Raw genomic sequence first — 72,089 nt, 5'->3', positions numbered from 1 at the left:
ATTTCTTGCACACCAACAATAGTTGGTCCCATAAAAATATTACTTCACCCACCTTGTCTCACTAATATCCTTGGACCAATATGGCCACAAGTACACTGGGTAACAGTTTCAGAGTTAACTGTGAATTTGACAACCTTCCCTACCCCTAACCCTCCATCTTCCTCAAGGGCTCCCACTTTAGGTTTCAGGCTCCCAGCCATTACACCTCTTTTAGGTGGAGACTCAAATCTTTCTTCTTCCAGACGAGCGTTTTAAGCTTGCAGTTCCCCTGTGCCTCGCAGTGATTTCCCCAGCAGGTGTGACAGGGGACTAGGACCTGTGGTTAAACGGTCTCCAGAGACTACAGCAATGTACATGGGCTACAAATCAGCCTTCACAAATCAAACTGTAATTATTCTAAGGTTAAACGCGTAATAGAGAAAACATATAAAGTTCCTACACACTTACTAAAGCTTATGAGAGGTCACCCAGCCATCTTAATTAGCCAAAGTCCTTCCAATACTTCTGCAAAGGTTACTGTAATGAGGTGTACCAATCCCACACTGGCCATAGGGGTGGAGGACAGGCTTATTGTGTGCAGAAGGCCCCTCCCCCACAGTCCTACTGGGCATGCTTGCACTGCAGCTCTAGTATAAAGTCCAGAGAAGCTGGTCAAATGGGGCTGGCTACCAGGAATGAAGGAGCTCCTGCCCTAACCTAGGATCAGCAGCCTGAAGAGCAGCAGCCTGAGGAGCAGCCTGAGCCAGAGGGAGCCGCAGCCAGAGGGAGTCACCGACAATGAGAGCCGCAGCCAGAGAAGCCACAACTGTAGGAGCCGCAGCTGGAGGGGCAGCATGAGCCAGAGGGAGAGGCAGCTGGATGCCAAACCATGGCCTATACAGCTGGACAGGGGTAGGAAGTAGGGAGCCAAGAGGCTGCCCAGTGAGCTTACTGCGTTTTGGAGGAATTTCCCCGCTGAGCTGATGGTTGGGAATGTGCCCACCACCAACAGGGCCCTGGACTGGGGCCTGGTGGAAAGGGTGGGCCTGGGTCCCCCAATCTTCATTCCCGTGAGCCTGCACTGATCCTGTGAATGACTAGGCCTCTGGGCCTGACTGTGAGTGACTAGGCCACTGGGCCTGACCCGGTGTGACTAAGCTGCCAGGGACTACTGGTGAGGGGTCAATTTGCGGGGTGTCACCTCCCTCCAAAAAGAAATAGGGCAGAAGGCCCCGTCACAATGGTGGAGAATGTGGGCATAGCTTAAGCGATTTGCCCTTCCCCCTCCTAGGTGTCCGGTATTCACCTGGACAGTCCAGTACTTTCAGATCCTGTCCGGTAAAAAATTCAGAGAATACCAGACACCTAAAATGTCCGGTATTTTGTGAATTTTTCCCCAGCCAGGAGGCAAAAATGCCGGGCACCTGGCAACCCTACAAACACTCAGCACCCGGCCTCCTCCTCCCCCAAACCCTCCACTGGCTCCCAACACCTCCAGCCCCTCGCTTACCTGGTTCCCCAAGGCAGCCGGCACAAAATGGCTGCCGGCCAAAAGACCTAGGGGAAGCAAGGATTTCTCCTGGGTCTTAGTGCTCAACTTCTCCCCTGTTCCTATCCCTGCACTAAGTCTTAAAGGGAACATGCTGTTTTAATGCTGTTTTATTTTAGGGGTGGTTTTTTTTGGCTTACTTGGAGACCTTTTTTTTTTGTGCTCAATAACTTTGGTCTCCCCCCCTTTTATCCCCTTCAACAGAATTTTTTCCCATTTTTTGGAGGGGGGGGTGTCAGTATTTTTGTTTCAACCATCTGGCAGCCCTATCCACTCCTCACCCCCAGTACAAGAGGGAAGGTCGGGGACTTTAAAACAAGCCCCAGTACAAAGAGAGACGACTTACTCCAAGAGCAACAGATACCCCCCTGGGAAAACCCACCAACCAGTCAAAGCTGAGCCCACTGTTACGAGTGCAGCCAGGAGGGCCATTTCAAATGAGAATGTCCATTCATGGACTGCTGCTATGGACAGGTACTGGTTTCAGGGGCACGAGCTCGGAGAAGTGACCAAGCAAAGATAGTAATTGTGGTCAGGGTGAATAGGATAGCGACTGTGGCTCTAGTGGACTCAGGATGTAGTGAGACCTTCATATGGGATGGACTGACCACCAGGCCAAACTGGTGGAGAATGTCAATGCAGCTACAGTGTGCATGAGGACACTGTGGGGACATGAGGGCGTACCCCACAATAGGGGTATCACTAGCCATGGGTCGCCACAAGGAATGCCGTATGATGGTGGTGGCCCCTAAGTTGGCGTACCTGGTGGAGTTAGGCTGAGACTGGCCATACGTTACAGACCTCCTGCAGGGCAAAACCCCTGGAAAGACCCCAGCCCCAGGAGGCAGTGTCATTCATAGACCACTGCAGGTGGGCATTGACCTAGAAGGGGACTTCCTTGATGAGCAGAGGAATGACACAACCCTCAGCCGGGCCTAGGAAAAGGCGAGGAAACCCTATCCAAAGGGGACCCAGTCGCAGCGTAGAACTCAGGGACCTTAGTTCAAGATCTGAAACAGTCTCCTGTATCGGCTGGTCACAGATCCTCAAACCCAGGTTGAGATTTGCCAACTGCTGCTACCCCAGTGATTCCGGCCAGCATTACTCCAGCTAGCCCATGCCATACCATGGGTAGGTTACCTGGGCCGTGAAAAGACACTGCTTAGGGTGGCCCAACAATTCTTCTGGCTAAGGATCCACTGAGAGGTCATTGACAATTGTGCCTCATGTCCAGAGTACCAAAAGACTAGTCCTGGACGGGTCCCACAGTCGCTGTAGATACCACTACCAGTGATGGGGACACCATTCGAGTGCATAGGCCTGGACCTGGTGGGCCTGCTGGAGTGGAGCACAAGTGGGAAAAAGTATATTTTGGTCATTGTGGATTACACCATGTTACCCGGAGATGATCCCTTTACGAGTCATAACCTCCTGGGCCATCACAGACGAACTCCTAAAGGTATTTGCAAGAGTCAGGATCCCGAAGGGGATCCTGATGGACTAGGGGACAAATGTAACATCCAAGCTCATGGCTGGATTGTGTCACCTGCTGAACATCAGCACCCTAAAGACCTCTGTAGATCACCCTCAGACAGATGGATTAGTGGAGTGGTTTAATAGAATTCTCAAGGCCAAGCTTCACAAGTTCGTGGAAGAAGACCGGTGGCTTTGGGATAAATGGTTGCTGGCTCTCCTGTCTGTGGTGAAGGAGGTACCTCAGGCTTCCACTGGGTTCTCTCCCTTCAAGTTATTGCATGGATGCTACCTAGAAGGAATCCTGGACCTAGTGAGGGAGACATGGGAAGAGCAGGAAACACACACCCAGGGGTCTGTCCACTATGTGCTGCAGCTAGAGGAACGGCTGAAGGAGTTATGCCAGCTAGCCCATGAGAACCTGCAAAGGCACAGAAGGACTAGGCGTGACACTATAATCAGGAAAGAAAGGTAAGGCCCTTTCAACCTGGGGATCAGGTGTGTTGCTCTTGCTATCCTCAGCAGAGTTCAAGCTATTGGCAAAATGGCAGGGCCCATTTGAGTAATCCGAAGGGCGAGTTCCGTAGACTGTGAGCTACTGCTTCTGGGGCAGTGCAAAGAGTTCTGATATACCATGTGAACTTCTTAAAAGCCTGGAAGGAACAGGAGGCTGTGCTGATCACCCCTTGCCCTCCGGAGCCAGAACTCAGGCTGCAAGCCGGGGGCTCACAGGAACACAATCCAGTGGACCTTGGGCAAGGCTTAAGGGTGGAACAGTGGCAACAGCTACAAGGATTGATCGCCCAATTCCTTAGGTTTTGTCAGACAAGCCAGGGAGGACCTGATTAACCAGTCACCACATCACCACTATCCCTGGTCAAAAGGTGAGGGACAACCACCACTTCCTTCCCAGGAAGATGTGGGACATTGTTAAGGAGGAGCTATGAAAAATGCTGGTGCTGGGGGTGGTTGAGGAGTCAAAAAGTGAGTGGCGGAACCCCATTGTATTAGTTTCCCAAATGACATTGCACTAACTTTCACATTAATTACTGTTAATTTACGTCTATGACATGACACACAAAAAAAGAGAAAAGGTGTCTAAATCAAAGAACTCCCAAAATTGGAGCCATATTCTGAACATACTGCCAATTCCACAGTCACCTGCTGTGATTACGTCTACTAACTACAAGGAGAGCAGTCTCAGTAGCAAAGACTATGCATGACAGCATTACATGTTTGCAGGGTGAAGGTCAGGGCATGGCTTGCAGGATCAGGCCAACATAAGAAGAAGTGACAACAGGCGATAATAGAGGGCAGATAAAGATTACAAGAGGAACAGAAAAAGAGCTCATATAAAGTATTACTTACATATAATTAATTTGATATTTCTAATGCATGTTTTTGTTTTTTTATTACTTTTATTTTCAGTGTAAATGGACAGAGGAGTGGATAGGCCCAGCAGTAAAAACTAGTAATGAAAAATGTCAAAATACATTTTTGTAGAGGTATAGGGCTGCTTAAAAAAAGGATTTTAGGGCTTTTGTCATTGTTCAGAGTTCATCAGAGAGTTAGAAGTGAAAGATTCTGTAACTCCATTATCAGTCCCCTGAGATATCCAATCTCCTATTTGGAATTTTGTTCATCAGAAAAAGAATTTCTGGACTTCATGTCTAAACCATGTTTTGGGGGAAAAGTGTGTGTTTGTGTGTCTGTAATGTTTGTGGCGGAAAAAGAAAAGGTGATGCACATTTTAAGTGGAAACACTGACTGCATAAGGAGTTATAAATATACACTAAATCACACCTCCATATGGGAAACCCCCTAATTCTTTCTCTTGGGTTTAACCAGGCAGCAGTTGGGTTTAACCAGGCAGTCCTGAATCTAACCCTTTGAAGTAGAGATGGAACACATATCAACACTTTTTACTAGTTATATTCTACATGGAGTTTAATTTTACTCCCTCTCTCTCTTTTTTGATGTGTTTCCAACAAAGCAGTCAAAAAAAATGAGACATTGTGGGCAGGAAAATTATTTTAAAGATGTTAAAATTATATTATCGGGTATCATCTGCATGTTAATGAAACTTCAAAGTTATTTCCAGGGTTGGATTCTGCAGATTGCTCCAGAGAAAAAGTCCAATGATCTATCAGAACACCTCACTCCTTCCTAATGAATACTTAACCTCAGCATATTTGAACTTGGGCTACATGACCAATAGTCAGGTTTTACTAACAGTACTTTTTTTTTTAATCTTGAAAATCTGTAGCCGTGTCATCAGCTCCTTCTTAATTATACCATATTCTTTACATCTGTCCTGCTAAATAACTCTAATTGAAATAGCACCGGCGTGAATTTTTGTAATGTTCCCCCCAAGACATCCCGAAAGTGACTCACACGAGAAAACAGACTGAAGTCACAGCTGGAAGCACGTCAAGGATCATTTCCATTTTTACATGATTAATTTGAATTTAATATCTTAAATCAAAACCTGATTAATTTAAATAAAATTTTGATGGTGCCCTGCTTCTAATATACATTGCAGTAATTAGATTCGGCTTAATGTGATTTTTTTACATAATTAAAAAAAAGAGTAAGTCAAGTGTAACAAAGGAGTGTTGGTATAAATCTGTGTGTGTCTATATATCTATCTATATCTATATGTGGGATCATTGCTGAGGCCATTAGTCAGGTACAGAGTATAGCAGAAGGGTGGATACATAAAGGTCAGCAACATATTGCATGGAGTGAAGAACATCCAAATTGTATAGTAACAAACCAACTTGTGGTAGAGGAACTGTTATTTCACAAATGTCTGGCCAAAAATAAAACAGCTGAAATTAGCACTTCTAGTAATGAAATCACCACATATGAAATTGTGAGGGTCAGATCAATAAACTGAGTATCTTATTTTTAAACCAGACTCTGTGGAATGTACCTTTTCTGAATATGTGTGTGTGTGTGTGTGTGTGCGCGCGCGCGCGCATGTCCTCTGCTTGTCTCTTTTCTGATTTGGGAATGTGTTGAATATGTTTGCAACTGCTGTATGAGCAATACTAAATGCCAAACCCCACACAGACAAGTGGTTCTTAGTACCATATCTTAATATCAGAGCACTAAAGCCCCATCTGCCCTGGTAATTTGACCCAATGCTGACTATGGTTGTTATGAACAAATGCTGCTGAAAGGTTCCGAAAATGGTTTAAATATTAGCATGGGTCAGACAGGAGTTTTTGCCACTCTTGCATTCTGCCCTTGTAGCATTCACACTAATTTTAAACTCTTTGTAGCTGGAGAAGCTGCTGATATATGTTCTGAGCAATGGATCTATTTGCTAGTGTTCCAGCTTTAATGAAGCTTTAATGAAGCATGCATCAGAAAGAGGTAGGTTGGTCAGAATCTTAATAAACCCACGCCTCAGTGCAGTTCTAAAACAGGAAGATGGTGCTTTAAAGGGGGAAAAAACTTTTTTGCTTCCTATTACAGAACTGAAGTTCAAATAAAATCATTTTGACTAAGGCAAAATCATCCCATTCTTTTCTGTAAGATACAGGGCTTGGAGATAAAAATGTTTACTCTTAACCCTGAAAGATGAAGTTATGTACAATTCTGCTCAAATTAAGTAGTTCAATTCTAATACATATTTAGGTATTTTTTATATTCCCATGTTGCAAGATACTTAAGCATAAACCTAACTTTCAAACACAGGAGCAGTCCCACTAACTTGAGTGGCTCTAGTTGCTGCCTTAAAAGCTAAGTTCTTGCTGAATCTGAACTGTAAACAGAAGAGGATGATGCACTTTGCAAAAATCCTCATACACACAGATAACTGCACAACAACTAGGTATGTGTACAAGTAGGCCAATGCAAATGCAATAAGACTAATCAGTAATGTTTTCTACCAAGATCTTAACCTCACTTTTTATCTTTTTTTTATGCTCTGTGTATAGTATATTCAGTGTGGTATTTTTATTGTAATGTTAAGAAATTCTCCCAACACTGACACTGGAACAGTTTGCTGATTGCTTCATTGCAGAAGATGGCATTGGCTTTCCCTAATTTCCTCATAAGCAACAGTGTATTCACACAATAGAGCTAGATAAATTCTGTGCGATAGAAATTAAATAAAACATAGTTAGAATATGAAATGGAGAGGAAAAAGGAAGACTCGTATGTTGCTTTACACCATCTGAGGATCTTGCCTAATTTTCATACACACATCAAGTACTTTCTTAAAATACAGAAATTATCTATCTGCCCATCTGTCTATCCCTCTTTTAAAAACTGAAATCAAGGGGGGGCAAAAAAGGGAGTATGTGTCTTAGTATCTGAGTTGCTGAAATGTACTAACATGATACTATTTGCATGCAGGAAAGGTGAAAGCCAGTCTATAGATCAGTGTTAGTTATGAGTTGCAAATGACTCAGTTCAAATTAATGAGTTCGATTTTGACTAACCATTCCTTCATCTGATGGATCATGTTGACAGAAAACACAGAAGTTGAATACAAATTCTGAGGAAGTCTCTTATTTATTATTCATCACACAGAAATAATAAAAAAATAAAAGGACACTTATTACCTGACAGCTGAGATTTTTGACAATCAACTATTTAATATTTTTCTAAATTTAGGCTTCTCTCTGCAAAGTACAAAAACAGTCTAAAAATAGCTGCAGAGTTACTATCTGGGGGAAGTTACTTTACTGCTTACATTCTTATTCCAGAGTTAAAGTCAAAACAAAATTAATCAGGAAGGGTTATCTATAATGAATCACCGTTCATTTCAGAAAAAAATATATCTTTGCCAGCAGCAGAAGGAAAGTACTTTCAAGCCATTACATTAGACTATAGACTCCAAGGAGAAGATTACAGATCTTCCATATTCAGCAACATGAATCAAAACTCTTAGGAACTAGTCTAACTTTTTTTTTTATTACAAGGCAGCAGGGATTGCTTTTTGTATAGGCTATGATTTAGATGGCTAATTGAAAGTAAGCGGTGGTGAGCTGCTTTCTTGGTAAAATATTACCAAGACAATCTTATCTGAGTTTACAGAGTTATTTCCAATTTGTAAATGCTGTATTCATTTCTACCAGATAAAATACCTTTAAAAAGCCTAGACCTGGGAATGGCGGGATTGCTGTTATAACCACTCTGTCTAGCCCTCAGCCCCCTTCTTCCCTCCCACATCCACATAAACTTTGGACTCGCTATTGAATCGTTTTACTTAAAGTTATCTAACCTGCAGAGGATCTCTCTCATTCAAACTCTAAATCTTTTAGAACATCACCTTTCACAAATTCATCTCTTGCTTATAATATGAAGAAAAGCCAAGGCTTTGTTTCTCCATTATAATAGATGTAAATTAATGTTTTGCCTTTGTTTGTTGCTGTAATCATAGAGGCAAGTATATGCTCCTAACAGCTATCTTATTTTCAATTTGCAAAGCATACTGTGCTTAATCCCATGAGGCAGCCTGTGGTTCTAGATATGAATTTTAAAAGGTAATTAGACCAGTGCAGGGGTTTCTCCCTGAGACAGAAAGAGCAGGCTCCTACCAGGTCCAGAGGGGTCTTTTAGAGGTCCCAGGCTGGGCACAGTTCTTGTCCTACTTTAATACTCATTTCCATTGTGTGAAACAGCTTATTTGTTCATGAAAATTTAAATCATGTTGGTACTAGAAAGATTATTTTTTATTTTAAAGCCAGAAAGGTCACAGTATTATTTTTGGTGTCTGGCATAAAGCTTTTATTTTAACTTGCGCCTCTTTTAATGTTCTTTGCATTTTTAGATTCTGAGAGTAAAAGAGATGTGTGCTGATAAATGCTTTCATGCATCTCCAGTAAGCTGCACTTTAAATATTATATAATCATTATCAATCCATGTATGCAAATGAAAACCGCTTTGCCAACTCTTGAAATGGCAAGAAATCGCATTGTTTTCCCTGTATTTTGGCTTCCCTCTTCTCCCTTTTGCTTGGCGCTATATGTTACACAATGTTATACTAGGCTCTGTTTTCTTATGGTTATTATCCAAGCTTTCTTCTGAGTGAGGGTCATACACCTGACCAATGGAAAGAGCAATGATTAAAGGTTATTTATTTAGAACAGTGCTAGGCCCAGGTTAAACTTGTCTGTCATGAAAAATACAAAACACTTAAAGGTCATTTTCTCTGGCTGAGAGCAATGAGACATTTGAATGGGATTCATACAAATATGAGGGATACTTCGAATAACAACAGACAGGCCTGAACCCAAACCTGACTTACAGCAACCTCATAGATTGAAATCTGCTTCTAGATCTCAGTTTTTTCAGAGTTCCACCTGCTTCTAGTTTGCATCATGTGAATTTCTTTTTGAGTGAATTATTGTATCAAATGAGATCATAAATGCTTCCCCAGAATCTGTGGTAAAGAGGGAGAGATTCTGACTAGTCAGCCCTGGTTTATGCTAAATATGTGGCTGCCTAGGCTGAGTACTTGGTGGCAAAAACTAAGACATAAAAGAGCTGAACTGTTTATATTTACTGGACTGACAATATTTAAGGACCCAATTCTTCCCTGTGTTAATTTTAGTAGATACTGTGAATGTTCATTCAGCATTGTTTTCAAGTGCATTATTCTTGATTTTCACCTCTGTAACCAAAGTAGAGTCAGGCACTGGATTGCTAATGCATCTTATGGATGGGTTTGGAACAAACCTGGATCTGAGTATCCCCAAGTTTACTGGTAATTCAGGGTATGTCTACACTACAGCGCTAATTCGAACTAACTTAATTCGAATTAGTTAATTCAAACTAAGCTAATTCGAACTAACGCATCCAGACTAGAAAACTAGTTCGAACTAGCATTTTGCTAATTCGAACTAGCATGTCCACATTAAGTGGACCCTGAACCGGGGTTAAGGATGGCTGGAAGCAGTGCCGGCAGAGCATCAGATGAGGACTTAGAGCATGGAGCTTCTGCCTCAGGCTAGCTGAGGGCTGTGCTTAAAGGGACCCGACCCCCACCCCGGACAGACAGTTCTCAGGGGTGCCCCGCTTGCAAAGCAGTCCTGGCTTGGAGTGCCCTGAGAGCCCACACTGGGCACATCACAGCACTCGGCCATCAGACCGGCTACACTTGCTGCAGGCTGCTATCTGGGGAGAGGGGTCAATTGGGGGGCTTCAGGAGAGCTTCCACCCCCAGAAGCCCGCAGAGCCAGCCCAGTCCTCCCCATCGGGGGCTCGTACCCCATTCCTCCCTCACCTCCTTCCACTTACCCTTCCCTAGCCCCCCTTCCTGATGTACAAAATAAAGAAAATGTGGTCAAAAATAGAATCTCTCTTTATTGAACAAAACTGGGGGAGACTGGGAAAAGGAGGTGGGAGAGGGGAAGAGAGAGGGTGGGAGAGGGGAGGGCAACTACAATGATCAGAGGTTTGGAAGAGGTCCCATATGAAGAGAGACTAAAGAGACTGGGACTTTTCAGTTTCGAAAAGAGGAGACGGAGGGGGGATAGGATAGAGGTCTATAAAAGCATGAGTGGGGTGGAGAGGGTGCATAAAGAAAAGTTCTTCATTAGTTCCCATAATAGAAGGACTAGAGGACACCAAAAGAAAGGAATGGGTAGCAGGCATCAAACTAGTAACAGAAAGTTGTTCTTCACAAAGCAAAGAGTCAACCTGTGGAACTCCTTGCTGCAGGAGGCTGTGAAGACTAGAACTAGAACAGAGTTTAAAGAGAAGTTAGATCAAGTCATGGAGGTTGGGTCCATGGAGTGGTATTAGCCAGGGGGTAGGAGTGATGTCCCTGCCCAAAGTTTGCGGAAGGCTGGAGAGGGATGGCACGAGACAAATGGCTTGGTCACTGTCTTAGGTCCATCCCCTCCAGGATCCCTAGGGTTGGCCGCTGTCGGCAGACAGGCTACTGGGCTAGATGGACCTTTGGTCTGACCCAGTACGGCCACTGTAAGCTAAGGGCTCAGGGTCTGGGGTCTCAGTGGACTACCTTGATTTTCATGCACACCTGCTCCTGGGTGGCCAGGCTAGCAGCTCTCCTGCCCTAGACGGCCACTTTCCTGTGCCTAGTGCGGAGGTCGTGGACGAGGTCCACGATGTCCGCACTAGACCAAGCGGGTGCCCGCCTCTTGCGGTCCCGGGCAAGCTCCCGGGAGCCGCCAGCCTGGTCCCGGGAAGAGGGGGAGGGCTGGGGGGCATCAGGTGGCTGGCTCGAGCCGTGCCAGGTGCAGGGTCTGCTAGCTGGGTGCTGCCAGGCTTGCACCTGGCACGGGCACCGTAGCCAGCCCGTGCCCTTTTAAGGGGTTTGGGGTGGGAGGGGGGCAGACAAGTTTCCCTGGTGTTGGCCAGAGTGGCCACCAGGGAAAGCTGGGGAGGGCTAGCCTCCCACTAGTTTGAATTAAGGGGCTACACAGCCCTTAATTCGAACTAGTAAGTTCGAACTAGGCTTAGTTCTCATAGAATGAGGTTTACCTAGTTCGAACTAAGCGCTCCGCTAGTTCGAATTAAGTTCGAACTAGCGGAGCGCTAGTGTAGCGCCTATCAAAGTTAATTCGAACTAACGTCTGTTAGTTCGAATGAGCTTTGTAGTGTAGACATACCCTCAGATCCAAATACTAACTTTGCAGCTGGCTTTGAACACTTTGATGGCTGAACCACTATCCCAGAATTTGGATCAGGATACAAACTTGTGTTCACCCATCCACCAAATCAAAACTTCGTATTTTTCATAGTAAGAAGCTCCAGCCTAATCTTAACCCTCAAGTAATAAAATAAAAACAGCAAAATTCTCTGCCTAAACTATCTCCTGAAAATTGTCTAAAGTGTTCTGTGATGAACCAGAAAGGCACTGAGCTCACACAGAGTGAAACAGCAAAAGTGATTTGGTGACTCTAAACGAGAGCACTAGGGTGCAGTGGGCTGTTAGATATCTTGATCAAGAATCTTTAGGTTTTTTAAAGGTTCTAACACCTTGAATCACACCTGGAAATGTATGATCCAGCAGTGCAGGGCTCAGACTGAAGTCGTCCCACCAATGGAGGTCCCTCAAGACACACGCAGCCTGCCCAGTCATTGAATCAGATCCTGTGTACTCTTGACCCACAGCCGTGAAGGAGCTTTGAGTGCTCATTCACATATCAAGTTTGCCTACTCACGTTCAGATATCAACAGCTTCCCTTGCAGTCCAGTGTCGAGGCTGCAATTTGTACCAGCTGCAGCTTCCGCTTACTCTGCCTAGACAGTCAGAGCTAGACAAAAGCAAAATATAAAATGTCCCTTCAATTCTGCTATGGCTTCAGGACCTTTTCCCCAATGGCTATAGCAGGACCATAATATTCAACATATCCAATAAGACTGACTTCTGGAGTCATTTCAAAAGCCTGTGAGCTGTAAAGAAGTTAAGCAGGAGAGGCAGGATACTAGTTACAATATTATACACCAGACGTGCTGCTCTTTAAAATATAAAAGTAAGAAATTGGCTATTGGTGCTTCAATAATATATTTCGCTACCAGAGCAATACTCCCCTCTCATTCACCCCAACATGCTGTAGTAAGCCTAGCTAAAATGCCTGAGCCTCAGAAGTTAGGAAACCCTGAAACAATGCAATCAATCCTGTCATGCCTGTGGTGAATAATAAAAGTTTATAAGAAATCCACAGCACTTCACGCTGAATGGATAAAAAATAGCACACATTTTTCAGAATGCCTGAAACACACCCCATTCCACTTGAGCAAAGCAATCAATGAAACTATTCTTCACTAAAAGATTTCCATTCTGTTTTGCTAACACACTATATTCAGTATTGATGTGTCTCTATATACAGTATGCAGACTCTGCAGTACTGGGACAACTCATTCACATGACAGTGATATCACAGTCACCCTGCATTGCTCTCACTTTGCAGAGCTCCTGGAGTTCTTTTATTAAAGCAGCACCCAACTGTGCCAGCAGAGTAAAAGAACTTGTCAGTGTTTCCCACTGAAGACTTCATTTTTAAGGGGCTTTTTTTTAAATGACCATTTTTTCTAAAGACGATGAAGCTGTATTGCAGTTGACCTCAGGATCTGGATCTACAACTGAACTTCACCAGACTTCAGAGTGTTTGGATCTGGGTATTTGGTTTGACCTATTTATAAGATCCAGGAAGTTCAGAGAAAGGTTTGAAGATTTCCTGTATGATTGAGGATCTTTGGATTGGGAGGTCAATTTTGGATTCATCCCTGTGCTAGCTGAACTTCAAATAAAGTAAGCTTTGGAGGTAGTTGGGGCACGTAAATGAACCACTCGAGCCAGACAGACTGGGATAGGAATCTTAGAAGATGAGTCTGCCTTGTGAGATTTTCCCTCCCTGACCTAGCCAGAAATACCACAGGCCTTTCTTCAAGGTATTTTGGCTCCTATGGTTGTGGTTTCCAGCTAGAAGTGAAAAGAAAGTTGAAAATGGGGGAAAAAATTGAAACAGTTAACAAAACACTTCAAAAACTTTAAAAGGCTGTGTTTAAAACTACCATTAAAAAGAGTGAACACTCAGAGATTTCTTCTCCTAAAAAAATTCACTGTCACAGCAGAACTTCACTGCGGTAACGGCTGTATACACAAATTTCACTCTGTGATTTGTGACAACAGCCCAGATGGAATTGGGATCTTCCTGCTCCAAAATCAAAGTTCTGTCCCTAGAAGAATCTCTATTACCAGTGCAGGGTCTATACCAGGCTGCTGAGAAATTCTGGAGGCAGTAGTGTATCCTAGTCAGCCAGACAAGCACGGTATGTGCCCTTTTCTGGTGTTCTCATTTCTCATCAGGAAGAAACACTGCATACAAAACTCTCTCTCTCTCTTTTTAACGTAAAACTGACTTAAATTACTAGAGTTGTTTATTATTGAAGCTAAAGAGCAGCTGAGAGGTAGGTAGCTTTGTAGGCTTTTGTTTTGCATTCGTCTAATTAAAAATTTTAAAAAAGCTAAACTTCCTAAAAGGGCATTTTAAAGCCTATTAATTGATAGTGCAGAGAAAAGGGACTTTATTCACTGGAATCCTACGGTGATGGAAAGGCAGGAGATGCTATCATGGAAGGCTCCTAGAACTTGATGTTGCTTGTAGTTCTGGAGCTATCCCGGGAAGTGCTATTATACCCATTTTATAGATGAGGAACTGAGGCATAAAGGAGGTGTGTGGTGGGGTAGGAATGGAATCCTAAGCAGAGGCAAAAGCTCTAACCACTGGATCAGCCTTCCACTCAAAAGCAGCTCTCCTCCATTACTATGCACTAGAAGCCTCTTTGGATCCAGCCCATGGATGTTTTGGATTCTGGCTAAAATTCTCATAAATATATAGAGAAGTTGGAATCCTTAAGGGTAGGAAACAATCCCTGAAAATACTGTAACTATAACTTAGTTCCCAACCCCAACATTAACACAGTCCACAAGCTACATGCTAAGAATGGCACTCTGAAAACGTGCATGTTCTGGAAGGAGAAAGAGATTTTAATCAAAATCATAATTTTATTTCACTCAACCTAGCCTTCCCTGGAATCACATTCCAACTGCCACTTGAAGGTGTGCTTAATATGGACACATTTTGAGGGTGAGAACATCAGCATATGAATGCACAAGCAAAGGGGATATGCCACACAAAGAAGGGGGTGTGTCCAGCTGTACAATCCTCTGACCATATCTTAGTCAACAGAAAGGTCAGTGGGAGTCAGCTGGTCTAGCCAGAAGGGTTTGAACAGTCCTCAAGCTACCTTACTTATACTGTGGGGTCAAAGCACTATCAGCTACCTTCAGACAAGGGAAGTGAACGCTTTGAACTCACGGTGGGTGCATCTGAGCTTTGAGCCCCATTTATAAGGACACATTATTTGGATTCAGTATCAGAATAAGAATATTCCACAAGGATCATGATTGCAGCAATGCCATCTGTCCCCTTTAGGCATATTGTTTCTTTATTATTACTGTATGAGAAATATGAACTTAAAAGAAATGATAGACTCGTTGAGCAAAATGTCCAGTATGTTGAGAACAATTTCACCCATTTCAGCAGTTCACCCCATGTATCGAAGGCCCAGGTTGTGCTTATATGGTAAAAATATAAATGCAAGCTTCTCATTTTCCAGGTTTGGATTTTGTACTTGAGTTTATAAGGATGGGATAAACTTAGTTGAGGAGCTAGGGAAAGAAGGAGGTTTGCACTGTATCTCTGTCATGCCAAATACACTGAAGGAAGAGCAAGACTTTCATTCTGTGGAGCGAGATGTCCTTGACAAAAGTGACCACAGTACTCTGCAGTTAACTATGTGTCTTATTACATAGGTCTGAAACAGCAGTCGACCAACATAGACAATCAGGTCCTCTCCAACCCTACTTAGATAGTAATGCACAGATGCCCTTTTTCAGGTATAGTTTTTGATGAATACATTGAGAAATAATTGCTAACAAATGTATGCCTCACTTTTCTTTTTGTGCATACCTATACTGTACGAAGAGTTAAACATGAAAAAGAACAAAGATAAGCAGTAAAAGACAACATCCGCTCTCATTTCAATTTCCTGGAAGGAAAGTGCGGTTGGGCAGATGGTGCTTTTTTGTTTTTGTAAACTAAATGATCAGATGTAAATAATGTACACTATATATACTATAAAGTTACGTTGAAGGTGAGGTGCCATGTGCAGTGAAAATTTTCCATATTGTTGTGAGTTTTTCTCAGGTTGATTTTTTTTTCTTGAGTATTTTTTTACTCCAATACCAGCATGTGTACTGAACCCACCACCTGCCTATTCAGATTTTTTTCCCCAGCACTGTTTATTTCAGGGGGCTAAGTTAGACTTGTTTCTTTAACAGGGATCCATTCTGAATCCATAGGTATTTAGGATGCTGATCTTGGGTCCTTGGTTGAAGTAGAAGAGAATGGCTGATAATTTGGTCTTAGGTGAGATCCACTATTTCTTCATGTCATTTTTGTTCATTTCCTGCCGGTTCATCATCACCTGAAGAGTCCTTTTCTTGTGTCATTGACCCCATGTTATTTTTCCATCATGAGTATCCTCCTTGAATTTCCTTTTGGTACTAAGACATAAGCGTTTTGAGAATAAGTGTAGTTTTCATAACTCACTGACTGTTCCAATAAATAGAGAAGGCCAGGGCCAAAAAAACCCCAACAATCCATTCCCAAATGTTTAAACATGGTTATGACCCAAATATGTTATAAAATGGTCACCTCTTGTCTGAATGGACAGAAAAAAAGCAATTTATTATAGCGACATTAAAAAATAACAATATACCTTTGGTATCTACCAGGATTGAGATGTGGTTACTTCAATATATTATAATAATTTATTTTATGTCCATAAAAGACAGCATCTACACTGGCTTTCAGGAAGCCAGGGAACCCTTCCATAGTTACACCTCTACTAAGGTAGCTGTGCCAGTGCTGACAGAATTGATACATTCACGCAGACATGGTAGTGGGTTCATACCACATTTCATCAAATCATGTTCAAGCAGCTCAACATGACACAGTGGTTAAAATGCTTGCAGCCACTACACCCCAGTTACATAAGTGCTCTTTCCATTGTTATCACCAGTAGATTTGAACAGTGTAGAAGGTGAGAAGTGGAAGGAAGGCAAATGTCAAGGACCCAGACTTGGACTCTGACCAATAGGGAGCCAGGAAAAATGTCTGATCAAGTCTTTGATTAGTTGCAAGTTGGCCACACCTCTTTAAAGAAAATTGTACTTCTCTGTGGTTCAAGATAAACTAACATCACAATTCTCTCCCAGAGTGAAACAAAGAAAGCAGCAGCAATGGCACATCGATTCAGAAGGGCCACATCTGGTGACACCAGAAGAGACAGCTGAGCTGAGGCTGAGGCTGAGGCTCAGTCTCCACAATAAACGATGGAGCTTATCTGAAGTAGGTCCTAGAATACTTCTAATACTTTCTTCATGTATGTGGGAGTTGAAAGAGTTGTGTTACAAAGAAAGACTATTTGGTTTCTAGTGGACAAGTGGTCATCCAGAATGTATCCTGTACATGTGCAGCCTTTAAATTTATTACTGAGTCTTGTGAGAATTATGAAAGATTTCCTTTAATCTGGAGCACAGTGGTGACAACTTTTGTGATTTTTATCATGAGTTGTTTGCTCTTTGTGCTAAAGCCTCAGCTCGTGGAATCAAGTGATTAACACAAGAATCTCAGTTTTCATTTTGAAATAAAAAATTTCTAGTCCTTATTGTTGAGAATAAAAGCTTGTAAACATGACCCGTCTGAGCTCTATGGGCTCCAAAACCAGAGGAAAATAAAATAACCATTTTTGAACAATCTCATGATTATGAGGGTCCTGGACTCATGATTTTTCAATGGGTGGTGTTCAGGGCCAGCTTTAGGAAGTGCAGGGCCCAATTCAAACGGGGCCCCGCAGCAATTTTCATTGGAAACCCCCCCACACACAAAAAATCCCCCGCCAACACACACACACACACACTCCCGCAGCACAGGAAAACCCTGCGCTAAACTCACATCTCCTGTGACACATGCAGCCAACACACTTCTCCTCCAGGGCTGGCCAGAGGCGGCAGATTTGTATAATTTTTTGGTGGTGCTCCATTAGCCACACCCCTGACCCCTGTTAACTACGCCCCAACCCCCATTAGCCACACCACCTCATCCCCATTAACCACTCCCTGACCCCATTAGCCACACCTCCGACCCACAGTAACCACGCCCCAACCCCCATTAGCCACACCCCCTGATCCCCGTTAACCAGGCCTCTGGAGGTAACACACTTGGGGCAAGATGGACATATGACCAAAAGCAAAAGGTGTCAAGTCACCCTTCTCAAAGGACTTTTCCCACCATCCTCCTACCAACAGGGATTAGTTTGGCCCCCACCAACCCCCCCTCATGCAACTATCCTGCAATTGCATTAACTGAATGTGTGTGACATTAACTCGGGGACAGAGAGGCTGGGGGAAGTGTTCCCTCTAAGGCTATGTCTACACTCGTGGCTTCTTGGCAAGTACAGCCATTCTTGCACAAGAACCCACACAGCAGCCACACTACCCGCCTGCTCTTGTGCAAGGAAATTTACAGTATGGCGTGGTAAGAGAGAGTGTCTTGCACAAGAGCAATGCTCTTTTCTAACAGGTGTAAGTTCTCTTGCACAAGAGGGCAGTGTGGATGCTCAGAAGGAATTTCTTGTGCAAGAAACCCCTATGGTTAAAATGGCCATTGGAGCTTTCTTGCTCAAGAGAGCGTCAACTCTGCCATGGATGCTCTTGTGCAAAAGCACAGCTTAGTGTAGACATAGCCCAAGAGTTTCCTCCCATGAGCAGAATGGATTTTGTGTTGTTCACCTGTACTGAGTTCATGTGGCTGGTTTGGATGTGCCACTGTGGCACCCAAGTTATTAATAAATATTTTATAAACCTTTACCTTGTCTCTCTGCTGCCATGTCTCCTTCCCTTGCTCCATCAGCACCCCTGGTGCCTGCTGCCCCCCAACTCCTCACCCTCCTCTGCTGTCCTGACTCCTGCCCATCTCACTGCCCTCAGCCCTCCTGCAACCTGCCCCCTCCACCAGCCCTTATCTCCCCCCTGGGCCAACTCCTCCAGTAGCCCCACTCTGATCATGTGAGCTACCCATCCTTATCCCCTCTTCTAACACCTCCCTCTACACACCTGCCCTGCCTCTTTCCTCTGGTGCTGGTCCCTCCTCTGCAGATGTCTGCCCTTCTGCTTCACCCCAGAATCCCCTGGCACCTGCACCTTCCCTTAGCCCTGCACTCTCCTGGTGCCTCCCCCTTCCCTTACTGCCCGTGCCCCCTTTGTCCTCTTTTTCCCTGATGCCCACCCCCTCACCACTCTCTTCCCCATTCCCCTCCTGCCCCTCTGTGCCCTCATACATGACTTGCTCCATTCCCACCTTTCTCATGCCCACCCCTTCTTTCAAGCCTTCTCCCAGAACCTTCTCCTCCTCTTTAGCCCCCAATGCCCTTCCCCTCTTCTCTCCTAGCATCACCCTGTCTCTCCTCCCACTGACACCTCCCCTCCTTCCCTTTTCCTCATTGTCTGCACTTGGCCCCCTGACATTTGTCTCTCCTCCACACTGTCTCTTGGTGCCTTCCTCTTTCTTCTCCCTCCCCATCTGCACAAGCCCCTTCCTCTCCCACCCCTCCCCTATCTTCTGCCTTCCACTTTGCGGGGCTGGAGTCTGCCCTCGGGCCCCGGACTCCAAACCTGGAACTAGGCCGCTTGACGCAACATAGTGCCGAAGAGTTTTAAAGTCCTGGGCCATGACGTCATGTCACACCCGGGCATCTCGCCGCTCACCTGCAAATGCTGCGCATGGCAGCAGCAGCAGGTGAAGGGAGCCACACTAAAGCCGTGCACAGCGGGGACAGTCCAGGACCGAGAGGGATGCTCTGGGGATGGGGTGGGAGAACGTAGGGGGGGCCAGCACCTGAGGGCCGGGGCCCGTTCCAGGCAGAGCCGAGGGGAGAGACCCAGCTCCACATATTGCTGGAGCTGGGCCCCTGGCTCTGAATATTAACTTGCCGCCCATGGTGCCCAGCACATTTCTGGGTCCAGGGCGCAGGCCCCTTTAGGCGCGGGGCCCCATTCGGGGGAATCGGGCTAATTGGCCTAAGGCTGGCCCTGGTGGTGTTTTCAATATTCAGGACATGATATCCAGGACTAGAACATGTTAGCTGTAATAACTTTTCTTATGATGACTCAGTACATCTGCAAAACAGTAGGAATTTTGATAAAAAATGAGAAATCTTCCTCTTAGGTTGGAACTTTCTTGACAAACAAATCAGAATTTAAAACAAACATGTCAGGTTGTTGTTTTTGTTATTGTTTTGTCTTGTTTTTGTTCTCAGTACAGCACAGCCTTGACTTAAATATTAAAAATAAAATAAAATAAAATAAAATAAAATAAAATAAAAAAATAAAATAATGGAGTAAAAAGAACTTTGGTGCAGAAGAAACTCAGACTGTCTCTCTCTGCCAGTTAGCTTTAAAACCTCAGAATGAGATACATCTTCTCTAGTCACATAGGCTATGTCTAGACTACAGGGTTTTTTCAAAAAAGGTGGCCTTTTTTCAAAAAAACGTCACCTGCGTCTATACTGCTGCTGCAATCTTTCAAAATTAAATCAAAAGAACAGTGATTTTTTTTGACAGCGGTAAACCTCATTTTATGAGGAAGAACACCTTTTTTTCGAAGGAGTTCTTCAAAAAAAATGGCGTTCTTGACCACAAACAGGGCTTTTTCGAAAGAGAGCACCCAGATCGCTTTTTCGAAAAAGTTGTGGCTGCCTAGATGACCTCTTTAAAAGAGGCTTTTTTGAAAGATTCTTTCGAAAAAGCTTCTTTCAAAAGAAGCATGTAGTCTAGATGCACCCAAGAGAGAAGACAAAATAAATAGAGCATAAAGTTTCAGAAGACACAGGTTAGCAGCTCAGAAATCAACCTTTTTGCGTACTATTCTGATGAGCACTTTCTTTACAGTAAAGAAGCAGTTCCTTCCATGGCAGACATATGCTGCTGATGTGTGCTAAAGGCAGGAATCAAGGAAGTGGAAATGGCAAGAAGAGACATTAAAAAACCAGCAGTCTATCATAAGAAGGTACTCAGTTTCCAACTGCTGGAGCTGACAAACTTAAAACATGTAGGGCCAGATATGGTAAACTATACGCATGAAAAAGAATAGGCTTTGAAAAGCTGGGCCAAATCCTCTGCTGGCGTAAAGTGTCATCAGTACTTGATTCACTTCTACAGAGTTCTGATGATTTACATATTGGGTTGTTGATAAAAATAGATCTTAGGACATTTTTGGCCTCCTTAGGAAAACATTCTCATATAAAAGCATGTATATCACTATCCTTAAAGAAGGTGCCATCTATGTTTGCAATAGATAGCTCTAAGAAAGAAGGTTGCTTTCAGTCCAAAGTCATCTATTCTGAGGGTAGTACACTTTGCTCAATTTCCATTCTGAACTTTTAAATTAGGCTACTGAAACACTCTTGAGTTCCACTGTTGCAGGGATTTGCTACTGAGCCAAGTTTTCAATTGCAGTTATTAGAGCTGGTGCAAATTTCTCAAAAGTTGATTTTGTTTTTAAAGAAAATACTCCCCACCCCTATTTTCCATTCTGACATCTTGGGGTTTTGACCATCCCTAAATATGTTTATTAATTATTTTGAATGGAGCTCAAAACTTAATGAGAGAGAGAATGTTTGCAAACTTGATAGGAATTAAATGACTGATCAGTTACCAAACAAAATTAAGGCAGATTACAGGTCTTGATTGCACAGGGTGTATAGATAGCACATGCAGGAGAGTTGTAAACAAAATTTAGTAAACCAGAAAAGCATCAATGCAGTATGGAGCTGGATAATCAGAAATCTCATATCTGATTTTCCTCTCTCTTGAAAGACTCACTTCATCATACGAGCCATCTTCTTTGTTTGGTGAGTGGGCCCAGACTGCCCACTGTTCATTACAACTAGCGAAGATGTAGAAATCAACAGAATAATATATTTCGTCTCTGGCATTATAAGAATTCAAGTTCAATTTTTATTTTACTGCACAACCACTCTATAGTTCACAGTATGATTCTTGGTTGCCTCCATAGATTAACAGGAGATAGAGAACAGGAAAAACAATCCCCATCTTTTCCCCCTAGTACTACTTTTTTTCATCTTATAGCAGTTCACTTCCTAAAATATATAGTAATATTAAATGAGCTACACATTTAATACTAAGCTCTTCTCTCAGAAGCTATTTGTTTTGAACAAATTGGTATGCAGTGGCAATCTAAAATCAAGGTCTTCAATTTATGGCCAACTGATGGCCTGCACCAATAACATAGTAGGAACTTAAGAGCCAGTCTTAATTTTTATGCAGTGGAGCATAATGATACAGCTGCTCTCTTTGGGTATGTGTACACTGCCACCCTAGTTCAAACTAGGGTGGCTAATGTAGGCATTTCAACTTGCAAATGAAGCCCGGGATTTAAATATCCCGGGCTTCATTTGCATGTTCCCGGGCGCTGCCATTTTTAAATGCCCCGTAGTTCAAACTACCTGCCCGTGGCTACACGTGGCACAGACTAGGTAGTTTGAATTAAAGCTCCTAATTTGAACTACCATTATTCCTCCTGCAAGGAGGGCTTCATTTGCAAGTTCAAATGCCTATATTAGCCACCCTAGTTCGAACTAGGGTGGCAGTGTAGACACACCCTTCTTGTGTACAGTGGTTCAGCCCATGAAGAATATAAGCATCATCATGCAGGTTTTATCTTGATCTGCGTGGCCTATGTCCTACAGAACTCCCTCTGGCCCCTTCTGGCTCATGGGAATCCATTTTGGCCTTGAGGCCTGTATAATGTTATTCGATCTTTTCAGCTTGAGGGTTTACAGCTAGGCTGCATGGTGGTTAATTTTTAAAAATGAACTTATAGAGATAACTCACCTGTCTATGTGGGTGACTTTTAAAAATGCAAGGTCATCATTTCCTCCCCTCCCTCCTTCTTGCTGGCTCTGCACGTGTGTCTGACTGAAACTCTATATAACCGGTGGTTTGTTATGTGGTCACCAAACTGTTTCTCAAGTCCTTTAAGGTGTTTCACATACCAGGTGGCCTACCGGATGTTCAGTTTGGTTTAAGTTCTGCAGAATCCAGTTCAGCTTCAGTGATGGTCACAGAAACAGAGGAAATAGAGCAATGCCACTGAATTAAGCAGAGTGATGAAATCTTCTTCAGATGCAATTGTGTTAGCAATTAGAGTTAAACAAGAGTTTACAGAAATGCACTGGATTTCTAACCAGTGATAACTATGACTGCAGCAGGCTGTTTTAGCTCAGATGAATATATCTCAATCTAATTTGAATTAGCAAGATGCTTTGATTCCAAGAAGTGGGTCTGGAAAACTCATGAAAATAGGCTTTTCACTTGAGGTTGTCTGTACTTGCTGGATAAATCAAGAGTAACTCTACTGAAATCAAAGTCAAAGGAAATTCAGACCTCTTGTGTTTGGCTGTAAAAAAAAGTCTAACTAGGTTGTCCATGAGAGAGAGAAATGTTCAGATAGTTGTCTTGAAAAATTCTTACCTATATTTTTCTTATCATATTACCTTTCACCATAAGATAATTATATAATGACTACTAAGGAAAACATTATAGACAGGTAGTAAGTGAGTATTATAATTAACAAAACTGAACAAGGAAGAACAGATTTAAGTCTCCTCTACCACCACAGTTAATAATTTTTTTTTGTTTTTGTTTTTTTGCTGAACAAGTACAACAATCTCAGGCCAAATACTGAATCCTGAATCATTATTTTAATCCTAATAATATTGTGCATATCAAACATATTCAGAGGAAATAATTATAACTCTAAAAACTTGAGTGATTATCAGAGAGTAAGAAAAATGCACAGAAAAAACCTCTAGAAAGCACTTCAGATGCTTTGGCTTTTGTCACCAAAGATCTAGAGTCAGGCAGACTATATTATGCATAAATACTTACCACCCCAAACTGTCATGAGCAGCTGTAACATACCCACTAGAAGCAATCTCCAGTTGGTTCTATATAGATGGGGACAGCCCCATTAATTGAATTGTTTTTAATTCCCTTGAACCCAAGAGTAATTCTCTTCACCTATTATTTGAAATTAAACTCAAGTAATTTACAAATCTGTTTGACCACAAACTACCTCTTAAGCAAACCAAAGAGTTGGATAGTTTACTTCCACAATACTCTACAGAGTTTCATTATTGCAGTCATGACAAGAAAGGAAAACTGAAAGGCTATTCAGGTTTTTTAATTGCTATTTTTTTGATATTACTGCCATTGTTATGTGATCCCAAAAGATTCAAAGCAGAGGAAACTGGAAAGGCAGTTTGCTCACTGGGCCAAAGGCTCCCAGCCAATCACAACAAACATGGAGCAGTGGCGGTCTGAAAGTGCAACTCTGGGTGTTAGAGAACATGCTGTTCTCTGAAGGTAGGACAGTTTAAACCTTGTTTCTTTTTATGTTGTTAAGATACTACCTAAAAAAAAGTTACATAATGCAGATAGGGCTAACCACCTAATATCTGATATTTAGGGCAGGTAATTAAATGTATATAATTTAATTCTTGAGTTAGATTATATCCCAATTTGGGATATTTTACAGCTCTAGCAAGCCTTGACAGACATTTTATTAGTGATGAGATTTGTGTATATACATTATTTTCTTAACCTTTTAACTTCATAGCTCTGGATTACCAAATTTTAAGATTCAACAGTGCAACTGGATTTTTTTATGGTGTGGTGAAAAGAGTACCTGATAACAATTTTCTATAAAATATATTTATGTGTTTTGAATCCACATAAGAACACATATGCATTTAAAAATACAACAGATTAAACAGATTTATTTTAAAAGCCTAAAAGATGACTCAAAATTCATTTACATAATTTTATGGTGCCCTATCTGAGGCTAACCAGTTTAGTATCAATAGAGCAGACCCAATTCTCACTTTCATTTTGTAAATAGGAACAACTCCACTGACGTCAACGCTCTTATACCCATGTAAGAGGAGATACAGACCCAATGAGAGAAACTATTTTTAAAATTTTGTAATCTCATTCTTGTTAATATAGTTTCCTAAGAGGAAACCTTAGTGCTAAATAACTAGTAAGTGCTTTATTTTTAACAGTGAATATGATTATCCTTTCAAACATATTCTGCATTTCATTTTTTACTATGAAAGTTATTCGTTGTCCAATTTTAAGCTGAAAAAGTATAAAAGTCCATTTGACTTCACTAGAGCAGAACTAAAGGATTTTTTGAACTAAGATTAAATTGATGTATCTAGAGTTTCTGTCATTGTAATGTGACATTAGGAGGATACTCAAACACTAGCTTTTTGACTATAAGTGTCCTACTAAAGTAGAAGTCTACTGCAGAGTGCTTTTTGATGTATCAAAGAAACGGAACTATCTTTCAAACTATATTCATATTCTAACCTTCTACCATCAATGTAAAGTAATAGCAGGGCTAAAGCATGATTGCTCTCCCCCCCCCCCTTTTTTTACCAGTTTCCAGAAGTCAGTGTTATGAGGAATTGCCTAGGCTTGAATAAAATAGTCAGGTTTAAATGTACCTAAAAACTGTGCTAATTAGATTTTGGCCTTTTACCATTATTTTATCTTAGTCTTCTTCTCCCTTCCTGCCTGCTGTTGCTGTGTCTTTGCTATGGCACTCCAAGCAAATGACTTGCAAAAGTGGAGATACTCCCATTGGGTCCATCAGAAAATATTTCTGTATCATGTTGATGGACAGTACTTCTGCTGCTGTGCAGGACCTTTCCAGCTCTGTTTCAAAACCCCAAATATATGTAGTTGATGTTACCATTGCTACCATGTCAGGGGAGCAGAGGGGAGGGGGAGGAGGAACTGCTCTAAAAGACCCTATCCTTATTTCATGAAAATCCTTAGTGAGGACTGGCTACTTCTCTGAGCCCTGGTCTGCTCTAGGGCGTTATTTCAATATAACACCCATAGGTCAAATTTATAAGGGGTGCATCCACGTTATCAAGACTGCTGTTTCGAAATAACAGGCTGCTTATTTCAAAATATGTACTCTTACTCTCCTTGGGGAATTTCAGAATAGTTGTTTTGAAATAGCATTAGTATGGATTCTGCGGTGCTTCTATTTCAAAATAACTACTCCCTAGAGTAATTCGAACTAATTACTCCATAGAGCTTCCTGGGCTCTAAGTCAAGGTAGCATTCCACATTAACAGAGCCTGCCTCAGACTAATTTTGAGGCTTCACCATAGTGGTGACATGCTATTTTGATGTTGTAAAATTGGGAGTTATTACGTAAAATGTAGTTATTTCGAAATGATTTCCTAGTGTAGACATGGCCTGAGAGGCTCTGACATGCTTGGGGGATCACAGCAGCATCCGCACCTATGCATGGTCCAATAAAAGATATAGGTGAATGTTGCAATGACTCTCGGGCTATGTCTAGACTACAGAGCTTTTCTGGGATACCTCCAAGGAACACATCCACTTTTTAGGAACAGTTTCCAAAAAAGTAGACGTGTTCTTTTGGTATCCTTGTATTCTTTTCAGTGAGAGGAATAAGGCATGTTCTGAAAGAGGAATTTTTTCCGAAATTTGGCCCCATGTAGATGGGCAAATTGTGGAAAAGCATCTTTCGGAAAAAAAAAAAAAGCAGAAAAAGATACGCAAATTGTGCTTTGCAATTTGTGTCTTTTTACGACTTTTCTCTGCAATGTACACATAGCCTCCACATGAATAGGGTATCTACAGACTGAGGAATTTACAACACAGAGAGAGCAGAACTGGATTCTTATATGTGTATTATATGCTTTTGTAGGGAAAGATAGGTTCAGCCAAAACTCCTCATAATTACATCGTTAGAAAATGGAATTTCCATCCTGCATGAATTCTGACACTCTGAATATTGGTTTTTGCTTTGAATTAGGATAAAAAGTCAAAATTTTCACAGAACAGAGATTCAAAATTATATGATTTCAGAAATATATAAATGGCCTTATTGAAAGGGTTTGTCTAAATAATGTTAAAATGTCTTAAAATTATAGAATCAAAGGATTACAAGGGGCCATAAAGTTCATTTAGTCTCACCCCCTGTCAAACTGAAGGATTTGTAGTATCTACACCATCCAAAACAGGTGGCTATCGAACCTCCTTTTGAAAATTTCCAGTGAAAGAGCTTCTAAAACCTCCCAAAGCAGTTTCTTCCATTGTTCCACTGTTCTTACATCTTGTTTTGACAACGCAATACAACACAACATATTTAAGATGGTTTTATTGGAAATGAAAGGAGCCTGCAGTCCAACGTCCTCTCTCCACAAAACTACTAACACAGTAGTGAAGTCTTTTAATGCTTTCCCTCTCCTTCCCATTGCACTGGTGACTAGTTCAAAGCTAGATGAGCAAGTAGTTTAATCTGCAACTCCAGCAGGTGCTTGGCCTCATTGTTAGTTCCAACTCCTAGTGTAAATGTGCCTCCATAGTGACTATAATCATAGAGAACATCCATTACAAACAATGGCTATGTTGTTACTTGTATATTCCAACATTATTCACAAAAGTAAAATACAATCTAACTACCAGGCGCTAAAGGCAAAAATCAAACTAAAATGATTCTACTACTGAGTGTTTCAACAGGACAATTCTAAAGACTGAACTCCTCTGTTGAACTGCAGTCCCCGGGCGGCAAGCCATCAGCACAGGCATAACATGTGGTTCAACTACAAATAGAAAGGACAACCTCTAGGAGTGCAGAAGTAGGTTCAGTTTTAGGCCTTATTGACTTTTTATTCAGTTTGCTGAGGTAACCAATCATTCCCAGTTACAATGGGGGAACACTTGAGAACTGAACCTGAGACCAGCTATAATTTCTTAAGCAGCTATCAGATGGCAATGATTTGCATTGCAGACATTATTGAACCCGCCACAAATAAATGAACAGCTCTGTATTCCATGACAAGTTTCCTGAGTTGTTCAACCTTTTATGTTTTCCTCTAGATACACAGATAGAAGCTTTTCAAAGACTCTTTAGACTCTTTTCTTTATGCAATGAATTGCAAACATTGGAAGTACTGTAGTATTAAGCTCAATGAGCGGCTGGTAATGTAACATACTGATGATGCTTCCAGATGTTTGATCTCATACAATAGTGCTGGATGCTGATGACACAGTTGATATTTTTCATTTCTGTAACTCTGTCAGACCACAAAGAGAATAAGACAATACAAGTAAAAGTGTGACAAAACCAGTCTCTATGGGCAAACTTTAAATCAATTTTTATCATTGGAAATTGGGCACAACTCCATTGAAGTTATTGGAATTACTGGAAATTGACATTTGTGTAAATGAGAGAAGAACTTTCCATTCAATTTTGTGGCGTTCCTGAGGTTTAATTGAGAACAGAATTGGGGTTTGAACTGTCCCCAATTTTTTTGTTTTGTTTTTTTGGTAAACATATTAATTTAACTCTGAGGCCCAGGGCTATTGCAGTCTGAGCAATTTTCATTCACTCTGGCTTAAAGATGGCCCAAGATTTCTTCCCCAGCCCTCACCCCAACATAAGGTAGCTCCAACTTGACCTCCTTCTTATGGCAGACCACAGCATAGTTGGTGCACCCAACTCAATTTCCCCTGTCAGATAAGCCAAGAAGTCCACTACAGATTCTTGTGCCTTAATAATAATCAGCTTTCTTAAGCATATCAACCACAAGTACCAAAACATAGTTCACTTATCACTACAGTGCATGTAGTCATAAAAATGCCATGCTTCTCACATGTTATATGCCTTTTTCCACGTTTGAACTCTGTCAGTTTTCTTCTATCTCTCTTCCAGGACAGCCACACACTCCTTCCAGATGGAGTGCAAGCCCACACTTCCCAGAGAGAATCTTCTGCAGCCCCTCAATGTAGGATTGTCTTTATTGGGAGAGCATCTGTTCCTGTTCCTAACCCACTCATAGTTCCCCTAGGTCCTGTTCTCCAGCATGGAGATGTCAGCAGATAAGTTCCTTCAGTGAGCCCCTGCCTTCACCCCTCTTTGGTCCTCAGCTCCAGATCTCCCACTTACAGTCAGTAAAAAATAAAATAAAATAAAAAATCCTGTATTGCTGTTCCTTCTGCCTCCACCATCTGCCATTTCTGGCTCTCTGGCTTGGAGAGGTCAGCTGGTGAACAAATCCTCTTGCTTTTCTCCTGACTTCAGTCTGTCCCCCCTCTCCCGCCACTGCCCCACCCCCAGGAAATACTTTCTGGATTTTTCACAGATCTTCTCTAGTCCTAGGACCTTTGGCAGCTCTCAACTGCCTTCCTGACTCACCTGGCAGGGGTCAAATGCTTCTTTTCTGTCTGATTCTGGCTGCCCTGAACTGGATTGTTCTCGAACAGAGTTTCTCCCTTGCCAGGTTTCTCCCCTAAGATTATCTCTTATTGACAGCCCAGGTGTTGCTGTTCTCTCTAACTGGCCAAACTGGGAGCACTGAGGAATTAGACATATTTAATTTACAAGAGCCAGCCACACTGTGAAGGCTCTAATTCACCTTCCCTCAGTTACTATTGTTATTACAGGGGGCCAGACTAAGACCAGGAGCCTGTAGTTCTATGCACTATAAATATATATAGCGAAGGATACATATCCCCAACATGTTTGTTATTGGACAAAACAATCCAAGATTAGGAGGAAAGCAGTATTCTTACCATCTCCATATTACAGGAAAGGAACAGATACGCAGAGAGGAGAAGAAACTTGCCAAGTGACACATAGCAGCTCAGAGACTAGAGCCTGTGTCTATTGATTCTCAATCCAACATGGGAGGCATGTTAATGGGATCACACTGCCCTGAACAGCTTCTTGCAATCATAATTTGGTTGTTCTGTGTTGAAATATAATTCTTTTCAGAAGTCTCCAAACTCTTTTGAATACTCTCATGAAAGAAATAGAATTAACTATAAAGAAAAACAGTATTTAGAAACTTTCTGATAGATTGAACCTTTGATGTTTACACCACAAATAGCCAAGATATGTATTTGTTTCAAGAACCAGAACTTAGATTACAGTACTTACAATGCACTGAGAAAGAAAGTAGCTCACACTTCCATAGCGGTTTTGAATCTGCATGTCATTTTAGCATGAAATTCAGTGGTGATGACACACTGGGAGCAAGCCAGTTGAGGGATGGTACCATTTTTAAAAAGTCACTTTCCTGACTATATTTAACTTTCCGTTTAAGGGTTCAGACAGTAAAGACACAAAAAAATAAAAAACTAAGTCTCTGTTCTTCATTCAGTCCATTTTTGAAGTTTCTGATATTGCAATGAGTACAGCATACAAATCATCCTCTGTTCTCAGCCAGCTGAAGATGGCTCAAGGATCTCTTAACTGCCATAGAAGGTAATATGCTGACCACTGGGGGAACCCCAAAACTAAATGAAATTCACAAACTTTCAGTAACTGATCATTCTCATTTTCAATCAAGCTGAATTGAATGATGGTGGAAGTTGCTTGGTCAACAACCATCTGACCTGTTTCATTCCTCACTGCAAGATATGAGACATCCCTATTGAAGTCAATAGTAATTACTCCTAGTTTTCATAGTCCAAATCTTCAAACTAAATCTCTCCATTAGTCTACAGAATGGATACAACATGGGGAGTACCAGTGCCAATGTAAACTCTCTTTTTTAAAAAACAATTAAATACTACATTTATGTAAGGTTTGAAAATAATGTGTTTCTTGCTCAAGCTACCAGAACATACTTTGGTGACTGGTTTATATTATTAGTGATCACAAATAAGTACATTATCTCATGTATCACCATATAGTACTTACTAGCTGATATTGACTTATTAATGTTGGCATCTATGTATGGTGGGTAGGAACAATTGTGTGCCTGTTAAAATGTTAAACTTGCATTAATTAACAGGAAAGCAAAAAATGTCTCTTAGAAAGTATCTATTTAAATAGGTTAAGAGTACATCTTTGTGCAGTTTTTAGAACATAACTTGAAGAAAGCAGGTGAAACTCACTCCATGTTTTGTTACAAATGTAAAATTCTGCCCAAGTTTACTGAAGTCTGGATACATATCAAGAAAACCTCTCCCACAGGGGTAATAGTGAGATACATTAAGTATTAATTCTTGTAAAAATATATTCTTTAGCTCTCCTGCAAAATAAAGAAAATATTATAACAAAATAAATTACTTTCCAGATTTCATTTTTAATTTACAGGATATGTTCTGCTCTTATCTGCTCTAACATAATAGCATTATTGTGTTTTAATGGCTATAAATCTAAAGCAAGTAAGGGGGACAATCTGGCCAGTTTATTTTTAAAATAGCCAAACTGAGCTCTTTCAAATGTGTTTGTGTGTGTGTGAGTATATATATATATAACATTATACATTATATAACACTCATCGTAATATTTATAACACAATATAACAATTATATAGAATTATTATATTATAGATATTACATATATATTACATATATAATATAAAAGATATTACACATTATAACATTATATAACACTCATCGTAATATTTATAACACAATATAACAATTATATAGAATTATTATATTATAGATATTACATATATAATATGTCTTCTGGTGCTAGGACTATATATCACAATTTTGCCTGGTAACAAAGTTCCTGCAGTAAAATTATATACACCCTACATTTTGTATAGTAGGGTGAATGCTCCACTGTCATGAATAACACCAGCAGAATACTAGCCCCAAAATTGATACTAAAAACTGGATTTGTGGGGAAAGCAATCCCTGTGAATGCAGTACAGTGAGGGATTGTCATGAATAATACCATTCGTGCCATTGTCATGAATAATACCATTCACTAGGGTTGCTTCCTGCACAAATCCAATTCGTAGCATCCACTTTGGGGCAGTATTTTGATGATCATTTTTTACCTCTCTAGTTTTCTCTTCCCACAGTGTTTTCCTAATTCATTACAAAATGGAGATCTAAGACCAAATCACAAAGACCTTAGACAGTATTGTCCAGTTGGTTAGGGACTGAAAAGAATCTCTTTCCTTGCAAATTTAAATGCTCCCAGATGAGCCTATGCCTACAAGCTCAGTCCTGCTGTTTTTCAACTAATCATCTGCAAAATTGGAAGAAAAAAAAAGACTTCTGGTAGGTGAGCCACAGCAGGGCAATTAAGATGATGCGGCAGAGGTAGACATCTGCTCCTAGACAGATACAGTTCCACTGATGCTATCTATAGTTACAATCCTTCCGAGAGATAAACAACATGCGAAAGCAATGTGCAGGAGGAAGTGCCACACTGAGAAAGTGGTGATTGGAGACCATGCTTGCGGCCCTTGTGGTCTGAGAATGAGAGAGAGAGAAAGAGCAAGAGAGGGAAGGAAAACAGGGCATATGCCAGGCACACACAGGTGACAGAAGTCGCAGGATAGACACATCTAGATGCAAATTGGAAGAGATGTGTGAGAGTTGACACTTGAGAGAGACCGAATTATAGTAAAGATGAAAGGCACAAAACCAAAAAGTAGAGAAGAGACCCTCTCTGAACAGTTTACAGATAGATATAATTAAATAAATTTGATATTAAGAACTTCATATGCAGATAATTTATTTATTTGCTAAACTCAGAATTTTGAATGGCTTTTGGGAATTTTAAAAGTCTCAAAGGGGTTGCTGTGTTAGTATGTAACTTTAAAGAAACAATAAGTTGTCCTGTAGCACCTTAGGCCATGTCTACACTACAGAAAAGATTGAAGCTGCCACAATCTATCTTCCGGGGTTTTAATTATCGGGTCTAGAGAAGAGACGCTATTTCGAGCTGAGAGGGTGCTCCTGTCAATGTGGGAAGTCCTGCTCCTATGAGCAGTAAGGGAAATCAAAGGGAGAGTATGCTCCCATTGACCTCCCACAGTGTAGACAGTGCCAAAATTTGATCTAAGATTGACTCAAGCTACTCATTTTATGTAGTTGGAGTTGCGTCTCTTAATTTGAATTTATTCCTCTAGTATAGACATCTCTTAAGATGCTAAGAGAATTTCAAAATCATTTTCAGACTCTCTGCCAATGCACCCATTGCTTGTGACAAGATCTGAGGTGGGGTCTAGCTCAATACTGCTAGATTCTTAATCAGACTTTATTGTTACCATTTAAGATTTCTGTTATAGTAATGCCTGGAGTTCCCTATTGAAATCTGCTTCCATATTGTGCCAGCACACAGAAGAGGACATGGCATTTGTCCTAACGAGCTTACAGTACTAGAAGATAAATTGTGCCATTCAGGCTTAAAATGTGGGATAACAGAACCAAAATGCCTGTCAGAGGTCCCCAGGTGTGCAAGGGCTCATAAACAATTGGCTGCAGGCTGTTGGGGGTTGAAGAATGTTTCCTTCCTGTGTGGTTTGCCATGCCTTAGCTTTGCTATTTGTCCAGTTGCTCTGGAGTGCTTAGGTCTCACAAAAGGTGGGGAAGAGTACTTACTTCCTGTGGCTTCCCTTCATGGGCATAAAGGTCGAGCAAGGGAGCAATATAGCCCTAAGACACCTGGATTATCTCAAAAATATGAGGGCTCATCTTGTCAGAAACATTTGCAAACCTTCCTCCACTTTCTTACACAGCCCATTGCTGGTAACATGCATCTACCTTTCAATACCAGTTTTGTCTGTTCAGAGAAGGCCTGCTGGACCCTTACTGATGTGTTCCCTTCATTTTTCAGGAGAGGCTTTGGGGCCTGATTATTATTATTATTATTATTATTATTATTATTATTATTATTATTATTATTGATAATAATAATAATAATAATAATAATAAAAGAGAACTAAAAAATCCAATGTGATGCTTGTCCATCTTGTGAGAATCACTGACCGATAAACATGAAGTTTCATAATGTAAGCTATAAGAACCTCCCAGCCCACCTACATTCTTTTCACATTTTAGAAATAAAATATTATTTTTGTCTCTCTGGAAAAAATACAAACACACATCCCAAACTCTAGAGATTAATGTAAAATTAAAGGCCTGAGTGGATACAAAGTCCTCATGCAATTTTGTGAAGTTGGCTTTTTTTAACTTTAAATATATGCAGTGCTTCCGAATAGCTCCTGATCAACAGCCCTGTTATTCCCTGTTTATACACAGAACAAGTGGGACTGAATGTCTTCAGCAAATAATTCAAACAGTTCTGCTACTCAGACTCACCTTACTCACAGTGGTAGATAAATGTAGGCACTTCATGAAATTTCACATGTAGATTGCAGATCTCTTAGGCATCTTTATTGTTCCATTTGCAATTATTCAGAACCCCTCCATTGTATTGTGCATATTGGATGGTGGCAGCACAGGAACCAAATAAAAAGGCACTAAATATACATGTGCACATGTCAGTTGTGGGAGAGAACCAGTAAATCATTAAGCTTTCTTCTGAAAATGCCAGAAAAAGTGACACCATTCACGTTTGTTGGAAAATGGAGACAAATGTTCAAAAAAAATGTTAAATATTTTGTGAAAATATTTGATGAGCTCTTGTTACCATCATTATGTCTTATTGATCTGTAGTGTGGATGAATTCACAGAGATTGCCTTTTCAGGAAGACCACCAATTCTTTTCTGATAAAATGCAAAATAGCTATCAGACTAAAACAATTCCTGGTCATTCCACTAGATTTCTAGTGTAGCCTTAATTCACAGTCTCTGTTATTTCCCTGAGCCAATAGTCCTGGGCTTTTGATTGATAACTGGGTAATACATTAACTTTTATCCTACTCTTTTTATAATGGGAGTAGTCTAAAGTTCCTGAGTTTTCTGAGAGGTTTTAGAAATTGCAGTAAAATCACTCTCTCTCTCTTCTTTTGTGTTTCTCATTGAAGAGAATACAGTAGATTTTATATGGTTCTATAGCTTTATAAGAACAAATACATTTTAAAAATGGGCTAGTTTGTATATTGGGGGCACTTTGCATTGCTTGATTCAAGAGCACTGCCTTACTTTCAGGAAGTAGCATTTTATTATGATTGTCCTTTTTCATTGCATTCCCTTGAAAGAGTGCATTTCCCCTAATTCTGCTTTGCTTTGCAACCTTTTTATCTTTTCTACCTTGCTGGAGGCATTATTAGGGCATGTCACCTTTGACCACATGGGCAGACGAGCAACTATCCTCTGGAGCCAGTACTAATGCTGTTCAGTAGATCAGCTCTCAAATGGTACTGAACTGTGACCTCTTCTTCTGTTCAAAGACTAAATACATAAACTTGTGTTTCCTGTGGTGCCAAGCCTGGGAACCTGAGTTACTCCCTAATCCCAGGTCTCCCAGTCGGTAGCACAATGGGTAGCTCTCCATGCCAGCTGGATAGCTACAAAGAATGACTTTATTGTCTCGTCTTCAACAAATTGAATATTGTTCAGTCTGCAGGCTGCCAAACCATGTGAACTGTCCAAAATATTGCTTCCTTTCCCCCCTTTATATTGTTTATAATCAAGATGTATTGTGTTTGTTATTTATAAATAATAAAATTTTAAAAAGTAATGGACACTTTTGTTGTGCTTTTAGAAGAGGTGTGTCTTCAAGAAGTCAATAGCAATAAATTGATAAATATATATCATGCATGTTTTAAATCTTCAGAGTGAAGGTACAATAGAAATGCAAAGTATTATTTTAATACAGTGCAGAACACTGATGTGGTTAAATTATTCTGGTAAAAAAATCAGGATAAATGGTGCTGAGTATTCCAGAGCAACAAAACACTTGTGCACTTTCTTTCCATAAATTTTGAGCCACATCTGATATGGCTGAGCTGTTCTTGGGATAGAAAAAGAGAGTAAAGCAAAAGTGTATGTACCCTACCTTGGGAATAAAAAGCTGTACTTTTGGGCTCTCCAGGGACCAGAACAAACCCTCATGTAAATTAAAACTGGCTCCTTTAGCTTCATTGCCTACAACTACAAGGAGCATTTCTGGTAGCAGCCAATAGCCATAACCCATAATACCATAATCTGACCTTATCTCTTTAGTGGGAGTTGTTGGAGGCATCATTCCTAGAACAACACAGTACAAGTGGAAGCACTAGTAGAGTACAGCCACTGCTACATTTTGCAAGGAGGTTTATGATAGGCTCCCCCACTGTAAGCCAGCTCAACTGGTTGCTGTGGAATATTCTAGTACTTCTGATGGAACTTACCATTTAGAAAATTCATTGAATGGAATTCCTTCTTTAAGAAAGGGCTCAGAAGTTGTCTGGAAATACTCATAAAAAGTTAGGGCTTTGTGTTATCTCAGCAGTGCTAAAATGACAATTTAATTGCTTGTGCATTTCTACAACTGTTTTTACTTTTTACACACATTCATTATGATCTAAGAAAAAAGTATAATGGTTTCTGGAGGAACATGTCATCTAAGAAACATACAAATTTACTAAGCAACAGAATCCATATTAACGGACAATTAAGTCTGAGAATGCAAACCTAAGAGTCCAGGTTTTTGAAAGCATAGCATTTAGATCAGTACATGCATAGTTTAATGTGTGTGTGTGTCTGTGTGTGTGTGTGTGTGTAGGCCAAAGGTCCAATGCTGTCAGTTACACAAGTGTAAATCGAGAGTGACTGTATCAAAGTGAGTGAAATGTAGCTCAGAGCAATATAATTCAGTATGTGCAATGTCACTGAGGGAATTTCCTGACATTTGTGCCCTTAAATGTTCATGTTTTTTCTTGCAAAACTATTATATGATTCATTTAGTTTCTTTGTTGTTGTTTTCAAAGGAAAAAAAGTGCCACCACCCTAACGCCCAAGTAAAAGGCCATCACCGCTCAGCTCTCTAAGGGTACGTCTAAACTACATGCCTCCATCAACGGAGGCATGTAGATTTGTGTATTCGAAAAAGGGAAATGAAGCCGCAATTTAAATAATCGCGGCTTCATTTAAATTTACATGGCTGCTGCGCTGAGCCGACAAACAGCTGATCAGCTGTTTGTCGGCTTCGGGCGCTAGTCTGGACGCTCCCCTGTCGAAATGAAAGCCTTTTATTGACATCCCCTGTAAACCTCATCCTACGAGGCATAAGGGGGATGTCAATAAAAGGCTTTCAGGTCGGCGCGGCGCATCCAGACTAGCGTGCGGAGCCGACAAACAGCTGATCAGCTGTTTGTCGGCTCAGCGCGGCAGCCATGTAAATTTAAATGAAGCCTCAATTATTTAAATCATGGCTTCATTTCCCTTTGCCTATCTGTCTAATCTACATGCCTCCATCGACGGAGGCGTGTAGTCTAGACACACCCTAAGATACAACACGTGTAAGACTAAAACTCCAGCTGCAGGTTGTCAAGTTGGAACTCAGAATGCAGGTTGAAGTATACATAGATTGGGTAGATTAATAGTTGAAAGGGCATCTATGGCTTTGCCAATGAGTGTGAGTTAGGCTTGTCATAAGTGATATGCTTAAGTATTTGGGGCAGTAGTGAGATGGGCATCTTTAGATTTTAGGAAGGGGATTATGCAGAGTATTCTTCAGTATAAAAGACTGTGGGAGAAAAAACTTGAATATGTAGACATTCGGGGACCATGACAGACACCTGTCAGATATAATGGGCTCCATCAATTTTTGGGATAAACAAGAAAGAAGTAGTGATTATCTGTATTGAAATAATATCCAAAAAGTCTTTGGTGTTAAGTTAATGATAACATCAGAATACATTACTCAGAAAGGAAAATCATGTCCCTTACTAGCAAAGCTGGTATATTAATATAATATTCTGTCACTTAAAATAATGTCATTATTTTTAACATACTTTTAAATTTAAAGTACATGTCTTCATGGATGACTTTAAAAAATAAACCTTTTTGATATACTATACTGAAGTACCCAGAAATATTAAAAGAAAACTCATAAGGATTTTGCTTCTCTCCCTCCACTTGCATCTTCCAAAATAATCTCCAATCAAAATGTCTGATTGAGTTTTATTCAAACTTTCAAAAAAACTGCATAAGGTTGAGATAATCAGCTATAGGAAATTATAGCCTCAAAGGAACATAAAGCAAATAATTACTGAAAAATGGGGAGTTGTATCAAATGTCCATCTCAACCATGCTGGTAACTATTTTGGGGAAAAAAATCCTAATAATTATTTATGATTCACTAAAGGGATCTTTGAAGATTATGAAAAATTTGAATATGATACATTATAGAGAACTGTACACAGATAATGGATAGAGATCTAGAGATAAATTTATTAAATATAGATGCTCAGGAGCATGCACACCTAGCTAGCTAGATACACTGTATAGATACAGATCTGCCAGGGTTGTTTGATCCCATAAGGACTTTTATACAAGAAACTTCTCTTTTATATTCTGAATGATCTCTCTAGAGACTGGTAGTGATGATACAATAGGCTAGAGTTGCTGTTATTAAAAAAAAATACTACTTTTTTGACTAGGTTGCTTTTTTTTTCCCAGTGGGATTCTGATTCCAGACATTCTACAGCCTGACATCCACTGGGAAAGTGATGACACCATTAATTATTTAAAGGTTTGAAAACCACAAGAACTACTGTATATAACTAGATTGGATTGACTTTTTAACTCTTTTGATTAATAATACATAGAGCCTTGGATATGTGAATTGGTCGAGTGCTAACCTGTTAACAAAAAGAGTATATGGGATGAATGCGAACACTTCTCATGAGTTATTCTACTTAACACAGCGGCCAAATAAAACAAACAAATGGAACATTCTACCTAAGTCTTATATTTTCAATGCACCATCAATATTTGATGACTAGCTAATGTCTCTATATAGATACAGATATATATTTTGCGCATATGTCTTCCCAATACCAGTATTCCCCGTTTTCTACTCTTTCCTCAAAAAACAATGAAAACAAATTTAATATCCTGTTTTACTTTTTTACTTGCATTTCATTTCATTAACTGTTTAGAAATGAAAGTAATACTGCAAACTTCAGCAACAATGTACAAAAAGTGGGAACTTCCACACTATATGACCTTTGTAATTCGTGGCTGATGGGAGCAGATATTTGTGTAGATTCATACTTCCACTGCTCCAACTATTTTCACTATTAGTTGGTTTCATAAGTCTGGGGATATTACATTCTATCCAGGGAAGAGCTTTGATAAAATGGCTACATTGTTGTTTTCTTTCCTGTGTAAATACATAAGATAAATAGGCCTGGGAAAGTATGCATATCTAAGTGCAAAAGCACAATATACAAGAGGACAGACCACTGGTTCCTAGTTAATTAGTCAAATTGTACAGGCGGCTAATTATAGAGCTCTGCATCAATAGAATACATTAACTTTCACTGGTAACTGCTGCCCTTCTGGACTCCAGTGGCTTCCTATAGGCCAGCTCCTAGTAATGGAAATCTTTTGTAGCTGGTTCTGAGTATTATCCAAACTGTAGTTTGCCTCTTCAGGCCAGCGATAAGCCTAACTGATCAGGGAACCCTACCTTGTCAGATCCCTGTACAGTAAGCACCTCTAGTGGTCTCAGTATGCTAATTCCTTATGATTGACCATTTTGAAAGATCTCCTTGTCCCTTTTCCTTGTCTCCTTGTCTGTGATAGGTTCCCCTTCCTTATTTCTCTGCCAGCTGCAGGTACATGCCCACACTGCAGAGTTCCCTGCTATAGAAACACTCCTAAATTCTTTTTTCCAGTGATGAGTTCATAATGCCTTCCTTTTAATGTCTCCCTAAGGATCTCTATTCCACCCTGCAATCAAACTATTCTCAGCTCTCTTTTGTGAGTCGTGGGTTTTCAAAATCCATGAATGTGTCCCTGAATGTCCTATTTATGAAAGGCCCCACAAATATCTCCACCTCTTCTGAGCATTTTTTAAGACCAGGATAGGCATGGATTTTCTTAGCATAAGGAATTTTTATAGCATAAGGACCTTATAGATTCATTGCCTCATTCTCATAGACTCATAGACTTTAAGGTCAGAAGGGGCCATTATGATCATCTAGTCTGACCCCCTGCACAGTGCAGGCCACAGAATCTCACCCACACCTCCTAGAATAATCCTCTTACCTATGTCTCACATATTGAAGCCTTCAAATACTTTGAAGGCCCCAAGATGCAGAGAATCCTCCAGCTGTGATCTGTGCTCCATGCTACAGAGGAAGGCAAAAAACCTCCAGGGTCTCTGCCAATCTACCCTGGAGGAAATTCCTTCCCGACCCCAAATATGGCGATCAGCTAAACCCTGAGCATGTGGGCAAGACTCACCAGCCAGACACCCAGAAAGTTCTCTATAGTAACTCCATTGACCTATTTCCCACTGATAATGAATGGTCAATTAGTTACCAAGATCATGTATTAAATAGTTATTTAATAATCATTATTAAATAACTATCTGTGGCTCTCCAGCTAACTGATTCTGGTCAGTAATGTTAGTGTAAATCCCAAGTAACTCTATTGACTTTGGTGGAACTCCTCTGAATTTACTGTTCATCAGTATGATTAAGTCCTAGTTGTGTAAATGAAAGTGGGTTCATATATTTGCCATAATAGAATGTTCAGTGAGTTGTAATAATGAATAAATACACAAAGACTGGTTCTAATATCATTAGTGCCAGTGTCACTTCATTTACACTAGTGTAACACAGATATACACAAACTCAGATCAGTCCCTCTGCATGGCTTTCCTTCATAGGAATGTTATATGAAATTCACAGAGACATGTGTCCAGATTTTGTTCCCCATTACTCACCATGATTTATTTCACATGTGGTCAAAAAGAAGAAAGTAAGAGTAATCATGAAAAAGTTGCTATTTAGTGTGAGTAAGAGGATCAGAATCTGCCTTTACATGGAATTCATACCTATTTTTTTTAAGAATTCAAAGCCAGATTCATAGTGCAAAACAATGTAGCTTTATTGACTTTATTGCTGTTTTTCTACTTTACACCAGCTGAGGATCTGGTCCTGGGTTCTAAGTAAGTTTTGTATCATAGCTTCACATTTCTTTTAGGACTTTGATTGAATACCTCCTAACATCTAATCAGGGCTTGAGATCAAAATCTGATTCACTTGAAAAGCAACTATCTTTTACCTGTCATTAAAAAAAAAAACAACAAAAAACCCAGCATTTGTTTTCTTTTCCATCTGGGATTATGTGACAAAATGATCTCCTGCCTCTAATCAATTATTTTTCCTCTATATCTTTTGCATTTTCCTGCAGAACCATTTGCAAGTATAACAGAAAGATCCTTTAGAGATAATCTAGTGATTATTACAAATTCAACCTCAGACGCTGCAGGCATTAAAAGATGAAAATTGCCTAAAGTCCACTGTTGTACAACAAATCTGTACCTATGGACTCCTGTCCTGAGGTGAAAATGCAAACCAGAGAGATGTTTAGAATCATTTTGACAGTTCATAAAATTAAGCAGGGATTAGGGATTCTCTTTAAAAAAATGCCATGGGCCCATGCAATGTTAATCACATGTCCCAGCAACAGGTATTACTATAACACACTAGTTGGAAGACAAAGAAAAAAATAATTCTATGTAATTAAACCTGCCATGTATGGAATAGCTATGAAGCCATTTTAAAACTCTACCTAGTATTCAGTACCTACATATATATGTAAATTTTATAGCACTATTACCTTTCCCTTGTTGGACATCTTATATATTTACTATGCTTCATACATACTGAATTGGCCACTGATCGTTGAACACTTTTACATATTCTTAATTTTATATACATCGTACTCCCCTTGACTTTAACATGATTATTCACATGCATAATGCATGAGCATAATAATTAGCAGCATCTGGGCCACAATCAGTAATAACAGACTATTAAGGTATTCACTTAATAAAAAAAGCAAGAATAGGAAATACAATAGATAAGTAAGAATATTTTTGGCAGGTAACAGTCATGAGAATGACTGAAATGAGTTCATACTAAGATTCACACAACTAATAATGGAAATATCTATGTGGTGCATACATGTAGTAGTGACATCAGGCTTCTGACATCCCCCACCCACCAAAGAGTCCCTTCAATACAATACAGTACAATACAATGCAATACAATGTTTTTCATTGTCTGACCTAAAATAATGAGTAATGGTTCTCTGGCATTTTAAACAAGATCCCATTCCTCCCTAGAAAAAGCTGCATTTTAATTACTGTGTAATCTGGTCTTAATATTTGTAAGAGCTAGTTTCATGCAAGATCATTAACACTGAGAAATGTTCATGTTTCATTAGTTGCCAAAAAATAAGATTTGAACTGGCTGAAAGCTTTAAAATTAAAAGTTTTTTTTGTTTTTATAAATTATAAATCAATATGGATGAATACATGTGGGCTTTGAATTTTGATTTCTTATTTGCCATTTGTGCCCCTAGAAACTATAGCTGAGAAGAGGACAACAATCCCATAATGCAGCAACTTCAGGTTTAAAAAAAATATTTTTGTTCCAGCCTGGAATGAAAACAAGATATTTCAAACATTTTAACAAAGTCATGTTATTGTGTCATAAAGTCCATTTTTGGACCAAAACCTATTTTTTTTTCATTCAGGAGGGTATGGATTCATCGTTTCGGATAGGGCATATGCCTGGGATATGTGAGAACCAATCCATACTCTGCTTGATTCAGAGCAGAGCTTTTCATTCTAGATCACACTGAATCAGCCAGAATAAGAACGTGAATCTAGGGTATATCTACACTACAGAATTTTGTAGGAAAAATAGCCATTTTTCTGACAAAACTTGAGTAATGTCTACACTGCAATCATGTTCTTTTGAAAGTAAATACAAAGAACTGAGGGCTTTTTCCAACACTGGTACTCCTCATTCTATGAAGAAGAAGCCTTTTTGTGAAAGAGCTCTTTCAAAAAAAGGTGTGTGGGGATGGGAAGGAAGATTTTTTTTTTTAAAGAAGAGGCCTCCAGGAAATAGCACAGGTGCCCTGGTGGCCACTCCATATGAAGTAATCACAATTCTATAGCTCCTGTCTCCTGGCCCCTCTTAAAGCTGCAGCCATCCTGGACAAGCCTTGTGACAGGAAACCAGTTTCAGAGAAGCACCCTGACCGTCGGCTCTCCCTGCCACAGGGCTGCATAGAATAGCACAGACTCAAGCCCCCCACAACCTCCCCTGGCCCTCACAGGGAGCAGTCCCAGGGGTCCCAAGACCCACCCAGGAGGACCAAGAGGCACACTTGTCCTGGTCTAGCCTGGAGATCCAGTCTCTCCTCGAACTGTGGAGAGAGGAGGAGACCTTACAGGATCCCCGGGCCAAGCACCACAACACAGACATTTATGCCTGGATGGCCAAGTCCCTGGCAAAGTACAGACACCCACCCCAAACCTTCAAACAAGTCTGGAGTAAAGTCAAGGAACTCTACCAGGGATATGTCCGGGCCACAGAGCACAGCACTCACTCAGGGCCAGGACCCCACACCTGCCCTGTATTACCAGGAGCTGCATCAGATCCTGGGGAGTGGGGAAACATCTTCCCCACCCATCCTAATTGACTCTTGCCTCGAGACCCCCATGATTACCCAGCTGGAGATCTCTGTGGAGGAGGAGCAGGAGGACCAGGGCCAGCCGGCAGTGGCGAAGGAGGAGGAGATGGGCACCGTGACCCTCTCCCTCGAGCCAGTGCCTGTGAGCCAGAATGTCTCCCAGGCCTCCGAGGTGGCCTGAGAGGGATCTTTGGAGGTGCTCTGCCTCCACCCAAACACCGCAGGAGCCACCTCCTATGAAGCTGACCCACCCATAGCAGCAGGACTGTGTGAGAGCGGGACGGCACAAGCTCCCAGGGATGGGACTTGCCCCCCGACACTCACTCCACTCCCCCCAATACCCAACCCCTCTTTCCTGAGGGTCGCTTTTCTCCAATACTCTCCCCACCCTCCTACAGGAACTGCAGCTCAAGAGTGCCTTACCCCCATGGGGAGGGCCCCAACCGTGAACTTCCCAATGCCGAACTGGTTGCTCACCGACCAATAGCCATCGGGGATGGTGAGCTTCCAGAGGGCTATTGAAACCCTCTTCTCCAGGGGGATGGCAGGCCGCAGGTGGGTGTCGTGTATCCAGAGGGTGGGGATGAGCCAGGCACATAGCTCCAGAAAGGTGGTCTTCCACATGCAGAAGTTTTGGAGCCACTGCTGATCCTCCGACCGCTCCAGGACTAGTCAGTCCCACCAATCCAAACTGGTGTTGAGTCTCCCAAAACACCTCTCTACAGTGGGGTGCGGTTGCCAGCATGGAGCAGCTGCAGCCATGGAGAGGGTCCCCAGAATGAGCTCGGGATCCAGGTTGTACAGGACCAGGAAGGCAGCTGTCAGAAAGTGCTGCAAAAACTGCAGCATGGCCATGTGGGGCCATTGCATGCCCAGGGGCAGCTCCAGCTCCATGGCACAAAGAAGAAAGCTGCGGCATCCACAAAAGAACAGGGCAACCACAGCAGGCACAGCAAGAACTTTTCTGTCCCTCGACAAGATAGCAAGCACGCAGCAGAAGCAGAGAAATGGCTGGCCAGGAGGGTGTCCCATTAAGCACGTGTTTCTGCAAGGCTCCGGCACCAGCACTCAGAAGCAACTGGTGACCTAAAGCCCTGCCTAAAGTGATTCCAGGTGGCCTTTTACGTGAGAGAGCATCCAATCAGTCTGGATGCTATTGTGTGTGGACACGCTCTTTCTCAAGAAGTTTTTTTGGAAGATCTCTTTCAAAAAAAAGTCTCTTCCGAAAAAAGCCTGCAACCTAGACATGGCCACAAGTTATGTCTCCACAGTAATAGAAGACCATGCCACCATTATGATTGGCCAGAGGTAGCTAACTTGGCCCTTGGGCTGCAGGGCTAAAAATTGCAGTGTAGGCCTTTGAGCTGAGGGTAGACCTTGGACTCTGAAACTCCATGAAAGGGATGTGTCTGAATGCTTGGGCTCTACCCTGAGCCAAACATCCACATAGCAGTTTGAGCCGCACAGCCCCAAGAGTCTAGATCATGAGGGTGTCAGTCTCTCTCTCCCTTTCATTTCATCCAACATATTCTGCCCAGCTCTGCTGGAAACCTGATTCAGAGAATCATGGGCATCCAATTAGGACACAGAAACACACCATGTGACCTATATGTCTGATCAAAATGGCTTGTATTTCAAATGTTGTAATAATTGCAACAAACTGCTCTTGCATATGCCAAGAACAACTAACAGAAATTATTTCAAAATAATTGTGAATAACTAAGGCTATGTCTAGACTACACTGATCTAGTGGAAAAAGGTATGGAAATCCGATAGATCAATGTAGTTTTTTTGGAAGAGGATTTTCTGAAATTTGGCCCATCCCACTGGGCCAAATTTTGGAAAACCCTCCTCTTTTGGAAGAGCCCTTCTTCCTCGTGTTTTGCACTAAAGCGTATACTCTCAAGGTGAAGTTGTGGAAGAGAGAACAGGCTGCCTGAAGAGAGGAAGTAAATGGACATCCTCCTACCCCCCCCCCACCTTTTCCCATTTTTGGATTGGAATTCTGGAGATTAAAGCTGCTTAGGTGTTGTGGTGCAATGAGGTAACAACACAAAGCAAATAATATTATCTTCTTCCACAACTTGATGACATTGCATATTCAGCTCTATGCAGATCAAACCCATAAAGTTGAAGTTTAATCCAATAGAGATGAACTTGCTCATCTTGGGCTACAGCTACACTGCAGGCTTCTTGTGCAATAACTTTTTGCAGAAGAGATCTTCCCCCAAAAGTTCTAGTGCAACAGCACATCCACACTGCCATGTGCTTTAGCGCAAGAGATGTGCTTTTGCATAAGACAGCATCCACACTGCCATGGACCCTCTTGTGCAAGAAAGCTCTGATGGCCACGCCTTTTTGCGCAAAAACTCTGCAGTGTAAACATAGCTTCAGAGAGGCTTGTTGCAGAACAATATACACATCGTTAATTATAATGTTTCATACAAGATCACATTCTGTGGAGTAAATTAGTTGTGTTATGCCAGGTTTTCATAAACATGTTGACATGGGCCAGCATTGTATGCAGTTTCTTATGGTCTCACTATGTGTATAAAGGTTTGAGCTATGTATTCTGTTGGATTTTATTGTTCAGTTGGCAAATAAAGAGTAATAACACCTTCAGTAAGTAGAACCATATTTCTGGCAAAACTGCCAGCATATGTCAAGGCATTTTTAGCAAGGAATTACTTCAATATCAGTTTATCTTCTAGTGCACGATTGGGAAAGTTAGCTATGAGGGTATGGTTATGGGTGTAAATGGTCAATAATGTATCAAGCATTATTCCAGATATCAGATCCTTCAGAATGAAAATATTTGATCAGATTTCAACAAACTGTGTCTGTTTTGAGGGAATGATACTGTGTAATTTATTTTCATATTAACATCTCTATTAGTTGTCAAGGTATGTTACTTCGCAAATCAGCATTTTGCTTGAAGCTTTTAAGCCAGTCCAGCCAAACAGTGACTGCTATTACTGTACAATTAGTGTCTAAAGCATTTAAAATGAAATTTAAAAAAAATCCAAAATATTAGAGTTTGCTTAGTAACATGGCCAAAAAAAAAAAAAAAGAATTTGCTGACTATATAAAATAAGGCTTCAGTCTGACTTAAAAGGGACAATGGTGGTATACATTGTGGGATTTTCAAAGTGGAGAGGAGACGTTCTAAATTGCATAGGTCTTCTGAAAATCCTATCCTGCCCATTAATTCACAAAGGCTATGTCTAGACTAAATCCCTTTTTCAGAAAAGGGATGTAAATTAGACGTATCGCAATTGCTAATGAAGCGGGGATTTAAATCTCCCGCACTTCATTAGCATAAAAATGGCTGCCACTTTTTTTCGGCACGGAGCTTTGTCGGAAAAAAGTGCCAGTCTAGACGCTGATCTTTCGAAAAATAAAGCCTTTTCCGAAAGATCCCTTATCCCTCTTGAAATAAGGGATAAGGGATCTTTCAGAAAAGGCTTTATTTTTCGAAAGATCAGAGTCCTGACTGGCGCTTTTCTCCGACAATGCTCCATGCCGAAAAAAAGCGGCAGCCATTTTTATGCTAATGAAGCGCGGGAGATTTAAATTCCTGCTTCATTAGCAATTGCGATACGTCTAATTTACATCCTTTTTCCGAAAAAGGGTTGTAGTCTAGACGTAGCCAAAATATATTACTTAGATGTTACACTCCAATAGCATGTGACAGTTAGAGATGGGGTATGGATTCAAGATTTACATTAATTTAAAGAAAGGCTTATGAGCAGGGATTTCATGTTAACTGGGGACTAGATTTCAGGTTTAGAACCAATGGTGCCAAAGGCTCCTTGTGTGATTTCAGCCGAAAATGGAGGAAATGTCAAAGATTTCCATCATTACTGAAAGCGTCTTAAAACTTCAGTGTTTTATGATATATCTTCTGTCTTCAGCTAAATTTGTATAAACAAGAAATGTCCTGAGATTCAATCCTCCTGTGCAACAGAACCTTAAAAGAAACCCAAAAAACCCAAAGAAAAACAAATCCACAAATCTACCTTTCAAGAAAAACTGAAAGGAAAAAACTTGGAACTTGATACTAACTCCCCCACAATCCATTTGGGGTGTCCTGTCTTAAAGAAAATACCAATGAGAAAAGATGAAATAGGAAAAGAAGACAAAAAAGAGAATAATCTGAAAGATTGATATTAGACTGGAAATCTTCTTAAAATGGAAAAGAACTAAGTAAGTATAAACACTGTTAAATTTTTACGTTACACTAGATATCCTTATATTGACTCTTATTTCAATCTTCCAACCCCACTGTGTGTTCTGTTCTTTCAATGGCACAGAAATAACTTTATACTGATATTTTGCTGTTGTTGAATGTCTTTCAAAGGCATTAAGGAGACACGGTGAGAAAGTAATGATTTCCACTGGACCAACTTCTGTTAGTGAGAGAGACAAGCTTTCCAGCTTATACAGACCTCTCTTCTTCAAGTCTGGATAACGGATTCCAAATCTGTCAGTTAGGGAAGAAGAATCATTTTGCCTTTAATAATACATTCAAGAGCATTGAGAGGAGCTTTTAGTGAATCTATGCACTAGAATTCATTTCTGAATCTATGCACTAGAATTCAAATTGAAACTTTACTGGATTTTTCTTTTTTCCCCCTATGTTTTTAATATTAGCATCACTTTATATCCGTGGTCCCCAACATGGTGCCCGCGGGCGCCATGGCACCCGCGGGGGCATTTGTCTGCGCCCGCCAAGTGCTCAGGGCTGGCCTGGCCCCGAGCATGTGGCGCATGCGTGGTGCCGGAGCTGGCCCCGGGTGCGTGGCACACGGTGAGCGCCGGCCCCGGGGGTGCCGCAGATTGATCCCCCGCGGCTCATGGGGGAGGGGCGGAGAGAGCGCCAGCGCCGGCCCTGGGCGCGCGGCGCTTGGGGGGGGCGAGAGCGCCAGCGCCGGCCCCGGGAATGTGGCTATGGGAGGGGCCCCGCCCTCCGGGCGCCCGGCGGGCAAACGGCCATGCCCCCTGACGCCCGGCAACCCCAAATGGTTGGGGACCACTGCTTTATATGGTAGTGTGCTTATCATGAGTAAAGTGCTTTGGGAGATTTCTTTTTCTCTTCAGCACCTAAGGAAGTAAGTTGTAGCTCATAAAAACTTATTCTCTAATACTGTAATAAATTTTTTTAGTCTTTAAAGTGCCACCAGAATCCTTGTTGTTTTTGCTGAAACAGACTAACACTGCTACCTCTCTGAAACCTATAATTATATTGAACAGTACATACTTTAAGGCTGGAGTATGTGCCAACTGTATCCAATCAGTTTCTATCACCTCTATGTTTAAAATATAAATGGTTTTTTTAAAATATACCAATTTAAAAAACCTTTGCCAAAATTTAATTTCCAACACAAATGAGATAAAGCATCAGAGGTTTCTCAGTTAAACTGCTGGCAATTAGGAGAAGTCAATACCAGTATAAAACTGGTGAAAGATAGTAGACTCAGACCCATGCTTATCATTGGACTTTTTGACTATATCAAACATATATGTGGCTGGCGGAGGGAGGGGGGGGGCGAGAAGGAAGGAAGAAAAATGAGCTTTAACATAGTCAGGACTATGAGATGCTCAGTGTATAGATCAGATTGATGTGTATAGATCAGATTGATGAGCATAGCTGACACATCTGGTGTATATGGAAAATAAACTGCCTACTCATTCTGAATCTAACAGTGTACAAGCCCTATATGATACACTGAAACTGGTGACTTCAAAGTTACTAAATCAAACCCCCACCAGAAGGTACTGACAAAACTGAGCAACAAAGATCAAAGAGAACAAAAGCTGCTCTGCACAGATAGTTATCTCACACTCGTGCCTTCTAATATTTAATTTATATCTTTATTGTGGCTTTTATGAAACTATCTTAATTCAAAATGGACAACAGGTTTTTAGAGCAATTACTGGTACAATCAAAAGGGTTACTGCTATTCCTAAGCTTATCAGAAAGCATTGGCTTAGATTAAAAAAAAAAGTCTTACTTTTCTTAAGAAAACAGGTGGTATTCAATAATTAGTGGATTAGCCTCATTCAGACAGTACATTAGTAATATTTGGATTAAACATGGGTGATACAAAAAGTAGACTATGTTTAATTGTCCTATTAGAACTTCTTTATGGAATGCTGTTTGGGTAAACCTCCTTTCATTCAACTGTACCAATACATCAGTGCATTGCACCTTTGCTGCACCTGCTATAACTTTATACTAGACTGAGTCCAATCCAAAATATGAACTCCCTCAAACTTTGGAAAAGTGTAAATCAAGATCTGAGTTTTCTGGCTTAGGTTCATTTCCCTTTGATATTGGAAAAGATACATTTTGAAGGAGAAATTCTGGAGAAATTTGGTCTCAAATATAATAGATTCAGGGTACAATAAACATGCTGATAAACATTGCACCAGTTGCCATAGATTAATAAATAAGGTTACTTTGATATTTGCAGTATTTCTGAGGTATTTTTCATAGCAGGGATTCACAAATGTTTTCATAATGTGGACAACATATTAATGGAAAGATGACTAAGACTTCCATTGCTATTTGCTACTGCCTGCCTTCCCATTAATGAATTCCTAACATCCTTGTGATGATGTAGGCATGGGAACAACAAACTTGAGATACCAAGATAGAAAGGCTGAACCTTTATTAACAAGTAACAACAAACCAATGTAAACTACCTGGAAGAGTTTTTTCCATTGAGAATTTCAACCATCATCAATGGGTCTTAATGGACTGTAAACACAAGGGTGAATCATAGAGACCTAGGGCAGGAAGAAACCTCAGGTCACCTTGTCCAAACCACTACTCAAAGCAAGACCATACCCACCTAAGACAAAGCCCAGTCTAAGATGACAAGCTGGACAATAAAAACCTATAGGGATGGAGATTCCACCATAACCCTAGATAATCCATTTCAGTTCTTCACCACCCTCCTAGTGAAACAGTTTTCCTAAAATCCAACCTAGACATTTCCACTGAAACTTGAGACCATTGCTCCTTGTTCTGTCAGCTACCACCTCTGAGAACAGCCTCACTCCATCCTTTTTGGAATGCTCCTCTCCTTCAGATAGTTGAAGGCTGCTATCAAATGCCCCTTTACTCTTCTCTTCTCCAGACTAAATAACTTGAGTTTTCTCAACCTCTCCTCCTAATTCACATGTCCCAACCCCTCTAATCATTTTCATTTCCCCCTGCTGGACTCTCTCCAATTTTTCCACATCCGTTCTGTAATGTAGAAGGGAGGGGAAAAACTGGATACAAAACTCCCACTGAATAGACAGGAATAATCACGTCCTTTGATCTGCTGGCAATGCTCCTATTGACCATAAAGACAGAACTATGTAGCACTTTAAAGACTAACAAGATGGTTTATTAGGTGATGAGCTTTTGTGGGCCAGACCCACTTCTTCAGAAGTGTTATTCTGAAGAAGTGGGTCTGGCCCACAAAAGCTCATCACCTAATAAACCATCTTGTTAGTCTTTAAAGTGCTACATAGTTCTGTCTTTTGTTTCAGCCAGACCAGACTAACATGGCTGTATTTCTATCCCTACTGAACATGACCCTTTTGCACCCTCAAATCTCCCAAGGGATCTTGACTAGAACCCAGACTGCCTCCTTCACCCCAATGTAGAAGGTAGAAGAATGAGTTGAAAGAAGCCACAAGCTATGGCAGATGTATAGGTTTACCCCCTTTCCAAGTCATTGTGTATATCCCAGACTAATGTCCAGGCAACCCCAACTGGATCTGTCTAAGCACATTAACCATACTACAACCTGCTAAAGTTGCAACAATACTATTTAACATCTATCCACAACCACATGGGAAAAATCATTTCCAGACTCCAAGCCCATTATCATAGGAGATACATCATTCTAGCTTAAGGGAGGTTCTGAAACAGGGAGCTTATAATGACCACCCTAACAGGGAAACTAACTGTATCATTCCCCTTCCTCTGCCACTGAAACGAGCCAATCATCTGGTCCTGCATCACCTACACCACTCAATGCCAGACCACTTGTCAGGACAAGCCCCAGAGTCTGCGCTTAGATGCAACATTTCATTCCCTCGCTACCCCCTTCCTTTCCATGCCATGAAGCATGATGTAACAGGATGTTCACTCATTGCCATGGTGCCTCCTGCTGGTCACTCAGGGAGTCAGCCCTTCAACCCTGGAGCACCCCCTTCTGGCTGGTGTCATTATTGCTATTAGCTGTTATTCTCCACCACTTTGCCCTCTGGAAGGGATGTGGGTCCTGACACAGTGTCCTCCCCTCTAGGTACTGCCTTGCTGCAGTGCCCCCACATTCTGTGGTCCTCTGCCTCAGGGAGCCCCCCCCACTCCCTTATGCCCACCCTGCCAGTCATCATCAGGATGCCATGTCACACATGAGAAAAGGGCAGCAGGCAAGGTATTGGGGGAGAAGAGTGAAATGGCAACACCCAGCAACCAGAAATGAAAGGAGCTGGGGGAAAAGAAGGGACACATAGAAGACTGCTTCTCTCAGCCAACAGTTATCCCTGCCTGCCGTCTATTTGAGGGTGTCTCTGCCCCACATCCACAAAAGCCCCACTTGGCCATGGAGGTGAGCAATCATTCAAGTGGAACTGAGTGGAGTTTCGTAATATTCTGTGTTGGCTTAATTCTGCTTCTGCTGAGGTCAGTGGTAAAACTCACATTGACACAGCTGGAAGCTGAGTTATGCTGAATGCTATTGAGAATCGCATACTTGATGTATTTTCATCTGCTTTTCTGTGCAGATTAGTAACTGGAAACAAGGAGAGAGAGCACTGAGATCAACTAGCCCCGCACAGACCACCAGTCACACTGCCCACGACAATTTGAGAACTGCTGCCCTATAGCTAGTATAGGGAATACAGCAGACAACCCTGTGTCCCCAGGTACTGATCTAAGGCAGAACGAGTAAGAGATCATTATGTTGTTATAATCTCCTCATGATGAATTCCAAACTCATCCAAACTCTGCCCACCCCAGGCATCTGCACTCTAGCTAATGTTTGCTGAGTACAATGTGATGTATTTTTAGAAAACTAGCTATAAGTTATGTACATTTAATTTCTTTAGGAAGGAAAAATGGTTTGTGCTGTCTCAGGACTATAGTATATTGGTAATCATGGGCATGAAAGAAACTCTTTCTACGTGGCCTTTGTAGAAAGAGAGGGTGATTATCAATCATTATTACTCAAACAACATTTGCTTCTTTCAGCGCTGGTCACTTCCTTCTATCCTCGCTAACTATGTTTTTAATGTCTCATATTCCCACTCAGCATGTTATCTTCTCCCAAGTTATTTTGTGTTTGCCTTTCCCACTGTTCCCAATTTCCCTTGCTCTGCTGGCTTGGGTTTGAGTGGCAGCTAGAAGTCTGTAAGCAGGTGTTGTGGAAGTGAAGCGTGCCAGTCAGCCAGTACATTAGGTAAAGTAACGTTCCCTTGGGGACTCTAATGCTTAGAACTGCATCAGTCCCAACTGTTCCTCCAAGAAGAGGAAGGGGCCAGTCATGACCCGCTCTGACCAGATGTTTTGGAAATGTGCCCATTTTTAGCAGATATAATTGCTGTTAATTTATCAAAACTGTAATAGGTACTAATGAAGCAGACTCTTCGGTTACAACCTAGCAATAAAATATAAGAAAGAAAATTAGGGATATACAGTGTAGACTGTATTTAGATGCATTTAACTGTCTATTTAATACTAGTTCAAGACTATTTCCAAGATACTTTGTTCCATGTGAATGACATGATCTGACTGATAATACACCAGAGCTTGGGGGGGGAGAACACTGTATTTCAGTATCTTATGCTAACATTGTTCAATAACCTCTGAAGTGATAAGACTAAAGAAAAGGGGGCAGCTACCTAACATAAAAGCAGAAGCTCCAGTAAAAACTAATTCCAAGTCACAACTTCTGGATCTTATTTAAAAACTCTGTAGATCTGCATTAAAGTAGAAGGCTACATCTACGCTATGTGCTAGGGGTTTGATTCCCCTGTTTGTGTACAAACACTTGTGGTAGTTCTCATCACCCTAATGTTCGAATAAACAGCAGTGTAGCCACAGTTACACCGGTAGTGGCTGTAGAGGTAAGACTGAGTCATGCTAAGGAAAAACCTGCATGAAACCAGTGGGGATTCATGTACTCGGTATGCCTCCCCTTCTACAATTGTGCTCCTGTGCCAACATTGAGTTTATACTGGTGCTAACTCAAGGAGACGTATGTGCACAGAAATTGGGGAATCACACCCCTAGCCCACTGTGTGGCCATAACCTATGAGGAGCAACTAGAAGAAACTGCATTCATATCCTTTTATTAATTTCTTTTCAAAGTGTGTGAACCAGTATTCACGGGTGTTATTTCAGGGCAAAAGTGTATCAGGATCCCTATGTCTGCCTTTAGTTGAGGCCACAGATGCTCATGGGGGGTTAGCAAGCCAGTTTCATCCTGGAAGAGAGCAGAGAGCTACAGGCCCAGTCCTATCCTGAGAAGTAGGGTGTGGTGGCAATTTGGTGTGTGTGTGTATCTCACTAATGGCTAGCTTGGGGCAGAGATAAGCGGCTGGCGTGTTCTGAGGTCAGCTCTGGCCCAGGTTGCTGGAACTGCTTCCAGCCCTATCATAGAGGAAAGAAAATGGTACTGATAATGTGGCAATTTGGACTCCTGGCCCAGTCCACCGCACAGCAGCCCCTGTAGGCCCACAGAAGAACACACCTATTAAAAGTCTGGGGTGGCTTTTGGGATACCACAACCTCCTCTCCCCCATTACTCACTTCAAATAATGAGGCAGCCTGCCAATATTTCAATTTTATAAATATATGTTTTCAAAATGCAAGTGCTCATATTCATTAGTCTCTTAAAGCATTTGGACCAGATTCTGTGTCTCAGTTTCCCACCAGTTTACACCCAGAAGGAGTCTAAGGAGATTAACCGTATGCCTGTGGGTTTGCACTCCCAGAACTAAGAGCAGAAGCTGGTGACTGGAATTTGTATAGACTGGGCTGTCTGTATTTCTGAAGCATCTATTCAAGCTTTTTATTCATGGTTATGAGAAACAGTTTGCCAATCACCAAGAAGCAAACATGGGGAGGCTGTATTTAAAATCAAAATGCTTTCTTTGTACTAACTTTGCCCAGCTGCCCTCATAGTCCAACAAGGATTTTTCTGCAGAACAAAGATGATTCAATAAACAATAATAATGCAATGGTGTCTTTTGTCAGCACTCTTCATTAAGCTATGTGGTTTTAAGTTTGCTCTTTTTAACCAAATTAGGAAGAGGGTAAAGCTTTTTATTTCTATTTTTAAAATCCACTATTTGAAAAGGGACATTTCTTCTCAAACCGTAGCTCTTGCTATATGCAGTGCAGAGCTGTGCATACAAGGCATCCCATATGGTCGAAGTAGGCTGGAGGGGTTGCTACTAACCATATTTTAAAAAGCAGATGTTGCTCATCTTCTAAATATCACACAAAAATGATGTCATTTATGATTGACAATGGTTGTGGCTCATCAATCCCTTTCAATATTTTTTCTTACAAAAGACAATGCAACGCAAATGTCAATGCAAATTTCTTTTAAAGAGATCTTGCCTCTAAGAGTAGACCAGTTTGTGTTAGCATTGAATTTTTTAGCCAAAAATCAGTCCCTGCACAGGAACACATACATATGTTATATTTGAGATACTAGAGAAGCTAGTCCGTGAATAGTACAGTCGGAGAGACTTTTAGGACTACATTTTGAGAGCCAGCTTTCTACTGGTAAGCTGAATTTTATGCCCAGAATTGATTGCTACCCCCAAAAAGCTACAATATCACAACTATTTTCTTTGAATGTGTAATCAGGGTTTTTTTGACACCAAACTGCCTGTTTTGTGTACAGAAATGGATTTTTGTGTAAACAAAACTGATGGGCACCCAATTATAAGCTTACAACCCATTGTGCTTTCAAAAGTGAGCACATAATGTATCCTGTAGTTGTGGTCCTAAGTGTGTACATTTGGTACACAATGAGTCATCTGTCCTTAACCAAATACAGTTTGACAGCAATGTACTAGCTTGAGTTTCTGTTTACAGCAATTGCACATTAGTAAGATTTTTCATTTTCCTTACAGTGTGTGTGAATCAGCTGGTATGGTCTGGGCTTCTTTGCTGGAGAGCCATAAAATATGCACAAGAAACTATGAAGTTTGGGTGTTGTATGTCAATAACACTCTGTTATATTAAGTCTCATGTTCACTCATCTTCCATTCTTGCCACCTAGCCATATTGTCCTTCAACTTGTCCCTTTACAGGTTCCTTCCACATCAGCTTTAAATTGTTTGTCTTTACTTTCAAAGCTCTTCACAACTCCATCCCCCCTATGTCATAGCAGGACTAATATTGTCCTGTTCGAACACTGCTCTTCCAGTGATGCCTCCTCTCATGCCCATTTTACTAAGTTATTTGAATGAATAACATTCTGTATCACTGATCCCCATAGGTTAATTTTCTTTGATCAGTTTTGAATATGTGGTCATTCCATTATTTTATGGCCCTGGTGTTTTTACATTTCGGGAAAAGGATAAATAGGAGCACATAAATCACCTTAACTCTGTTCTTCATCATTCATCTTTCTACTCTATATTCCCCAGTTATTTTTAATCTGTATCTTTCCCTCATCTCTTACTGGTGATCTAACAATTTTTGTTGTCTTTCTTTAGATCTTTGTATTCTGGAAGGTTCTAGGCCTGATCAAACTTATATTGAATTGTTGATCTTGAGGAGATCAAAATATAATGGAAAACCTGACTCTGTTAAACAAGTGTAACTTTATTAATTCTAGTGAAGTTACACTATTGTTTGAAAACATAATGTACCCATCTCACTATTCAAGAGGAAAGTGCAACATTACTTTATATATGCCATGCTATAGAATCATTGGATCATGGAACACTAGAATTGGAAGGGACCTTGAGAGGTCATCAAGTCCAGTCCCCTGCCTTCATGGCAGGACCCAGTACCAATTTTCTTCATTATTCCTTAATAGCATCTTAATAGATGCTAACATCTCATGCTAGTGTACAATCTAAAAGGCTATTCTGACCTGTGCTTGCATTGCTAATCAGCATTTCTATCTTGCACTTCACACATATTTTGTATTTACACACTGTTCACTATATGCCAAGTACCAGTGTGGACTAAAGCCTTGCAAAGGACGATATGAATTGGAAGTGGGGGAAATTTGATTGATTGGCAACAGGCACACATGGTTAAATGTCAACATTTTGGTATGTTGTTGAATGGTCAGACTCATCTATGAATTGCCATCTAACAAACCTATGAGACATAAAATTGTGGAATATATGCCAACTCTTTTCCGGCAAACTGCTTCATGCTTGATGCCAAGTACTGGTGGGTGTATACCTTTTTCTGCTGTCACTGCATTCAGCCTCCAGGGTGTTGCGTGAAAGGATCATTGGATGTTAATGAATAACAAAATGTGTCATTTCCCTTTAGAATTTGTCTATCTATCATATACAGTGAAAAAGACAGGTTTGTTTTCCTTTGCCCGTATTTACATGTGTGTCAAAATGCGTACTGTTAAACCTGGCCACATGCTTATACATTATGTTGTCTGATTAGTCTTTTTTTTTTAAATTGTGATTGCACATGATCATGCATCTATCGTTATAAAGAAAAAATAATATCCATGGAAAAATAATATAGCCAATATAGGTATGTTTTTTATTAAGAACAATAATATTTAGCCCTTAAACAGCATTTTGCATGGTCAATGGAATCCTCACATAAGTTCTAATTAATCGTTTTTGCAGTATCCCTGGAAAGAAGGTAAATATTATTAGCCCCATTTTACAGATGGGGAAACAGACTATTAATTAAATGAGTTTTGCAAGGCTGCCGAAGGAGTGAGTGCCAGCATTAGAACTCAAGATCGTACCTGAGAGAAGAGGGTGATTTTTTTGAATATGTTGGCTTCTTTAAATATACTTTAATGTTTACCTTGGTCCCACCATTTTTTGTACACATTCTTGCAAACATAATTTCCAGAGCACCTTAAAGCCTGAGCTTGATCTGGATGTCACTCAGTCTGAAAGGAGGACATGCCTTTGGGATTTGCCATGATGATGCAAACCCAATTTTGCCAGTTTTGTTCACAGAAAAAGAGTTTGGGCCTGTAGCTGAGATTAAGTAAATTCTAAAACAACATTAATTCTGGGCAGAGGCAGAAGTAATTCATAAATGTAGTTAATCAGATTAAGAAACAGAACCAATATCTTCTGGCAGAGATAACCAAATGCAAATATTCTGTTCACACAATTTCATAGGCTGAAATTTGGTTGTACAAAAACAAATGCAGAACAATTTCAGATAAACTAACAAATGGACGCGAAAGGCAGTGTTCCTTGTGAACAAAATGCGGGGATATGTTGCTTGCAGATTCTTCATTTGGCTCTATGCAGGACTTTCCTGACTTGCAGTTCTGGATTTTAACCACTGGTCCACAGTTCTCTCTCACATCTAAATCAAGCAGAAATAGACAGTGTACAGTACAGCAGTCTAAGTTTTGTCATTAATGAAAGCGACAATGACGTTTTCTGGCTGCATATACAAATCAGTTCAATTCCTTATAAAGAATCCCAAATACTGAATTAGCAGGCACAGCACTTAGAAAATATACACTGAAACTTCGAAACTTAGTAATTCTTCTTGCTAACAACTTCCAAATTCCAAAGTACCAAGTGTGCTCTAAATTTTATTACAGCTAAGGTGGTACATGTTCACACAGAGAGAGAGAGAGAGAGAGAGGGAGAGAGAGAGAGAGAGAGAGAGAGAGAGAATCCAGCCCATTGTGGATTCTTTAATTGTGTTTTTCAGCAAACTGAGTTTACATTCCCTGGGGCACACATACTACAGGATTGTGACATATCACACCAGATTAAGTTAAACTCAAAAAGTTATATGATATGACAAGATGTAAAGCACATGACTGACGCACCCACTGGGAACTTAGCTTTATGGAAAACTGCGTACCAGGGAAACTCTGGACTTTCTGAACTAAACATTGCTTTTAAAAGTTAAGAGAGTATAGGTTACTTGACTAAACAGTTCAGGTTCAGTTTGACACCCAAATATTTCTGCTTTGACTTAAACTGTCACAGTTCAAAGCAAAATAAATATTTGTTGATAAAAATCTCACTTCTGTTGTAATGGAGCAAAAATAGCTTGTGGCCAATTCAGGTAGTGGTAATTGGGATAGAGAAATCAATGGGTGCAAACTGCAAGGGTACGTCTACACTACAGCGCTAGTTCGAACTAACTTAGTTCGAATTAGTTAATTCGAACTAAGCTAGTTCGAACTAACGCATCTAGAACTAAAAACTAGTTCGAACTAGCGTTTTGCTAGTTCGAACTAGTAAGTCCACATTGAGTGGACTCTGAACAGGGCTTAATGATGGCCGGAAGCAGTGCCGGCAGGGCATAAAAGGAGGACTTAGAGCATGGAGATACTGTCTCAGGCTAGCCGAGGGCTGCGCTTAAAGGGTCCCGACCCCCACCCCGGACACACAGTTCTAAGGGGTGCCCCGCTTGCAAAGAAGTTCTGGCTTGGAGTGCCCTGAGTGCCCACACTGGGCACATCACACCACTCGGCCATCAGCCCGGCTGCACTTGCCGCAGGCTGCCATCTGGGGAGAGGGAGTAATTGGGGGGCTGCAGGAGAGCTTCCACCCCCAGAAGCCCGCAGAGCCAGCCCAGTCCTCCCCATCGGGGGCTCGTACCCCATTCCTCCCTCACCTCCTTCCACTTGCCCTTCCCTAGCCCCCCTTCTTATTGATGTACAAAATAAAGATAACGTTTCTTCCAACATTGACTCTGTCTTTATTGAAAAAAACTGGGGGAGACTGGGAAAAGGAGGTGGGAGAGGGGAAGAGAAAGGCTGGGAGAGGGGAGGGCAACTAACATGATCAGGGGTTGGGAACAGGTCCCAGATGAAGAGAGGCTACAGAGACTGGGACTGTTCAGCTTAGAAAAGAGGAGACGGAGGGGGGACAGGATAGAGGTCTCTAAAAGCAGGGGTTGGGTGGAGAGGGTGCATTCAGAAAAGTTCTTCCTGAGTTCCCATAAAGAAGGACTAGAGGACACCAAAGGAAAGGAATGGGTAGCAGGCTTGAAACTAGTAAGAGAAAGTTGTTGTTGACAAAGCAAATAGTTAACCTGTGGAACTCCTTGCTGCAGGAGGCTGTGAAGGCTACAACTAGAACAGAGTTTAAAGGGAAGTGAGATCAAGTCATGGAGGTTGGGTCCATGGAGTCCTATTAGCCAGAGGGTAGGAGTGGTGTCCCTGCCCAAAGTTTGTGGAAGGCTGGAGAGGGATGGCACGAGACAAATGGCTTGGTCACTGTCTTCGGTCCATCCCCTCCAGGGTCCCTAGGGTTGGCCGCTGTGGGCAGACAGGCTACTGGGCTAGATGGACCTTTGGTCTGACCCAGGACGGCCATTGTAAGCTCAGGGCTCAGTGTCGGGGGTCTCAGTGGACCCCCTTGATTTTCATGCACACCTGCTCCTGGGTGGCCAGGCTGGCAGCTCTCCTGCCCTAGACGGCCACTTTCCTGTGCCTAGTGCGGAGATCGTGGACGAGGTCCACGATGTCCGCACTAGCCCAGGAAGGTGCCCGCCTCTTGCGGTCCACGGCAAGCTCCCGGGAGCCGCCAGCCTGGTCCCGGCAAGAGGGGGTGGGCTGGGGGGCATCGGGTGGGTGGCTCTGTGCCGTGCCAGGTGCAGGGTCTGCTAGCTGGGTGCTGGCAGGCTTGCACCTGGCACGGGCACCGTAGCCAGCCCGTGCCCCTTTAAGGGGTCCGGGGCCGGGAGGGGGGCATAGAGTTTCCCTGGTGTTGGCCAGAGTGGCCACCAGGGAAACCTGGGGAGGGCTAGCCTCCCACTAGTTCGAACTAAAGGGCTACACAGCCCTTAGTTCGAACTAGCTAGTTCGAACTAGGCGTTAGTCCTCGTAAAATGAGGTTTACCTAGTTCGAACTAAGCGCTCCGCTAGTTCGATTCAAATTCGAACTAGCGGAGCGCTAGTGTAGCACCTATTAAAGTTAGTTCGAACTAACGTCCGTTAGTTCGAACTAACTTTCTAGTGTAGACATACCCCAAGTTAGTAAAGGACTGTGTGTGTGTGTGTGTGTGTGTGTGTGTGTGTGTGTGTGTGCGCGCGCGCACACATTTTCTCTTTTCCTGAGAAATACAGGAACAGAATGGATTTTAAACAGACTTGCAAAAGCATAATTGGCAGACATAACTGTGAGTTTTGTTCATGCAGCAACACTAAAATAAAAGCGTACACTATGCCCATAACTTCACAATAAAAAGAAACAAATTGTTATTACTACTTTAATTGAAAAAGGGTAAATTATTTATAGTCTTCATGTATTGGAAAATTCATACATTTTAATGACGGAAGATTTTTAAGTCTAACTTCTATAAACGCAGGCCTTAAAACGTCACCCTGTACTTCCTTCAGTTGTGGGCATTTTCTCTCTCCACTAGATAGATGCATTTTGCACACCTATAAATAACTTTGTTTTCCCCTTGTAGGCTTCCCATGTTGCAGATGGATGTATGATAGTGACAATAGCACAGGTGAGCTGATGTGGAGAGGGAACATGAGATGTAACAAGTACTGAGTTTGCTCAGTTTAATCCCCTCTTGGTGCAGTATAAATGCAGAGACTGAATCATGAACAAGTGATATTTTGTCCCTGGTCCACTCCTGGGACAGCCAAAATAAACTCTATCCCTTATTCAGTGCTTCAGGTAACTCTACCATCTAGTCAAAAAGTGAACAATAATAACTCCTCGGTCCCTAATGCTTTCCCATCTAAAAGTTGGACCTACAGTTTCTATTCCAAGCTTTCAAAATTATGCTGATGTTTTGGGAGCTTTTTTTTTAATTTTTGCAAAATAAATGAAAATATTCTAGTTTTCTAGTGTACTAACTATGTTTACTTAAGTACTATAGAAAATACGAATATAGCAAGTAAGAAATATAAAGGGAGATAATAAATCCAGCAGATGTTAGATGCCATACATCATTTACCTCCTCACATTATTGATGACCTCATAAGTGGTAGAGCAAAGCCAAACCATAAGTGAGTTATGAAAGGTCATCTATAATGAGTGGAAACAAATGACGTGTTTAGAGATAGCCCATTGTATGCTCTGTTTATGCATCATTGGTTTTAGTTTTAATGGGCATTGATAGAAATATATATTTAAGGCAACACAAGGCTCCATCAGGGTCCCAGGGATTCTGCCAGCTGATGAAGGAGAGACAAAGATAGTGAAAAGATCTGTTTTGTTATAATACAGACTTTCAACAATGAAGTGCTGGCAGCAGAACAAGAAGTACTCACACATCCAGCCATTGGGAGAGAACAGGACAAGATACTAAAAATGTCAAGTGATTTTGGATCCCCAACTTGAGGTATCTTCCAGGCGCCTGATTTCCCCAAGGGGAGTGACTGACACATTCTGAAATTGCACTTCTTTTACCATGTCTATATGAGAGTAATTGGGTGATGTTCCATGGCCTGAGATGTGCAGGGAGTCAACTAGATGATGATGATCATCCCTTCTAACTTAACCATTTATCCATCTCAAAGTGAAGCTCCTATAATCCCTAGTCACTTTCAATCAGACATTATAGAAGCAGACTTTTTAAGACATTTTAAAAGTCTTAAGTGTTAAATACCAATTCTGCATTGAAATTTAAGGAATGGGCTGCAGGGATGGATCACTTGATCATTATCTGTTCTGTTCATTCCCTTTGGGGCACCTGGCATTGGCCACTGCTGGAAGACAGGATACTGGGCTTGATGGACCTTTGGTCTGACCCAATATGGCTGTTCTTGTGTTCTTATGCTCATAATCAATGACTTCAGTGGAATTTATCTCAATCCCACAGAGGGTAGAATCTGTGCAGATTTCCCACAATTATATGGAAGCACTTAAATTCTGACCTGCAGCATCCTTACAGTTTTTGAATAGAGATTGTCAATCATGCTGTATTGTATAGCAGCAAAGTGTTTAGAAGTGAAAAGGAAGATTTTCCCCCACTCCATCAAAAATGAAATAAATAAAAATGTTGGCACTACAGGGAACTTGGAGAAGAATCAAGAGCTTTTCAAGGTTCCCAATGAGCTACACTGCTGGCTTGAGTGCTGATTTAACAAGTTCTTGATGTGGATAGCACCATACCAATCTTAACACATAAGGGATCGGAACTTATTACATGGCATGTATCCACAGCACTCTTGAAAAACAATGTGGTAAGCAATTAAGAGATAAAGAGAACTGAATTAATCCATCTTAAGAGATCTGTATAGTTTGTTCTAAAGCACTACTGAAAGGTGTGTTGCGTGAATGTGCTTCAGGACCACCTAGCTCATACAAAATAAATGTGCATAGGCCCTCTTCAAAGCCTATACCTTACATTGCTGAATGATCTTTTGATTCTAGAGGGATAAGGTAAATATTTCAAATGCTTCTCTTTGAGGAGACTAATCAGATGCAGAGGAAATAAAATCAGAAAATCCCAAGTAGAAAGAGACTTTGTTGCTTCCACTCAAAACCTTGACAGACTGCTGCCCAGTGGAGCAGCAATCAGCAGTAACAGCCCATTATGCTATGAGCTGAGAGACTAGGTTGGTAGTTGACTCAGGTTACTAGCCCTGAGCTAGAGAAGCAGGGTGCATCACAGAGGTCACACTCTCTGCCTTAGAAAGAGAAAAGGCGGGGTGGGGGGATGAGAGTTGATCTTTCCCTCTGTGTGTCTGCCCTTTAATGGCCTGTTAAGCAGCAGTGTTAGATCCAGTTTAGGAGGCAGGCATGTAACACTTTTGGGTTTAACCTGGAAGTGAAATTATACACTTTATGGAAAGGTCCTATAGAATTTAATAGGGATGAAACCTGTAAGAGTCTATTGAAATTTAATAAAATTTAATTTAATAGAAATTACTCAGAAAAACTACAGATGGTGATGGAGTAAGATCAGCCTCCCATAACATTTCTAAACCAATGTATTGAATTTTTAATAGAGCATTTTATCTTTGCTATAGATTGCTACGGATTGGTTTAAAGATCCTGTAGAAATGTTATGATTCTCTGTCCAGTGCTGCTGGATTTTTCCACAAGAGGCAGTAGAAGCGAATGAGTGGTAAAAGAAGCAGACAATCTCCATAGAAGACAAATTACTCATATAGCTGTGCTGCAGAACTGGAGCATTGCTTTCTACAGGTCCGATGCATCTATCCCACAATTTCCAGAGGGAATGCCGATATTTTAAGTCAGTGTATTATATACCCATCTTCCTTATTTTTCTTCATTTTTTATTTGCACTGCAATAGCACTCAAGGTATGCTTAGCACTGCATAAGACTTATCCAGGGGAAGAAACAGACACAGCACCAACGAGCTTGCTACCTCAAAGGATAATTCTCCATAACATAAATAAATGATGAATTAAATGAAAACAGCTATAAACTGCCTCTGCTTTTATTAGCCTGCCTAAGTGGATTCTGGTGAACTGGCAAGACTCACATTTGTTTCAATTACAGATAGGCTACTACTGCTGGCGTGAATACATCGCTGTGCTCTGCTCTGCCAACAGTCTCAGCACTAACATGCAGGGGAAAAGTTTCACCACAGGATTTTGACATCTGACTATGTGACAAGAGCTTGCGTTTGCCCACTGATTCTTGGCCTCTTTTAAATGAGTATGTAAAATTATTTCAATTACTTTGTGAGCCAAGGTGGTGCCAGCAAGTAACAGAGAGCAGAGTACTTCAAATGTATTCCAGTTGGGACCAAGGAATGTACTTGTTCTGGAAGCTGATGGTCATATCTCATGTCATCATTCCTTTGGTTTTCATGGTATACTCTTACAAGTGGTAAACTAACTGCTCCATTGTTGGGTGCACAATATAATTTGAATTGTTTTATATTCTGCTACCTTTTAAAATGCATGTATAGGTTATGGGGTATGGATGAGGTTTATTTAATAATTTTGCTTCATATATGGGGTGAAAATGAGAGACTGTAACCTGGAAAGCAAGTTAAACAAGTTCCAATAACTCTGAGAGGTTTTATCTGAAGGCTGACTTTTTAATAAAGAGCTCAGATTAGCTATTATTCTGTCTAATGCAATATAGAGGACTCAGGACTGCAGGCCATGTACTGTAGCAAGCTAAAATCTACTTTTCTTATTAGTCCTTAAAAGCATTAAAGCAAAAATCAGGTCAATTACAATTTTAAAAGTATTGACTAATGTATTAAAACATTTTTTCACAGAACTGGTGGTTAGAGAAAATCAAAGTAAGAAGGACTTAGCATTTAAATTACCAGGGGCTGAAGAAATTAACTGCTCTGTTAATGTGTAAGTGATTTCAAACCAAACCAAAGCTCTAGCCCTAAATACTTCCAAAATTCGTCTGTCAGATATTTCAGTGATGGGAGCCATATAGATAAGTTCTCTTCTTTACATTCTATCAAGATCAGACAGCCAAATTATCCCAGGCTATGTCTGAATTCCATATCTGGATCTGAACTGTTTAGCTTTTAGAACATCATTGCTGAGGCTTGGACTTGCTCCCCTGAAGTCAATAACCATATTTTACTTAAAACATCCTGAACATCTCAACAAAATCTTAAAGGCTTGCCGGGCTTCCCAGTACAACCAACTATTTATTTGTACCTGCTAACACTGTCTCAAAAAGGAATTATGCTGAAATGTGTCAGGAAAAAAAATAAAAAGGAAACAAACTAGCATTTTAAACTAACTATGCTGAAAAACAGACATATATATTAAAAATTAGGTCACTTGATTCCCTGTTAAGAAAATACCTAACAACCTGGAATCCTTTTTCAAAAGGAGGGCTCAGCTCAGAGATGGCTGTATATTTCCCTTTATTAATAGTGTTACTTAGTTTTTTAGACAAAGTTTCTTGAAGGATTTTGTGCATGAAGCATTCTGTAATTGTTAAATGGTACTTCACTTTGAAGTTTAGAAATTTCCCCTATTAGAGTATGATTTAAAGGGTACCCATGAAATATTACAATCTACTGTACTAGATTTATAGATAATTTTCTTATATATTACAGCATCCTCCTATCAGATTTGCAGCTTTCCAAAATATTGCATTTTCAGGTTTGGAATCTTATTAGTGGGCTTGCATGTCTAGTTTTATTGAATTTGATGTTTGCTAATATAATGTAAGAACTTATTACGGTATCAATTTTTTAATGAAATTTGCAATTTTAAAAACTTAATCCATGTTTCCATTTCACTAGAGTCAGTAATAAGATACAGGCATAATATTTTATTGTTGATTTTACAGTGCTATCAGATTGCCATTGTATTTATTAATTTTCATTGCCACTAATATCTCATTCAGTTATCATGGTGTTTATTCCAAAACACAGAAGGGAACAAATCTTTTTCATCCATTTACAGGGTATTTCTAAGAGTGGAAATTCTGGAGTCAGCACAGCAGTTCAGAGCGAAAACCAGCTGTTATGCAATATGGGCCACATAAGAGGTAGAAAATAGAGGATTGTTGGCCATTCTAGGACACTAGAACCAGCCTCTTGGTGCAGAGCATGAAGGCTCCAGGTAATAAGGGAAGATATCGGGGTACACCTAATTTTATGCACCCTCAGCGCTGCTCAGACGATTCAGGTGGTCTGGGGCTAAGCAATTTCGGGGGCCCCTTCCTGGAACTCCCTGTCTCAGACCTCAAACTTCAGACATTATCATGGGGTCCCCTGTGGGGCCCAGGGCCTGGGGCAAATTGCCCCACTTGCTCCTCCCCCCCCCTCACCCCCCGGGCAGCCCTGTGCACCCTTTAGAGCTCAGAACTCTCCATGAATTAAATAGGAATAATATTTGTAATCAACCTCCAATGAACTTTTTGTGACATTTATACATTTACATTTTTACACATTTAGGGAACGTCTACACTAGCTTGTTAGTTCGAGATAGGTAGGGTAATTAGGGCAAGTGGAGTTGCAAATGAAGCCCAGGATTTAAATATCCTGGGCTTCATTTGCATGTTCCCGGGCGCTGCCATTTTAAATCCCCCTTAGTCCGAACTCCGTGCCCGCAGCTACACGCGGCACGGAGTAGTAGTTCGAATTAAAGATTCTAATTTGAACTACCGTTATGCCTTGTGGAATGTGGAGTAACGGTAGTTTGAATTAGGATCTTTAATTCGAACTACCTACTCTGTGCCGCATGTAGCCGCGGGCACGGTGTTCGAACTAAGGGAGATTTTAAAATGGCAGCGCCCGGGAACATGCAAATGAAGTCCGGGATATTTAAATCCCAGGCTTTATTTGCAACTCTGCTTGCCTTAATTACCCTGCCTAGCTCAAATTAACGGGCTAGTGTAGACATACCCTTACCTTTTTAATCACAATATTCTAGTAAATATTTTAAATATTTTCATTCATTTATTTTTATGTTATGAAGTGATAGTGATGCTTTAATGCAACAATTTAAATTTAACAAATATATATATAAATGTATGTTCAGGAACATGCAATGCACTGAGGATCTGAGACTATGCTTCAGTACAGAATCTGGATAGGAATCCTACAGCTTGAAAAGGAAGAGAACGTGTAACATCTTCATGAGACGATAACATTCTACTCAGAAGTTTTTTTTTTAATTACCAAATCACTTCAAACAATTTCAAAATGTAATGGAAACAATATGGTGTGACTCTTGATGTTAGCTTCTACAATTAGTGTGTTATTAATTAAACTCTCGAGTAATATAATAACTTGACTGTTGGAACCTCTCTTTGCATTTAAAATACATGCAGACTGTGGCTCCAATTATAAATAGACTATAACTCTAAAGGCTTAAAACAGCAAATTAAATTATTCAGAGACAAATTGTTAAATTTATGTTATATTCTTGGGAAATTAATGTAGTCTGTATTTTGTTTGAGAGACTGTATGCAAAGTATTGTCAAGCAATGTGTACATATTTCCACATTATATCAATACTGTTTTATTGGTTACTACAGATCTGTTTTATACATACATATATGCATATTGTCAAGTGGCATATCTCCTGACTCACCTAGGTAGAGCCTTAAGTTGGACCAACAGGAAGTGATAAATGATGGTCTTCCTGCTATCCCTTAGGAAAGAAGTTCTGAAGAACTGTGATTAGTTATGGCATATTGCAAGAGAACTAAATTAAACCCTGCCTATACACTGGGTTGCCAGATTCCACTGGTTTCCATTTATATAGTTTTTCCTACTGGTATTACTGTTGTGACATGCACATAAAGCAAGGAAACATTGACTGTGAAAGTTGTGCACTCCTGCATCCAATCAAAGTACTACTACAGTTAAAGCAGCCCAGCCTACAAATTCTAGGTACTCAAGTACTGTTAGCCAAACTACTCTATCCCAAGAGACCGTCTTAGTTATGACAATCTTGCAGCCCACTGAGATGAAAAAGGGCCCCTAATGTGGCCCACTTACTAGCCTAGGTTGCCCATCACTGGACTAGAATCCTGATATGATTCTATCCCTCAAAATTTCATTTACTCAGAGTTTGTGCAGGAGATGAGAATTTGGCCCTTACAACTTAACAGCTCCACCACTGAAATGAAACCATCCAGTATCTTGATCAAGAATGCATCTGATGTCTCCTCAATTTGGCAACCCAGGCAAAAATTGACTCATTTACCGTTGACATACTAACAATGAGAATTCATTAAATCATGTGTCTATAAGGGAAGCAATTTGGAATTTTTAACTTAGGAACCTTGAAACCCTTTTATTTCAGTGAAGTCTATGACTGGAAGTGTTCCTATCTACAAGATAATCTCAGATTAATATATAAGACTGATTCTTGAATTCTCAACACAGGAAGAAAGGTGTTTAGCATAATATATTCACATAAACTCACATATTATTTTCTAGCCACTAAGGCTATGTCTAGACTACACTTCTCTGTCGACAGAGAGATGTAGATTAGGCACATTGAAATTGCTAATGAAGCAGGGATTTAAATATCCCACACTTCATTAGCATAAACATGGCTTCCACTTTTTTCGAAATGGAGTTTTTTCGAAAAAAAGGCAGTCTAGACGTGGATCTGTCAAAAATAAACCCTTTTTCGACAGATCCCGTAAACCTTATTTTTTGAGAAATACAGGATCTGTCAAAAAAGGATTTATTTTTGACAGATCCGTTTAAAAAAAAGCGGCAGCCATGTTTATGCTAATGAAGCACGGGATATTTAAATCCCTGCTTAATTAGCAATTTTGATGTGCCTAATCTACATCTCTCTGTCGACAGAGAAGTGTAGTCTAGATATAGACTCAGAGGGGCTGAATATTATTATTATTATACACTTTTGGGAATGTTTATATTCCAGAAAGAATGTAAATAGTGAGAGCAAAGGCAAAGTTTCTTTTACTCAATAAAAATGTGTCTAAACAATTTATTCCCTTTATAGTTGCAAAGACTTTGGATATTTTTAGGTAATAAAGAGACAACGGTTAACTTTTTTCTTCTGAAAACTGATTCCCAGATTTTCCAAACTGTATGCACACATTGTATGCATAGACAGCAGGTTAGATGTCTAAATGGAGTAATTTCTGAAATATCCACAATTAACATGCAGTAATACTGAGCGTATGTATATGTGTGTGTGAAAATTACACATGGAATAATGTTAATTTTATTGAGGACTGGATCATCAGGCCCTAGAAGAACTACTCAAATATTCATTAATTTTGTTACTGTATTTGAGTTTCAACATTTTTGAGTGCATAGGTTCCGAATGATTTTCTGAAGAACATTTAAAAATATTCAGCATGATTAAGCCATAACTAGATGGATCAACAATTCACTAGGGAAAAGTGTTAGACTTGGTAAAGAAACATGAAAGCTGAGTCAAGAAGGTTACAAAAAAATAAGGCAATGAAGAGCTAGGCTAGATTAAGATGTTATAAGCATAAAAATTACCTAATTAAGGAATAATCTCTCTTACTTTGTAGCATGGGAGAAATAAAGAATTGCTGAGGTTGAGTAATCAACTAAGCTAAAATGGAGCCTTTAAACAATCTCCAAATTTGTTTATCACATGACAAGGCAATGGAGATGACTAAAGTTATATAAAAATGTAACATTAAACAATTAATAGGCCACATTTTCTGATGGTGGAAATAAAGAAAACTCCATCGAGATCATTGGAAATGTGCCCACTGACACCAGCAGATAATTTGTCTCACTAAATGTTTCTCCTTCCTGACGGAGCTTACTGCATTTTGCAACGGTACAGTGCAGAATAATTTGAATGGGGGCAGCTTTTTTATATAAATAGTTATTGAAGAGACTGGTGTAAATGGTAACAGAGTGATGGGGTGGGACATAAGAGGATGAAATCCTGTGTGAAAACAAGGGAAAAACTCCCATTGACTGCATTGAGATCAGGACTGTACCCATAGGATCTAGGAGTGTCTGTGCTGTATGTGGCAGGATATTGCTTATGTAATGTGATCCTCTACCTGTACTAGTGGCATTATTAAAGGTTATGATATCTATTTTATTGCAGTTGATTTTCCATCCAGTTTGCTGGCTGAATGTATTGAAGCCTAGATGCCTCCAATTTGGCTCCTAAATTCATGTTTAGGCTTCTAAATAAAAAAGACTTGATTTCTCATGCGTACCAAGTAGTCACAAAACCCACTGCAAACAATAGTATCTTCAGAACCTTTGCAAGTCAGCCCATTCTTATTTAGGACCCTAACATTAGGCAGCCAGCTTTCAAAATTGTGACTATAACTTTCAGGTCTGGGATTGGCTGATTATTTACATAATGATATATGGCACCATGCTGTTACCAAGAAAATATTTTTTCTTTCAATGAAAGATAGCCTACTCTTTTATTTTATATCAGAAGTTATTAATACACTTTGATCTTTTAACCTGGACTGTGAATAGAAACTTTTCAGTGTCAGCTCATATCCAGCTAGATTTTAAAATGGTACCTACATTTTTTTAAAAAATATTCTAGACTCTTGACAAGGTGTTGTTTTTTTAAATGACTGTAGTGTGTAGGTGTCTTTTGAGTCACATGACACAAAAATACCATTGTTTTACTAAAAACAGTGAGGATTTCTGTGGCACCTTATCCCTTGTCTACACTAAGGAGTTATTTTGAACAAGTTGGTTATTTCAAAATAATAATTCCTGCTTTTCTTGAGGAATAACGCTTATTTCAAAATTGTTAGAATCATAGAATACTAGGACTGGAAGGGACCTTGAGAGGTCATCGAGTCCAGTCCCCTGCCCTCATGGCAGGACCAAATACTGTCCAGACCATCCCCGACAGACATCCATCCAACCCACTCTCCAACACCTCCAGAGATGGAGACCCCACAACCCCCCACCCAGGCAATCCACTCCAGTGTTTGACCACCCTGACAGTCAGGAACCTTTTCCTAATATCCAACCTAAACCACCCTTGCTGCAGTTTAAGCCCATTGCTTCTTGTTCTATCCCCAGAGGCCAAGATGAACAAGTTTTCTCCCTCCTCCTTATAACACCCTTTTAGATATCTGAAAACTGCTATTATGTTCCCCCTCAATCTTCTCTTTTCTAAACTAAACAAACCCAATTCCTTCAGTCTTCCCTCATAGGTCATGTTCTTTAGACCTTTAATCATTCTCGTTGCTCTTCTCTGGACCCTCTCCAATTTCCCCAAAACTTTCTAGAAATGTGGTGCCCAGAACTGGACACAATACTCATAGACTCATAGACTTTAAGGTCAGAAGGGACCATTATGATCATCTAGTGCAGGCCACAGAATCTCACCCACCTCCTCCTAGAATAATCCTCTCACCTATATCTCAGATATTGAAGCCTTCAAATACTTTGAAGACCCCAAGATTCAGAGAATCCTCCAGCTGTGATCTGTATCCCATGTTACAGAAGAAGGCGAAAAACCTCCGGGGCCTCTGCCAATCTACCCTGGAGGAAAATTCCTTCCCAACCCCAAATATGGCAATCAGCTAAACCCTGAGCATGTGGGCAAGACTCACCAGCCAGACACCCAGAAAGTTCTCTATAGTAACTCCTATCATCACTCCATTGACGTATTTACCTCTGATAATGAATGGTCAATTAGTTACCAAGATCATGTTATCTCATTAAACCATCCCCTTCATAAACCCATCTAGTTTAATCTTGAAACCAGATAGATCTTTTCCCCCCACTACTTCCCTTGGAAGGCCGTTCCAGAACCTCACTCCTCTAATGGTTAGAAACCTTCGTCTAATCTCAAGTCTAAACTTCCTACTAGCCATCTTATATCCATTTGTTCTTGTGTCCATATTGGTATTAAGCTTAAATAATTCCTCTCCCTCCCTGGTATTTATCCCTCTAATATATTTAAAGAGTGCAATCATGTTCCCCCTCAGCCTTCTTTTGGTTAAGGTAAACAAGCCAAGCTCCTTGAGTCTCCTTTCATAAGACAGGTTTTCCAGTCCTCGGATTTTGTTGTTTCAAAACACTCAGCTGTTGCTATTTCAAAATAATTGGCTCCCAGAAGCCTCTCACATATGCACCTGTGGCCGCTCTGGCCACATCCCTGACAACTCCAATGCTCCCCTTCCCCCAGCAGAGTTTAAAGCTGCAGGAAAAAGGAAAAGGGCTTGTGGCACCAGGACAGCCTTACCAGCACCATGCCACCCAGCCCCCTTCATAGAAGCCATAGCTGATCCCAGTATTCCCTTTATACCCCCCATTGCTGCCAGGATGCCCATAGCACCCTCTGATGCCCTTGGTCACTGGCCTGGATTGGTGCAGAGATCCTAGTCAATATCAAGGTCTGGGGGGAGGTCCATCCTCCAGGATCTCTGCACCAGAAGGAGAAATGAAGATGTGTATAGCTATATGG

The 72,089-nt window shown here is 40.8% G+C and overlaps 2 long non-coding RNA genes across 2 annotated transcripts; both read left to right on the top strand.

The window, feature by feature from the left end:
• The first annotated feature begins 12,867 nt into the window (after nucleotides 1-12,867).
• LOC112545916 (uncharacterized) lies at nucleotides 12,868-41,825 on the top strand. The gene is made up of 4 exons (XR_012903137.1): nucleotides 12,868-13,241; nucleotides 16,776-16,908; nucleotides 36,326-36,387; nucleotides 38,019-41,825. It is a non-coding gene; the product is annotated as an uncharacterized LOC112545916 (long non-coding RNA).
• Nucleotides 41,826-62,215: 20,390 nt separating this feature from the next.
• On the top strand, nucleotides 62,216-68,139 carry LOC142829080 (uncharacterized). The gene is made up of 3 exons (XR_012903309.1): nucleotides 62,216-63,879; nucleotides 65,616-65,774; nucleotides 66,696-68,139. It is a non-coding gene; the product is annotated as an uncharacterized LOC142829080 (long non-coding RNA).
• The last annotated feature ends 3,950 nt before the right edge of the window (nucleotides 68,140-72,089 follow it).

Source organism: Pelodiscus sinensis, chromosome 4 (genome assembly GCF_049634645.1).
Source record: "Pelodiscus sinensis isolate JC-2024 chromosome 4, ASM4963464v1, whole genome shotgun sequence".
Lineage (NCBI taxonomy): Eukaryota > Metazoa > Chordata > Testudines > Trionychidae > Pelodiscus > Pelodiscus sinensis.
Note: the sequence above shows the minus strand (reverse complement) of the source record. Positions and strands in the feature narration are given on the sequence as shown.